Source organism: Rhinoderma darwinii (assembly GCF_050947455.1).
Source record: "Rhinoderma darwinii isolate aRhiDar2 chromosome 9 unlocalized genomic scaffold, aRhiDar2.hap1 SUPER_9_unloc_1, whole genome shotgun sequence".
Lineage (NCBI taxonomy): Eukaryota > Metazoa > Chordata > Amphibia > Anura > Rhinodermatidae > Rhinoderma > Rhinoderma darwinii.
Genome location: NW_027461827.1, coordinates 86,910 through 158,998, shown reverse-complemented (window position 1 = coordinate 158,998; position 72,089 = coordinate 86,910). Strand labels below are relative to the sequence as shown.

The window sequence follows — 72,089 nt, the reverse complement described above, 5'->3', positions numbered from 1 at the left end:
ATTTTGACGGAATAAATACCGTAGTCAACTGTGCTATTCATTCTGTCAAAACGATGGAACCCTCACACAACGGTGATAAACGGAAACCATTTGCACCGGATCCGTCACCATTGAAATCCATGGTGATGCAAACGGAAACCTATGGTTTCTGTTTCTTTCAGTTTGGATTCCGTTCATGGGTTCCTCTGACGGAAAGGTTCGACGGAACCCATGAACGGAGTCCTGAAGCAGATGTGAATGAAGCCTTAGATGAGGAAATGGACGCCTCTCTGTGTGACTGGTTGGGTTTGTTGGTTAAATAGAATTCAATGTGTTATTATTTGCTTTTCATGCTTTGTAGTTTTTTTGTCCGTTTTTTTTTTTGCAAAATTATAAATTAAACCTTTGAAAAGTGAAAAAAAAAATGGCAGGAAAACAGTTACCAATTTTCAGATTACTATTCAGATCACTAAAATTCTAATGCCAATTTAATAAAATGTGGTGAAAATCCACATGTGAACAGACTCTAATTGAAGCTGAAGGATCTCCAGCTCGTCTTGGTGGCCGTACAACTTATTTTTCCTTTTTGTACACAATCCCCCCCAGTACTATATTGTAAAGCTTAGACGCTGTTTTCTTATTTTCTCCTGTATGTATTCTGTCGTATTAGGCAATGTGAGCATTGTGTATTTTTTATATGGCTCCCATTAGTGGAATGAAGGGAAAACTTTTCCATAAGGGAGAGATGTGGGAAGGTTTTTCCTGCTTTCCTCTGATGGGATCAGATACAACAGCGATCAAACTGACCTGACAATACAAGCACGTGATACAGCCTGGAAGGGAGAACATCAGTATATTGTAAAGGTTTTTTTTTTTTTTTATGTTTTGTGGCCATATAAACCCATTTAAATGTTCCTGGAAAACTCCTTGAAATATGTAGTAAATTTCATTTAGTGTTAAGTACACTGTATTATTAGGGCGCTGTACTATAGCAGTATTGTATTGTATTGTATTGTATGATGCTAATATTGTCTGACACTTATTTTGGCTCCCAGCAGTGTGTTCGGTTCGGGACTTGCGGCCAAAATTTGTTCCGTCCATTACAGACGTAATGTGCTCGTGTGAATCCAGCCTTACTCTCGTCAGACTTTCCTCTATTCAAATTTAATTTCTCTAACGGCAAAAGAGAGAAAATCTCAACATATTAATCACGCCAAATACGATCTCTAATCTCCGTCTTAAGGGAGCTCTCAAAACAAACATTTGGCTAACCGAACCCCATGCAGTTGAACCGCAACAGGAGCGCCAGACCCACCAGCACTCCCAGTGACTTTGGAACCTAGCGCCGCAGCCCCAGATACCGAACCGTACCATTCCGCAACAGGAGAAGGAGCAAGGGGGACCACAGGTGGTGGGACCTCACGCTGCACCAAAGCCTCTCTAACACCAGCCAGTAATTGAGCCACTACCTGTCCCAAATCAGACACTGTCAAGCTGGGGGCTCCTGACTATGGTGTGAGCAGGGCTCAGGAAGCCTTGACCTCCTAGCTAGTCTTGACTTGGGGATTAGCGGCATATCCCTGAGCACCCCTGATGGTAAGTCTGTTTAACCTTTACCTAACAATGTCCACCACCCTGGTCTCCTTCTGCTTTATGGGAGGCTTCTGTTCTCCCTGAGGTCATCTCAGGAGCAGGACGTAGAAGAATATTTATCACCGCTTAACTGCAGTAACTCTGCTCAATCTTTATTAAAACCATAAAGAAGTACAAAATGTTAAAAAAAAATGCAGCTCACCAAAAGACAATTAGGAAACAATGTAAGCATCGTCTTTACCAAATCTGTACTTTTATCAATGAGAAAGGTTAAAACAACAAGCAATAGACAGACGACAATTACAGAGAGAGAAGAAAAAAATTGAATGGTCGGGCACTACAGCGAGGTAGCAGAGTGGAGGGAGTTAGCGGTCAACCACTCAGAAAATGCCTGAGATTTTACTTCAACAATCGGCAGAGTTGCTGGATTCTGAATATCAGTGAATGTGGCCAAACATTTAGATTTGTACCGGGGAATTGTAGACTTCCAATGTCTAGGCACAACCTAGTCTGAATAAATGGAGGAGAACCTTCTTCTGGAAAGAAATAGATCTGGAGAGAATGGAGCGGAGAAGGCATGTTCAAAGAGAGCATTTATTGCCAACCAAAATGGTGCGATGTGCCTACAATCCCATCAGATGTCAGTAAGCGTACCTACCATTATCCCACAGCTCCAACATGTCTCCAAACACTCCATGGGTAAAGCCCATGGAGGACCACCAGGACTCCTGAACCAACATGTATGTAAAAGTTTTTCTAGTTTTGCACAATAAAAACACTTTTTAATTTTTTTACAAAATAATTTGTTTTTGTGACGCTGCATTCGAAGATGAACTGCATAGTTTTTCAACTAATCTGGTCCCCAATGCAGAAACATGTCTTTCCATCTGGCACCTCCAGCAGACTCCTTTCAGTCTAGTTTGATTTATTTTACCTCAGAGTTCCTCTTTTTCCCTTTTTTTAATTTCTTTTCTCCCCCCTTTTTTTTAACTATTTCTAACAGGGGCTGTGCAGGATTAGAAAAATATGGCTGCTTTCTTCAAAAAACAGCACCACACCTATCCACAGGTTGTATTTGGTATTGCAGGTTTGCTCCATTGAAGTGAATGGTAATGAGCTGTAATACCACACACAACCTATGGACAGGTGTGGTGCTGGTTTTTGGAGAAAGCAGACAAGTTATCTTATCCTGGAGAACTCTTTGTCATGGATTGTTCTTGTGCGGAGATGCTCCCTGCATTATCCCTTTTCCTTTATGGCCGCTGATATGTACTATTCAGCTTTATGGCCTCTGTGGTAAGTACACTGCCAGTCATTAAAGGGTTAACACTTCAGACCACTGTGGGTGATGTCACAATGAACGAGGCGGCAGTGGTAAGAAACTCCTGTAGCAATGATGATGAATGCGCTGATGTCATAAACACAAATGTTTATGACATAAAGAAGATTCCATATTAGAAGGTTTTACTGCCACATTTAGTGCCATATTGGATGGGACTGAGGACCTTGATCTTGACTTCCCCACCAATGCCGACCTGATGTAACTTGTAGGTTCTAGCAGGGAAACCCTACACCCAAGACCACTTCTTCATCACAGTGATGCCATCCTCTTCATATGGGTTGTCTGTAATAGAGGAGGTTTTCCAGCAGGAGATCCCCCCCTATTAGCCAGAGCGGAGACAGGTGCTACAAGGAGGCATCTGGAGGACCCGTCTCAACCGAGCATCGCCCATTCATTTTAATGGGTACCCAGGAAGAGAGACATCCGCCTAGCCAACCAGATCAGCCGATTTATGTGTTTTATGTCGTTCGTTCATTGTAATGTCTTTCCTTGAAAATCTGAGAAAATGTACAAATTCTGTTACAAATTATACTTTGGCACCTTCTAAGCCCAGAGGAAGGGCAATCCTCCAGCCATGGTTTCCCTAGAGGTTTCCCCCACAGGGGGTTTTTCCTTTCCTGCGTGCTGGAGGGTGACTCTTCGTGAGTCAGAGGTTTGCCATTTTGGGTTTGGTTATATAATATAATAAAAGTATTGACCATTTAACACCCAATTATAATGTTTTGTGTCTTTATTTTGCATGACTTGGGGTAAGTCGAGTGATGTATGTGCATGCAAATTACACTTACCTATATATCTGTTCCCCATTCATAACCCACACCTTTCTCTCAAGAAGACTTGACACCGAGGGTTTGGATAAAGTGGCCACAGCAGCCATTTTATTAAGAAATAAATATAAAAGTTAGTTAACTCAATTAACCATAAATAAATAATATCCATATTATTTATTAACAAAAACAATAATAAATCAATAATGCACGAACCATAAATTATAACCCAAACACATCAGACACCACTGACAAACAAACATTAACACATAGACTAGGAGAAGTCCTTGGAGCTATCATTAACTTTTTATGTTACCGGCTATCTGCCCCACCATTTTACCCCCAGCCGTAAAAACCCGGCTCAGAGGCACCAATATTCCTGGCAGATGCCGTAAGGTAACTGCCACCTCTCCCAAGGGATAACACCCTAAGGAAATCACACTATCCAACCGCCAGATAGTGTCCTTTCATCTTTAAAACCCGAGGGGATCCATACCCACGATGCACCCCCCCAATAATTATTTGTCTAACTCCAAGGACTCCCCAGCCACAGCGAACAGGCCTTGACCCCCTCAAGCCTGAGAGTCCCGCCACAACAAAATAGCCCTCTCAATGCCATCCTGCAAGCCCAAGCACCACAAATCTGTTCTCACATCATTCAGGTAAACACCATCTGCACTCCAATACGCTCCAACTCCAGCTTCCAAGTCCCAGTGCCGAACACATATGCCACCATTCCGTGCAACAAATGCAGACACCGCCCTGTTAACTTTTATGCTGGCTTTGTTGATCCGCTCCACCGACCATGCCAAACGCCAGGATTTTCTAGGCACAATATCCGACCACACCGTGATCAAGTTCGGGTACAACGACCACAGGTGCAACAGATCGTGTTTTATGTCCCAAACCAACTCACGGAACGAGCGGGCCCCAAGATAGTTGCGCACAAGAAATCATCTAAATAATGAATGATCGAATCCACACCCGCCACAGATTTGACCACCCATTCCAAAAATTAGCTAAACGCCTCAAAGTACGCACAGCCGAAAAGCCGCATCGACATCCGTCTTGGCCATTAACGCCCCCCTACCATGGAAACGCACCCACAGCACCGCCGCGTCGAATGACGTATGCACGACCGAGCAAAGATCCCGATCTATCACGTCATTAACCGACAAGCCCTTAGAATAAGACAAATGGTGAATCAAACGGTATTTGTTCGCCTCCTTCTTCGGGACAACACCCAGCGGGGAGACGACCAAACCCGGGATGGGGAGAGAACTAAAGGGCCCCGCCATGCACCCCAAATCCACCTCTTTTGCCAACTTCTCCCTAACCACGTCAGGATGCTGGTAAGCTGACTTCAGATTTTTTATGGAAAAGGGGACCCTGTGAGGAGGGGCGGGGGATACAAAAACCCACATTAAAACCATCAAACAACAACTGCGTGCTGGCCCTGTCCGGATAACTATTTAGAAACCTGACCATCCTTTCCAGCTTCACTGGCGTCACCCCCATGACTGGCGTTAAAACCCCCTCCCCCACCTCGTTTTCCCTTGCACAAGCATTTAGATGCCCCATGGGATACCCCATTGCATTGAGAACAAAGGTGCTTGAACTTGCAACCTGCACCGAATTTAGACTGTCCCTCATTGTATTGCCAGCACAGCCCGAGGTTTGCATTGCCCCCTGAGCTGCATTGACCAGACTGCTGCCCCACCGCTCCCGGGAAAGGACTGGCCCGGTCGAACCGGAGCCGTTACCCGTAACCACAGGGCAATATCCTTGTGGTCCCACCTAATATTGAGCCGAACCGCCTTCCGTTGTCTAAACTGCTCATCATAACGTAGCCAAGCTACCCCCCATATACCCTATGGGCTTCCCCGATGACATCCATATCGCAAAACAGGGGGGAGCAATGTTCCAGAGCCTTTTCACCAATAACACTGGCCAAAATGGCGAACGCTTGCAACCAGTTAACAAATGTTTTAGGGATAAGGTGGTAACGATGCTTTTCCTCCTCCTTACTCTCATCTCGCTACCCCTTCTACAGATTACATTTTTCCAGGGGCAACAATGAAAAAATGTCCACGTACTCGTCGTTCCAAATTTTTTCCCGAACTTCCTGCTTCAAGTTTGCCCCCAAAGGTCCTTCAAAACACACATAAACCTCCCCCTGGCTTTATCGTCCAACCGAACACCATCAACCGCCGCCGCCGAGTCGGTCTGAACAGACACAGCCACCGATTCCGTATTTGCTCCTACACTCGCAGCGACCGCCGCCGGGGCATTAAACCCTACCCCACCAGCCCCCACCCACGCCACCACAGGAGACCGCGATACCTAACAATTCCTTGACGCAACCGACCAACTCTCGCAGTCTATACCCCCCACCCCCAACATTCACAAACCCAGGCCCCACATCACATACCCGCTCCCCAACCGCGGAACCCTCCCCTGAAACAGGAGACATAAGTATAGCAGGAAAAGGTAAAGACGGTGAAAACGACTCACCGAGCTGCACAGGCGCTGTGGACCCATCAGCTGGACCGTCCTGTCCACGAAGCTCCCCATCCTCAAGGTCTTCGGCAGATCTGGTCCCCCATCCATGGCAGCATGCACAGGTGTGCTCAACGGCCGGAACCGAGGTGGGGAAGGGGCGGGCTCCCAAGCTCTCTCTCTGGCAGCTCGCCGCCCGGAAGTCACCTCCGATGGACTCCGCCGCGAAGTGGGATTCCTCCCGACCCTGGAACCGGCTGCAGTATCAGTGCTGCCAGACGCCCGAGGCGGAGGGTCCCTCACAGGGCTCCCTCTGCGGCGCCGAGTCCGAGGAGCCACATTGGGGCTCAGCCTTTCTGGAGGACACGAGCGCCGGGCCTGGCACAGGGGAGAGACAGCCGAAGGTACCGGTGCGTTGGCCACCGCTGCAGCTTGTTCCTCCAACCAGGCGGGGCTGAATGCAGCAGCCGCCGCCCGCATCTGCTCAATGAACTGCTGCGCTGACATGAGGTAAGATGGCCGCTTGATGGGAGATGCGTGGATGGATGTCTTACTCCGTGCGCTGCTCCCGACCAAAAGAGTGGGAATTCAGCGCACTTCCGGCTAACCCTCACCGGATCCCCTCCCTCTCCTAGACCCAACCCCTCCACTAACCCTCACCTTTGGCTGTGACACGATCCTCCCTCCTATCCCCGTCATGTCTGGCCTACCCTCCACTGTGGCAGGGTCCGTCCGGCCTGTGTTTTCTTTGGTTTGGTGATTGGAATTTTGGGTCTATCATATATTACAAAAATCATAAGGCCGGACATCTACTTCCCACACTGACATAGAATGGAGACAACAAGTGTTGCTGCACACATCCTTACATTAATATATTGTATTATGGTCTGTAGCCTTTGGGGGGAATATATTAACCTTTCTACAACAGTTTACTAGCGTAGAAAATTCACAAAATGCGCAAATGTCTAAATTTTTGGGGGCAAAAAATGGGCAGGGCTTAGCAGAAATGGCCAACAATTTTACTACAATTTACGCCAGTAACTGATATAAATTATAGAAGAAATCTATATGTATAGTGTGGCCCAGATTTATCTCTGGGGGGCATATCAAGGCAAAGGTCCATGCCAGACCCATACCTCCCACCCAATCAGACTGTTTGCCTCCCAATCAGACAATAAAATATATTTTAAAAATGTACTTACCTCACCACTCCGATTCTCCCTCCCGGATTCCCTCAGGCTCTTACAGCAGGCCGCAGCACGTAGAAAGTACTGATAACAGGCCGCATTGCAGCTAAAAGATGCAACACATTTATTAAGAGTTGTTCACCTGTTAATAAATTTGTTGCATCTTACTCCAGCAAACTGTTTAATAGGACTGGTGTATGAAACGCCAGTATTAAAGGGAATGTGTCGCTATAATTATATATTTTTTTTTCATTTAAACAGTTAGTATATAAATGATTACACATTGTTTTAATTTTTTACATTTTTTCACAAGTCAGGAAATATTATAAATTAGATTCTAATTTATAACATTTCCATGTGCTGGTCACTAGAGGGAGCAATTCCCAAAATTGCAGCATTGGCATGTGGTAAAGCAACCTCATTGCCTTATGCTGCAAATTTGTAGTAGACACACTCGCTCTAGTGTCCTCACAGAATCCCCCCTCCATTATCCTGGCTAGTGCCAGGAGAAAGGAGGGGGTTGAATGTTCAAACCTCCTACACTGTGTGCCGCCATTTTCTGAGCAAATGCACAGTGTAGGAGGATTAGATACAGTGCTCAGCAGACAGTATAACACTAACATACACACACATCACATACACAAACATAACTTACCTGCTCCTGCCGCCGCTGCCGCCTCCGCCCTGCCGCTCCTAGTCTTTGCTCTGCGCTGCCTTCAACATATGGCCGGAAGCCGCGACCGGAACTCGTCATCTTACTGTCCGGCCGTGGCTTCCGGTCCACATGAAAATGGCGCCGGATGTCACTCTACCAAAGACCTTCCTTTTGGTCTGTGTGGGAGTGGCGCATGCGCCGTTCCCACACAGACGGCGTACGCTATAGTGAATGGAACAGCTCCCGTTTGCATTCTCTATGGGGATGTATGTGCCGTATTCCATCTCTGTATGTGACGTTAATGGACATCAGTATATGATCGGTGCATGTCCGACACCTGGACCCCACACCGATCTGCCACTCCAGCTGCCTCCGGGCACCGGACAACACTGCCGGAAGCAGATGGCTCCGGTCAAAGAATAGAGGCCGAGCTGCAGTTCTGCCGAACGGCTGCTATGCAGTGATCGGAGCCATCTGTTTCCGGCCGTGTTGTCCAGTGCCTGGTGGCAGCTGGACTAGCAGATCGGTGCAGGGTCTGGTGTAGTAATGATTGTTTTCCCCCATACATTACCGATGATTGCTCCTTGTGATACGCTGTATCGTCGATTGGAGCTGGTTTTCATGGTCAGTATCGGGACGTCTAAAAGGACCTTGATTTCCTCAGACACCACCATAACTAGGCATTGGAACCAACCCTTCCATCTTAGCGGGTAAAGATTAACCTTCTAAAAGATTCACTATATACACATAAAGGCTAAAGGTAAATGGCTCCTGACGCCCCTGAACTTTCCTCTGTTGATCTTTTTTTTTCTGCTCTCGGGCTCATATATGACGAGACTGACAAGACTGCCTTTGCCGAGAGTCAGCTGGTGACCTTACGTCAGGGTAAGAGACCCGTTGAGGAGTACTGTTCTGATTTTAGGAAGTGGTGTGTAGCTTCTCGGTGGAATGATCCTGCCTTGAGGTGCCAGTTTAGATTGGGTCTGTCGAACGCCCTGAAAGACCTGCTAGTTAGCTATCCCTCTTCTGACTCCCTAGATCAGGTTATGGCTTTAGCGGTACGACTCTTGACGAACGTCTCAGGGAACGATGACTTGAACGTTTTTGTGCTTTCTCCTTTGGCTCCTCCATTATGGCTCCCGAGGTTCCGTTGCTTCGTTCTTCCACGGGAAAACTCGGATGAACCAATGCAACTCGGGGCCTCCGTGTCTCCCCAACAACGTAGAGAGCTCCGCAGGAAAATAGTCTCTGCTTCTACTGTGGGGATGACAAGCATCAAGTGAACAACTGTCCTAGGCATCAGAATAAGCAGCCGGAAGATCTTCCGCACCTAAGTGACCATCGGGGAAGTCACTTGGGCGCACAGGTATTTCCCGTAAATATGAAACCTAATAAGATATTGCTTCCCTTTCAGGTCTCTTTTGAGGGTAGGTCTGCTACCGGCAGTGCCTTCGTGCATTCAGGGTCTTCTGCTAATATTATGTCTGTGGAATTTGCTATGTCTCTAGCTATGCCATTGATTGATTTGCCTAAACCTGTCCTGGTAGTGGGTATCGACTCCCCTCCACTTGCTAATGGTAATTTTACGCAGCATACCCCTGTTTTTGAACTCTTTGTTGGCTCCATGCATTTGGAGCAGTGCTCTGTACTGGTGATGCAGGGATTATCGTCCGATTTGGTTTTAGGCCTTCCCTGGTTGCAGATGCATAATCCCACGTTTAACTGGAATACTGGGGATCTTACCAAATGGGGTAATGAATGCATGATGTCATTTTTTTCTGTTAATTTTTTTTCTCTCCCTGAGGAGGTGAACACTCTACCTGAGTTTATTCAGGACTTCACTGATGATTTTTCTAAAAAGGCCTCCGAAGTGTTACCTCCTCATAGAGAATATGATTGCGCAATCGATTTGGTACCAGGAGCTAAGCTCCCTAAGGGTAGGATATTTAATCTCTCTTGTCCCGAACGTGAAGCCATGAGAGAGTATATCCAGGAATGCCTGGCCAAGGGTTACATTCGCCCCTCTACTTCTCCGGTAGGTGCTGGCTTCTTCTTCGTAGGGAAGAAGGATGGTGGTCTTAGGCCGTGCATCGATTACCGAAATTTGAATAAGGTCACTGTAAGGAACCAGTATTCCCTTCCTTTTATTCCTGATCTCTTCAATCAGGTTCAGGGGGCCCAATGGTTCTTTAAGTTTGATCTTCGGGGGGCTTATAACCTTATCCGCATCAGAGAGGGGGATGAGTGGAAGACTGCGTTTAACACGCCCGAAGGTCATTTCGAATACCTCGTCATGCCCTTTGGGTTGTGTAATGCTCCCGCGGTCTTCCATAATTTCATAAATGAGATTTTAAGAGACTACCTGGGGGTATTTCTTGTAGTGTACCTTGATGACATAATTGTGTTTTCCAAGGACTGGTCCTCCCACATTGAGCATGTCAGGAAGGTGCTCCAGGCCCTTCGGGAAAACAAACTCTTTGCTAAAACCGAAAAATGTGTGTTTGGGGTGCAGGCGATACCATTTTTGGGTCAAATCCTCACTCCTCATGAATTCCGCATGGACCCTGCCAAGGTACAGGCTGTGGCTGAATGGGTCCAACCTGCCTCCCTGAAGGCGTTACAGTGCTTCCTGGAGTTTGCTAATTATTACATGAGATTTATTGCTTACTTCTCGGTCATCGCTAAGCCTCTTACGGATCTTACTCGCAAAGGTGCTGATCTCCTCCACTGGCCTCCGGAGGCGGTCCAGGCTTTTGAGGTCCTAAAGAAGTGCTTTATCTCGGCCCCAGTGCTAATTCAGCCTAACCAAATGGAGCCATTTATCATGGAGGTTGACGCCTCCGAAGTGGGAGTGGGTGCTGTGTTGTCCCAGGGTACTAGGTCTCTCACCCATCTCCGTCCCTGTGCCTATTTCTCCAGGAAGTTCTCATCCACTGAGAGTAACTATGACGTTGGCAACCATGAACGCTTAGCCATTAAATGGGCATTTGAAGAGTGGCACCACTTCCTGGAGGGGGCTAGGCACCAGGTAACGGTCCTTACCAACCACAAGAATCTGGTTTTCCTAGAATCTGCCCGGAGACTAAACCCGAGACAAGCTCGATGGGCGTTGTTTTTCACTAGATTTAACTTTTTGGTCACCTATAGGGCTGGGTCTAAAAATATTAAAGCTGATGCACTGTCACATAGCTTCATGGCCAGCCCTCCTTCGGAGGAAGATCCTGCTTGTGTTTTGCTCCCAGGTATAATCATTTCCTCTGTTGATTCCGACTTAGTCTCCGAAATTACGGCTGATCAATGTTCAGCTCCCGGGAACCTTCCTGAGAACAAGCTGTTTGTTCCCCTGCAATTCTGGCTAAGGGTACTCAGGGAAAATCATGACTCTGCACTATCTGGTCATCCAGGCATCCTGGGTACCAAGCACCTCATTGTCAGAAACTATTGGTGGGCTGGGTTGCCTAAAGACTTTAAGGGCTACATCGCCGCTTGTGAAATTTGTAATTTTGTGCTAGGTCCAAGACTCCCAGGTCCCGACCAGTGGGCTTACTATGTTCTTTGCCCATTCCCCAGAGACCTTGGACCCATATCTCCATGGATTTTATCACCGATCTGCCTCCATCTCAAGGCAAGTCGGTGGTGTGGGTTGTAGTAGACCGCTTCAGTAAGATGTGCCACTTTGTGCTCCTCAAGAAACTACCCAATGCTAAGACGTTAGCAACCTTGTTTGTCAAACACATCCTGCGTCTCCATGGGGTTCCTGTCAATATTGTTTCTGACAGAGGGGTACAATATGTTTCATTGTTTTAGAGAGCTTTCTGTAAAAAGTTGGAGATTGATCTGACCTTCTCCTCGGCCTTTCATCCTGAAACTAATGGCCAAACCGAGAGGACTAATCAGTCTCTAGAACAATATTTAAGGTGTTTTATCTCTGACTGTCAATATGATTGGGTCTCCTTCATTTCCCTCGCCAAATTTTCTCTTAATAACCGGGTCAGTAACTCGTCAGGGGTCTCCCCCTTTTTCTGTAATTTTGGGTTTAATTCACGGTTCTCTTCTGTTTCACCTGGTGGTTCCAACAATCCCGAGGTAGAGGTCGTTCATCGGGAACTGTGCACAGTCTGGGCCTAGGTTCAGAAGAACCTTGAGGCGTCCCAGAGCATACAAAAGACTCAGGCAGATAGAAGACGTTCTGCTAACCCCTTGTTTGTGGTGGGAGATCTGGTGTGGCTGTCTTCAAAAAATTTACGCCTTAAATTTCCGTCCAAAAAATGTGCTCCCCGGAATATAGGGCCGCACAAGGTCATTGAGGCCCTTATCCCTGTCTCCTTCCGACTGCAGTTACCCCCGTCTTTTCGAATACACAACGTGTTTCATGCCTCCCTCCTGAAACGCTGCTCCCCGTCCTTGGCTACCTCGAGGAAACCTCCGGTCCCTGTTCTCACCCCTGAAGGGGTAGAATTCGAGGTGGCCAAGATTGTGGATGGCTAAAGGATCCCTCCAGTACCTGGTCCATTGGAGAGCATACAGGCATGAGGAGGGGACTTCACGCTGGGGTATTGCTCAGGCGGTTCTATCTTCGGTTCCCCAATAAGCCAGGTCCATCTAGAAAGGGTCCAGTGGCCCCTCATAAGAGGGGGGATACTGTAAAGGATCTGCCAGACACAGCTTTTGTATCGACGCCTGTGGTTAATCAGTCTGCACCTGCTCCTAGGTCTGATAGAGTGACTCAATCTGCTACCACTCAGGCTGGTAGGCTCAGGAGTGGGAGAACCTATCACAGCCTGGCCAGACGGTTCTAGCTCCCGCCCTCGGTCTATTTATACCTTCATTTCCTGCTTGTCTTTGCCTGTTATTCTTTCCTGTTTCCTGGCTCTGCTGCTCCTTCTATTATTATTGACCTTGCTTCATTTTGACCCTGGCTTTACTGACTACGCTCCTGCTCTGCGTTTGGTACCTCGTACACTCCTGGTTTGATTCGGCTCGTTCACTACGCCTGTTGCTCACGGTGTTGCCGTGGGCAACTGCCCCATTTCCCTTAGCTTCTGTGTACCCTTGTCTGTTTGTCTGTCGTGCACATATTGAGCATAGGGACCGTCGCACAGTTGTATGCCGTCGCCTAGGACGGGCCGTGCAAGTAGGCAGGGACTGAGTGGCGGGTAAATTAGGGCTCACCTGTCTGTCTCCCTACCCCGTCATTACATAATCACAGGCCCATATACCTTTTCTACCCTTGTCCCTGACACAACTATGGACCCCCTTGAGACCCTGGCTCAGCAAATGCAGGGCCTCTCCCTACAGATCCAAGCCCTGGCTCAGAGGGGCAACCAGCGTGATGCTACCCTGGTAGTGGCGGGTAGATTAGGGCTCACCTGTCTGTCTCCCTACCCCGTCATTACACGTGGTATCTAGGTTACATGAACACTTTCATAACGTATCTTGTGGTTCGCGCTTGGGCATTGGAGATGAAGAAGACTGGAAGAAGTCATCATGGCGTTCTGGGCCGGATGAAGAAGAAAAGAGAATGTGAACGACTCCAATCTGAGAAGATGTCACGTGTGAGTCACTGAATTTCACTGCACTGTATTCACTTATATGGTCTGCAGAATGCCTGTATAGGACTGATATCTGTCACAATATGGTGGGAATATTGGTCTTTGTTTTACTACACACGTTTTTAGTACACAATTAAGAGTGTTCATATTATTTCTATATAGTTTGAAGTTTAGACCCAAAATAATTATTTCCTTTGGTGGGTCCAAGGTACCTCAGTCAGACACTGAGTGTACAGATCCTTGCAGTAAGATATTGTATTACTGTCTGTAGCCTTAGAGGAGAATTTATTAACCTTGCTAAGCCTCTTATCTGGCATAGAAAAGTCCCAAAAGTGCGGGAAAGTTTTTGGGCAGTTTATGCTGCACTTGGCACTTTTTGAAAAGTGTGTGGTGCTTTGCGGAAAGGGACGACAATTTTACTTTCATTTACACCAGTAACGGGCGTAATGTAAAGCAGAAATCAACGCCAGCTCCGAGCTAGTGTACAATTTTACATTGAGTGTGTAACAAAAGGCCTAAGCCAGACCCTGTATCTCCCCCACTAATCAGACTGTCTTGTGACACAAGACATGTGTTTTGCCCACACCACTAAAAAAAAAAAAATATATATATATATCTGAGAAGGCGTATCTATAAGGGTATATTCACACGCTGTGTTTTCAAGCGTATTTCGGGGTGTAAGCGCCTTCGAATACGCCTGAAAAATCGTTAGCCCGATGCCTACAAACATCTGCCTATTGTATTTTAAAACGGCACGTAAAAAGAGGGAGCATGTCACTTCTTGAGCCATTTTTGGAGATGTTTTTCATTGTGTCAATGGAAAAAAATCTAGAAAAAAACACCTCAAAAAAACGTTTCCAGCTTCAAAAACGGCTGTAAATCAAAGGCTGTGTTCTCTGAAACCAGCTCTGTAATTTTCAGCCATTTTTTACTTTGCGTGTGAACCCTAAGTCTATGACACCTGATAGCTCTGCTACTTGATAGGAGACAGCGGCTCAGCAGACAGTATCACATATAATATGCTTAGATACAACGGCTTAGAGGACAGTATCACACATGATAGGCCCAATTAAAAGGTTAGGCTATGTTCACACGGAGTATTTTGGGGGAGGAATATCTGCCTCAAAATTCCGTTTGGAACTTTGAGGCAGATATTCCTCTCCCTGCACGCCGATTTTCGCGGCAATTATCGCGCCGTTTTTCGCCCGCGGCCATTGAGCGCCGCGGGCATAAAACAGCGAGAAATACGCTTTCTCCTGCCTCCCATTGAAGTCAATGGGAGGTCGGAGGCGGAAGCGCCCGAAGATAGGGCATGTCGCTTCTTTTGAAATCAATGGGAGGCGTTCTCGGGCCGTTTCTGCCGAGTTTTGCGACGCGGTTTCCGCGTCAAAAAACTCGGCAAAATACCCCGTGTGAACATAGCCTTAATTGGGAAAAAATGTCTTATAGTGTTTTTCGATACAGGTCACTTGAACTGGTATCATTTAACCCCTTAGTGACCAGCCCATTTTAGGCCCTAATGACCAAGCTATTTTATTCGTTTTTCTATAGTCGCATTCAAAGAGCTATAACTTTTTTATTTTTTCGTCTACATAGCTGTATGAGGACTTGTTTTTTGCGGGATTAGTTGTACTTTTTAATAGCACCATTTTTGGGTACATATAATTTTTTTATTAACTTTTATTAACTTTTTTGGGGGGGGGATTATAAAAAAAACCTGAAATTCCGCCATTGTTCTAAGCGTTTTTAAATTGACGCCGTTCACTGTGCGACGTAAATAACACATTACCTTTATTCCATGGGTCGGTACGATTACGGCGATACCACATATGTAGAGGTTTTTTTATGTTTTACGACTTTTGCACAATAAAAACACTTTTGAACTAAAATTATTTGTTTTTGCATCGTTGCTTTCCAAGAGCCGTAACTTTTTTATTTTTCCATCAATGTAGTGATTTTTTGGGCTTCTTTTCTGCGGGATGAGACGTAGTTTTGATTGGTACTGTTTTGGGGTGCATGGCACTTATTGATTCATTTTTATTATGATTTTTTTGCGGGGCAATGGAAAAAAATTGCAATTTCGCCATTGTTTTTTGCGTTTTTTTTTTACGGTGTTCACCTTGCGGTTTAAATTACATATTAACTTTATTAATGGAGTCATTACGGTCGCGGCGATACCACATATGTGTACTTTTATTTATTTTTTACACTTTTACTAAATAAAACCACTTTTTATGGAAAAAAATGGATTTATTTTTTTACTGTAATTTTTATTAATAATCTTTATTTCACATTTATGACTTCTTTTATTAGTCCCACTAGGGGACTTTACAGTGCGATCTTCAGATCGCTGCTATAATGCTTTCGTATACTTCGTATACCAGAACATTATTGCCTGTCAGTGTAAATCTGACAGGCAATCTATTAGGACGTGCCTCTGGCGCGTTCTAACAGGAATATGTCCAGGGCAGACCTGGGGGCTTTTATCAAGCCCCCGGCTGCCATGACACCCCATCGGAGACCCGCGATTGCATTTGCGGGCCGCCGATGGGTGACAGAGGGAGCTCACTCCCTCTGTAAACAAAGTTAAATGCCGCGGTCGCTATTGACGGCAGCATTTAACAGGTTAAACGGCCGCGATCGAAGTAAACTTCGATCGCGGGCGTTGGAGCAAGAGCTCAGCTGTCATCAGACAGCTGAGCCCCGGCTCCAGCCTGCACGGGGGACCCGTGCAGGACTTAGACTAGGCTCACGTGAAAAGGCGTCAGCCTAGCCTAAGGCCCCTTAGTGACTCACGTGAAAAGGCGTATTGGTGGTCACTAAGGGGTTAAACAGTTAACCAATGAATGGCGCTGTTTACGTGGAATTTACCCTGTGGCCTAATGTACCATATAATGTATTTAAAAAAAATGTAAAAAAAAACCCTACATTTTGTGGGGTGAATTTAAAAAAAACCTGTAATTCCGCAATTTCTGTTTTTATTTTACAGTGTTCATCGGGCGCCATGGATTGCATGATAACTTGATTCTGCGGGTCCTTACAATTATAGTGCTAAAACCCACTCTCTGAAGCCCCCCTTCAAGATACATTTTATCTGGTAACAATGGCAGAAATATGTCTTTCCATCTGGCACCTCCAGCAGACTCCTTTCAGTCTAGTTTGATTTCTTTTACCTCAGAGTTCCTCTTTTTCCCTTTTTTTAATTTCTTCTTTCCCTCTCCCCTTCTTCTCCTTCTCCCCCCACTTTTTTTGAACTATTTCTAACAGGGGCTGTGCAGGATTAGAAAAATATGACTGCTTTCTTCCAAAAACAGCACCACACCTATCCACAGGTTGTATCTGGTATTGCAGGTTTGCTCCATTGAAGTGAATGGTAATGAGCTGTAATACCACACACTAAAGAATAGAGTGCCTAGGCACAGAGTCCCAATTTCCCAACCACCATAGGAATAGTATCAGTTAAAATGTAACTTTTATTAATGTATCAAATGGAGACAAACAACAGACAAGCAAGAGTTAAAATTGTGTTCAAAAGACGGCCAGTGTGAGTCACAGAGAGTAGAACAAATGTATGCAGCACATCGCTGTGCACTGTGTGAGAAACTGATTCGGCAGCTGCAGACTGCCGTAACAAGAAAACAGTCCCACACTAGTAGAAGGGATCACTGGACCGTCAGTGAATGTTAAAATGGCGAAAGCCCCCCCGACATGTTTCGCTGCACAAGCAGCGTCCTCAGGGGATAATTCGGGGCTAATGAGCGCGCGTTCGACTTCCTGCTCCTCATATAGACTAGTGCTCATTACGTGCAATAGCATCATCTCCATCTACCGCCAATCACACAGTCCCATACGACGAGCCTCCATGCTGCATGAATGACATGGTCAGTAACCAATCAGACGCTAGACCTGCGTCCAATCAACACGCATGTCGCGCGCACGCGTGTATAGTTCCAAATAAATGATTGTCATATCGCGGGTGCCCTGCATGTAAGGTGAATGACACCATGGATAGCCAATGAGATGCCGTGAATCAAGGTCCAATCAACGCATGCATAACGCGCATGCGTGTAGTAGTCAAGGCCGGTGATTGTAATACTGCTGAGATCTTCCATTCATATCATAAGTGAGGAAGATAGTTAGGGACTGTATTATGACAGGGCAAAGCAATCAGTAGGATTGGAAACAAGAGGGCTATAGCATCAATAAAAGGAGGACGTAAATGCAGCTATTCACCACCATATAGGAGTTATCAATGGGCATAGACAGAGCACATATGTCAATAGAAATAGCGGGCAGAGGTACGGAGAGAGCAGGAATAAAAACTTAGGTTGTCTGTCATATTAGTGACATCAAGACGGTGACACTGTAAATGCTTAATAAGCACTATATAGTATAAATGGTTATACGTCAGCAATTCATTATGATTCAGAATTAGTGTATTGTAAACTGTCAATCTGACAGCGATATCATGCTGTAAAAGTATATCTCTGTAAATAGGCATATTTCTATATTTCTATAGGAAGGCCATAAAGGTGAAACCTTCATTTAGACCATTGGGGCTGAGGGAGTTCAGCCTATATATCCAGCGGGCTTCTTCCTGTAAAAGCCTCCTGTCTAGGTTCCCAGCCCTAGGACCCAATTTTACCTGGGTGATGCCCCAAAATTGGAGGACCTTAGGATCGCCCTCATGGAAGGATCTCACATGTCTAGAGAGGGAAGTGTCCTCTTTCATGTTTATGGAACTGACATGTCTCGAGATCCTTCTCCTAAGTTGTTGGATGGTCTTGCCAACATATAATTTGGGGCAAGGGCATCTAGCGGCATAAACAACGCCACTACTCTGACAATTAATGAAATGTCTGATGGTAAAGTTATGACCGTCTAGGGCAGGGGTCAGGAACCTTTTTGGCTAAGAGAGCCGTAAACGCCACATATTTTGAAATATAATTCCGCGAGAGCCGTACAATATGTTTAAAGGGCCATTGACAGATCAATCGCTCCAATGTTCACTTAGTACAGCAAGGAATGCTCCTCCCTGCTGTATAAAGCCACAACTGGACTGAAACAATGGTAATTAGCAGTAAAAAAATTAAATAAATAACTTACATTGTGAGCTTGCGATGCATGACATCAGTCCAGCAGTCTGGCTTCTTCTTTTTCCTGCGCATGACTGGAAGCTGGCATTCTTCCCACCTGATGTTGAGAGAATGCCAGCTTTGAGGCATTCGCAGAAGAAAGAAGCTGGAATGTTGGACATGTCACACAACGCATTGTCAGTTATGTCAATTATCTATTTTATTATTTTACAGCGAATTATTGTTTAGGTCCAGCGGTGGCTTAGTGCAGCAGAGAGGAACACTCCTTTGTGTACTAAGTGACCGCTGGAGCAATTGTATCTGTCAGTGGCCCTTTTAAAAGTGTTGGTCTTACAGAAAATGAACAAAAAAGAGAGGCTCAGACCCATCTGGGAGACCTCCAGAGCTGTAATAAAGCGCTCAGAACAGATTTTTGCCCTGATAGTGGTCCTTTAAATCAGTTTCTTATGCCCACAAGAGATTAATTTAAAGCCCCCAAGAGTGTAATATGGGTGGCAGATGTTTTTTAAGGCCATATTTTTATTTTTTTTTGGGGGGGGGGGGCTATATTATGGATTATGTGGGATTATTTTCAGGGGTGAAGTGGGAAGGGGGGGTTGGTGGGACACACTGTATTACACAGCCCCTTTATTGATGCAGCTCACTGCTGCTGACCATGAGGCTGTGTAACAATTTCCATGTTATAATGTTCACCTTCAAAGCAGCAGCACAGCCAGGGGTTTCTGGAACGTCCAAGGGAGACACAAGGGAGGAGGCAGATGCCGCTTCACTAGGGGACGCAGGTGCGTGCTTGCAGACGGCGCGGCTATGCAGGGAGTTATGGGAAATGTAGTCCATGCTCCCTGCCGCTCACCACTGCCGCCAATGCTTATCAGGCCATCAAAGAACTACCGTATATGTCGGCGTATAAGACGACCCCCAACTTTTACCCTTAAAATATAGAATTTAAAGAGGCTCTGTCACCAGATTTTGCAACCCCTATCTGCTATTTATAAACATATGTCTCAACAGGAAAATGGTTATGAGGGCTAGGTCACCAGCATGTGCGGATTTAAACCTCCCTTTGTCAGAATAGAAACTCCAAGATAATTATGAAAAACACTAGAAACAGGAGTCATGCACTATTGTAATACAATTTGCAAATGGCATAGAAAAATAATTTTTATTGGACAATACAAAATACATAGAGTTAAAAAAGACTACAAATCTGAAGACTGTACACCTCCCAAGTGATGAGGATGAACCTAAGTCGATCTTACCTGCAAACGCTGATGCTGCTGCAGAATCAACTGTAGCCTCTGCTGCCGATGTGGCCGTCACGATGCAGGACCTGTGAGTGACGTCACAGATCTGCACTGTCACAAGCTGGGCGTTCTGAAGAGAAGAGGATGTTACTTCTCTTCACAGCGCCCAGCTAGTAAAAGTATTAAAAACGCCCCGATGTACGCACATAATACACACCCACTTGGACTTGTACTTTTAAACACACCCACTTGGACTTTTGCAAGCCTCATTTGCATAACTACAAAAATGGTCATAACTTGGCCAAAAATGCTCGTTTTTTAAAAATAAAAACGTTACTGTAATCTACATTGCAGCGCCTATCTGCTGCAATAGCAGATAGGGGTTGCAAAATCTGGTGACAGAGCCTCTTTAAGATATACTCACCATTTCGTGCAGGAGCGCTTCACTATGGCCATCGGCGGCAGGACCCAGGACTCTCTGTCTCTTTGAACTCGCGCATGCGCAGATAGGCGAGGTACATGATGGGGTTAATTACTATTAATGTGAGGAACATGGAGGGTAAATTCATCGCACCTCGCGCCTCACATTAATAAGTGAATGAAAGCCGTGTTTATTTCATTTTTTTACAGCGTACACATCATAAATGATGCAAAAACATTGTTGTCCGCGCCATTACTGAATGTGTGTATTTTATGTATTGAGACTTATTTTAATGTTTATTGTAAAAAAGGTGAAGGTGTATATTTTTTTAAAAATGTAACCATACTTTGTTTTTACTTTATTTTTAAACTTTAATGTACTGACATATATCAGATATGTGCCAGTACATTAGCCTGTGGACAGATAGCACACAGGCTGTTGTTAGGACATACTTGGGTATATCCTAACAACAAGAGATATGGTCAGACAGCCCTGGGGTCCGTCAATAGACCCTGGGCTGTCTGCCCATATATGGTATGGCCCTCGATCGCGTCACAGGAATTCCCTGTGATGCGATCCAGGGGCATCCCCCCTTCTCACTTTCCCCTGAATGCTGCAGTCAGCTGTGATCGCAGCATTCACGGGAATAACGGCGGAGATGAGAGGTTCTCTGATCTCCGGCGTTATAGAGCGGGGCTGCGGCTGTGTAATACAGCCATTGCCCCGCTCCTGACAGGAAGTGCGCGCGCGGTCAGCATGAGGAGATGCGGCCGGCGCTGCACTAATGAGCGGCAGTTCAGGCACTGAAGACAACATGGGGGTGCTTTGTAGCGCGCCCGCCATGTTCTGTCTTCAATGCCGCAGATCATTAGTGCAGCGCCGGCCGCATCACATGATGCTGACCCCGCGCGCATATGTCAGGACTCAGGAGCGGGGCTGTGGCTGAATTACACAGCCGCAGCCCCGCTCCCATAGTCATGTGTACTATACTGAGCTGTGCGGCTGCAACGTGCATCCCTCCCATAGACAGGTAGGAGCCCTGTCTGCGAGCCAGATACGGCCATCAAAAGAGCCATATCTGGCTCGCGAGCCATAGGTTCCCGACCCCTGGTCTAGGGTGTTGGTGAAATGCTTAATCTTGGGCATATATGTACAGAAGGAACATTTACCACAAGGAAAAGAACCCACAGTAGGAGACGACAGCCACGTATCACGAGGGACAGTAGGTCTCGAATAGTGACTCCGTGTAAGGAATTCACGAAGGTTCCTACCACATCGATAGGTGATGCTTGGAGTATTTGGGATGACATCTGTTAAATCTGGATCCGACTGTAGAATTGCCCAGTGCTTCATTAGGATATTGGAGATCTGAGAGGAACATACATCGAAGTTCCCTATACATCTAATGGTGGAATTATCATGTTTTTCCACTATATTAGTTTTCTTTCCATAGAGTAGTTCTTCTCTTGGGGTAGCTCTAGCTCTTGCATAAGCTCGATGTAGGGTTTTCTTAGGGTAACCTCTTGCCAAAAATTTGTGAAAAAGGGCATCACACTCCAGCTTAAAAGTGTGTTCCTCAGAGCAATTTCTTCTAGCCCTAAGGTATTGTCCGATTGGTATTCCCTTCTTGAGAGATGGTGGATGAAAGCTACCATAATGTAGAAAACCATTGGTAGCGGTCTCTTTTCTAAAAATGTTAGTGTGGACACCACCACCAGAATCCAGAGAGATCTGAAGATCAAGGAAATCAATGGTGTTTTTGTTAATGTGGTGAGTGAATTTCATACCGATGTCATTGTGGTTAAGTATATCCATGAAATCAAGAAAAAGTGTAGTGTCACCATCCCAGAAAATAAGTATATCATCGATATACCTCCCCCAGAATAGTATGTGACATGTGAAAAAAAGTAAGTCCTCATTAAAAATTAAAGTGTCTTCCCACCACCCCAAAAATAAATTTGCATAGGTGGGTGCGCAAACTGTGCCCATAGCAGTACCTTTAACCTGATGGTAAAATTTACCATCAAATAAAAAATAATTGTGAGTGAGTAGAAATTTGAGAAGAGAAAGTATCAAAGTGTTATGTGCCTGAAATTGTATCCCTTTAGTGTTCAAAAAATATTGTACCGCTTTCAAACCCAAATCGTGCTTAATATTGGTGTAAAGTGATTCTACGTCAATAGTGGCAACTAAAGTAGTGTCAGTGACATTGATCCCCTGGATTCTGGTGAGGGTGTCCTTTGTGTCCCTCAAGAAGGAAGGTAGGGCCTTGACAAAAGGTGCCAGCATTTCATCGACATATGTACTGATGCCCTGTGTAAGATTATCATTTCCAGAAACTATGGGTCTCCCAGGCACTGGTCTAGTATTTTTATGAATCTTTGGGAGTGCATAAAATGTTGAGATGGTAGGGGTGGGATTATACAGAAACTTAAATTCGTCCGGAGTAATGAGTTCCCTGGATTTAGCATCATCCAATAAGGAGCGTAATTCAGATGTAAAACGATTAGTAGGGTTCTTCTCTAAGATGGTATATGTGGATCTATCATCTAGTAATTTATATACCATGGATGTATAATAGAAACGATCCATGATGACGATGTTACCACCCTTATCTGAGGATTTTATGATAATTTCATTGTTGTTACATAATGTATCTAATGCCTTCTGTTCCATTTTATTAAGATTGTCGTTGGTCCCATGTTTTGTAGCTTTTAATTTCCCCAGTTCAGAACTTACTAATTTGACAAAAATGTCAATATGTGCATATTGTGCAAAGGGAGGGGTCATCCTTGATCTGGGACGTAAGGAAGAGAAAGGACCAGTAGCTGAGCTGATTCTATATTCGTTTTCCTCAGATAGGGCCTCAAGGGCTTGTAGAGTCCTACATTCGTTGGAATCCATTGGGTGTCCATCATTGGTCTTGGTCTTAAAATATTTATGCAATGCCAGCTTCCTGGCAAAAAGATGAATATCCTTGACCCAGGAGAACTCATCAAAAGCAAAAGTAGGGGTGTAAGAGAGACCTTTGCGTAGAAGTGTCTCTTGATGATGACTTAACTGCAAGGAGGAAAGGTTGCAGATCTGTAAATCGTCTGAGGTGTAATTAACTTGTTGTGCTATTTGGGCTGGTTCCAAGGAGTATGGTGTATCCCTAAAAAAGGGAAAGCATTCGGAGGACCGCTCATCAAAGAGCTTGTGGCGGATGTGGATATAGGGTTTCTCCCTAGAACATCTACACTTGAAATGGTCCCCATAGTAGTTGGGGTTGATGGTATATTCGTGGTCATGGTCGTAAAGGAGGGACGAGCCAAGGAAGATGCTGATGATGTAAAAGAGGTTGGACGTGGTCCACTGTGAGTGGAGCATGATGCTGTGAATTTTTGAGACACAGTAGGTGTTCTTTTAGAGGGGTTATACTTATTCCCTCTAATTTTACGTTTTGCTCCCAACCTAGTATCGTCCGAAGATGGTCTGGAGTCGTCTGTCCCAGACACGTCGGACTCTGAGATATCCTCAGATCTATGAGCACGATTGGGAAATGGAGCAGGAGTGCGAGAACGGTAAGTATATACCTGTCCTGTGTCAAAGTCTCTGCGATCACGTATATATTTACGATGTTTTCTTTCTTTTATCTCTTTCTGTAAATGTTCTATATTTTTTTGTAATTTAAATTCACAGTCAATGAATTCAGGCTCTGAGCTGAATATTTGTATATCCGCAATTTCCTTCTCCAATTGTATACTTATTTTACTGAAGTCTCTTTTTTCAAATTCTAACAGATAATGTAACATGCGTGATGAACAGTCAGTCAATATCTGCTCCCAGCCCTTAGTGAAGGTGTTATCATTGCGATATGAGTTTGGAATAATGTTGATACGCAAACCCCTATAAATGATCTTCTGTTGAATGTATGTTTCTAGACTCGTTATTTCCCAACAGGAACGGACATATTGTTTATACGTTTTCTGTAAATCTCTAAATGCCGTTTACACATCACACTTATTCAAGGGTATATTCTCAGTGGAGAAGACAAATGCTGCATCTAATGATAAATCATCAGGATTCAATTTCCTAGACAGGAAACTGGCCATAACAGGAAGAAAATTGATAGAAATATACCTAAAGATAACTGAAATAACTGCCGATGTATATCACTGGTAAAGTACCATGTAACAGGGGTCAGATATTAGGGTGATTAACCCAGATTCAACATAGAAAAACAAGGAGGACCCCTAGTGGTTGGCAGGGATATATTAACAATAAAGAATAGAGTGCCTAGGCACAGAGTCCCAATTTCCCAACCACCATAGGAATAGTATCAGTTAAAATGTAACTTTTATTAATGTATCAAATGGAGACAAACAACAGACAAGCAAGAGTTAAAATTGTGTTCAAAAGACGGCCAGTGTGAGTCACAGAGAGTAGAACAAATGTATGCAGCACATCGCTGTGCACTGTGTGAGAAACTGATTCGGCAGCTGCAGACTGCCGTAACAAGAAAACAGTCCCACACTAGTAGAAGGGATCACTGGACCGTCAGTGAATGTTAAAATGGCGAAAGCCCCCCCGACATGTTTCGCTGCACAAGCAGCGTCCTCAGGGGATAATTCGGGGCTAATGAGCGCGCGTTCGACTTCCTGCTCCTCATATAGACTAGTGCTCATTACGTGCAATAGCATCATCTCCATCTACCGCCAATCACACAGTCCCATACGACGAGCCTCCATGCTGCATGAATGACATGGTCAGTAACCAATCAGACGCTAGACCTGCGTCCAATCAACACGCATGTCGCGCGCACGCGTGTATAGTTCCAAATAAATGATTGTCATATCGCGGGTGCCCTGCATGTAAGGTGAATGACACCATGGATAGCCAATGAGATGCCGTGAATCAAGGTCCAATCAACGCATGCATAACGCGCATGCGTGTAGTAGTCAAGGCCGGTGATTGTAATACTGCCGAGATCTTCCATTCATATCATAAGTGAGGAAGATAGTGAGGGACTGTATTATGACAGGGCAAAGCAATCAGTAGGATTGGAAACAAGAGGGCTATAGCATCAATAAAAGGAGGACGTAAATGCAGCTATTCACCACCATATAGGAGTTATCAATGGGCATAGACAGAGCACATATGTCAATAGAAATAGCGGGCAGAGGTACGGAGAGAGCAGGAATAAAAACTTAGGTTGTCTGTCATATTAGTGACATCAAGACGGTGACACACACAACCTATGGACAGGTGTGGTGCTGGTTTTTGGAGAAAGCAGACAAGTTATCTTATCCTGGACAACCCTTTGTCATGGATTGTTCTTGTGCGGAGATGCTCCCTGCATTATCCCTTTTCCTTTATGGCCGCTGATATGTACTATTCAGCTTTATGGCCTCTGTGGTAAATACACTGCCAGTCATTAAAGGGTTAACACTTCAGACCACTGTGGGTGACGTCACAATGAATGAGGCGGCAGTGGTAATAAATTCCTGTAGTAATGATGATGAAGGTGCTGATGTCATAAATACAAATGTTTATGACAAAAAGAAGATTCCATATTAGAAGGTTTTACTGCCACATTCAGCGCCATATTGGATGGGACTGAGGACCTTGAGCTTGACTTCCCCACCAATGCCGACCTGATGTAATTTGGAGGTTCTAGCAGGGTAACCCTTCACCCAAGACAACTTCTTCATCACAGTGATGCCATCCTCTTCATACGGGTTGTCTGTAATAGAGGGGGGTTTCCAGCAGGAGATCCCCCTCTATTAGCCGGAGCGGAGACAGATGCTACAAGGAGGCATCTGGAGGACCCGTCTCATCCGTGGATCGCTTATTCATTTTAATGGGTGCCCAGGAAGAGAGACATCCGCCTAGCCAACCAGATCAGCCGATTTATGTGTTTTATGTCGTTCGTTCGTTCGTTCGTTCGTTCGTTCGTTCGTTCATTGTATTGTTTTTCCTTGAAAATCTGAGAAAATGTACAAATTCTGTTACAAATTCTATTTTGGCACCTTCTAAGCCCAGAGGAAGGGCAATCCTCCAGCCATGGTTTCCCTAGAGGTTTCCCCCACAGGGGGTTTTTCCTTTCCTGCGTGCTGGAGGGTGACTCTTCGTGAGTCGGAGGTTTGCCATTTTGGGTTTGGTCATATAATATAATAAAAGTTTTGACCATTTAACACCCAATTATAATGTTTTGTGTCTTTATTTTGCATTCTTTGGTTTGGTGATTGGGATTCTGGGTCTATCACATATCACAAAATCATAAGGCCGGACATCTACTTCCCACACTGACATAGAATGGAGACAACAAGCGTTGCAGCACAATTAAGTGTACACATCCTTACATTAAGATATTGTATTACGGTCTGTAGCCTTTGGGGGGAATATATTAACCTTTCTACAACAGTTTACTAGCGTAGAAAATTCACAAAATGCGCAAATGTTGAAATTTTAGGGGGCAAAAAATGAGCGGGGCTTAGCAGAAATGGCCAACAATTTTACTATAATTTACGCCAGTAAGGGCATGACCACACGTGGCGGATTTCCTCCGCAACTGTCCGCATCAATGCCGCACAGAATCTGCGTTGCAGATTCTGCTGCGGATCTGCACAAAATGTGCAGTAAATTGATGCGGACTAGCTGCTGCGGACTGCGGGAAAAGTGCTTCCCTTCTCCCTATCAGTGCAGGATAGAGAGAAGGGACAGCACTTTCCCTAGTGAAAGTAAACGAATTTCATACTTACCGGCCGTTGTCTTGGTGACGCGTCCCTCTTTCGGCATCCAGCCCGACCTCCCTGGATGACGCGGCAGTCCATGTGACCGCTGCAGCCTGTTATTGGCCTGTGATTGGCTGCAGCCGTCACTTAGACTGAAACGTCATCCTGGGAAGCCGGACTGGAGACAGAAGCAGGGAGTTCTCGGTAAGTATGAACTTATATTTTTTTACAGGTTGCTGTATATTGTGATCGGTAGTCACTGTCCAGGGTGCAGAAACAGTTACTGCCGATCGCTTAACTCTTTCAGCACCCTGGACAGTGACTATTTACTGACGTCTCCTAGCAACGCTCCCGTCATTACGGGAGCCCCATTGACTTCCTCAGTCTGGCTGTAGACCTAGAAATACATAGGTCCAGCCAGAATGAAGAAATGTCAAGTTAAAAAAGCAAGACGGATCCGCAGCACACATAACATGTGCATGACAGCTGCGGACTTCATTGCGGAAATTAGAATCTCCATTGAAGTCAATGCAGAAATTCCGCCATGAGTCCGCCACTGCTCCGCAACAGACAGAGCATGCTGCGGACACCAAATTCCGCTCCGCAGCCTATGCTCCGCAGCGGAATTTTACGCCTCGTCTAAACGAACACTGCTAAATTAAAGTGTAAGTCAATGGACAAACGGCACCGCTGCGGATTAACGCTGCGGAGTGTCCGCAGCAAAATTTTAGTGAAATTCCGCCACGTGTGAACCCAGCCTAACTGATGTAAATTATAGCAGAAATCTATATGTATAGTGCGGCCCAGATTTATCTCTGGGGGGCGTAACAAGGCAAAGGTCCGTGCCAGACCCATACCTCCCCCCAATCAGACTGTATGCCCCCCCAATCAGACAATAAAATAAATTGTAAAAATTTACTTTAACTGTACAGCAGGCCTTGGCACGTAGAAAGTACTGATGACAGGCCGCGTTGCAGCTAAAAGATGCGACACATTTATTAAGAGTCGTTCGCCTGTTAATAAATGTGTTGCATCTTACTCCAGCAAACTGTTTAATAGGACTGGTGTATGAAACGCCAGTATTAAAGGGGATGTGTCGCTAGGAATTTATTTTTTTTTTTTTCAGTTAAACAGTTAGTATATAAGTGATTACACATTGTTTTAATTTTTTTAATTTTTTCACAATTCAGGAAATATTATAAATTAGATTCTAATTTATAACATTTCCATGTGCTGGTCACTAGAGGGAGCAAATCCCAAAATTGCAGCATTGGCATGTGGTAAAGCAACCTCATTGCCTTATGCTGCAAATTTGGAGTAGGCACACTCGCTCTGCCCCAGCACACACCAGTAAACATACCTACCAACTTTCAAGTATCTAATCTAAGTAGTCTCTGCCCACACATACCCGGTTCAGACCACTCAGTATTATGTTCCCATAGGACCCCCCACACAGTGTAATGACAAATAGCTGCCCCCATACAGTTTAATGCCCCCTTAGCTGCCCCTAGTACCAGTGCGCTGATATAAAGCGCCAGTGCCCATATAGATAGTGTCACACACAGTGCCCATGTAGATGGTGCCACACACCCCAGGGATTCCACTCCAGGAGGAGCCCCTGCTGTCACTCTCCATATATGGACAGTAACGTAAGGCATTCCCTATAGGAGCAGAATCCCTGTCCAGAGCGTCGGCCACACTGTGGCCAGGGATCGCACTCCAGGAGGAGACCTTGATGTAATTGTACATATATGGACAGTGACGACAGGCAGGGCCGCACCTGCCATTAGGCGAGGTGAGGCAGCGGCCTCAGGCGGCGCCACCGAGCTAAAAACGGGGGGCGGCATATTGTGGCAGGGCCAGGGGGGATGCGTGGGGAAGGCAGGGGAGAGTACTTTACCTAGTAGACGTGCAGCACGATAGGCGCACGTCTGCTAGTACACTCCCCCTCTGTGACGCTGCACGCGCCGCGAGAGAGGAGCATAGGGAACCTGGAGGACTTCGGGAGGAGAGGCCGAACGCTCTCTCCTGAAGAAAAGAAAAGCAGCTGGTAAGTAATGAGTTGAGGACAGGAGGCTGAGGTGTTGATAAAGACTAGAGCGGCAGAGTGCCAATTACTGCGCTCAGCCTCCTGCCCTCACTAATTTAAAAGTGATGGGCTGCTACCATACTGACAAGAGGGGGGCATCTGACTGACTGCATTGGGCAGCCTTAGATGTGTGCGACATGGTGCTGCATCCTCCCACCATGTAGGGGGCGCAACTGTGCAGGCCGTGCTTTGGACTCTATATTCTCTGCTCCAAGTTACACACACTGAGGAAGCAGAGGAAGCAAGTGCAGAGCCGAGGAGGAAGCTCCGCCCACAGTCCGACCTGCAAGAAACCTGTGCAGCTGGAGAGATGGTAAGTTCCTGTGAGTGTGTATATATGTATACATGCCTTGTGTCTGACTGTCTGTCTATGTGTGTGTATATATGTGTCTCTATATGTATACATGCTTTGTCTGTCTGTGTGTGTGTGTGTGTGTGTGTGTGTGTGTGTGTGTGTGTGTGTATATATGTGTCTGTATATGTATACATGCCTTGTGTCTGTCTGTCTATGTGTGTGTATATATGTGTCTCTATATGTATACATGCTTTGTCTGTATGTGTGTGTGTGTGTATATATATATATATATATATATATATATATATGTCTGTATATGTATACATGCCTTGTGTCTGTCTGTCTGTATGTGTCTGTATGTGTGTGTACATGTGTCTGTATATGTATACATGCCTTGTGTCTGTCTGTATGTGTGTGTGTGTATATATGTGTCGGTATATGTATACATGCCTTGTGTCTGTATGTGTGTGTGTGTGTGTGTATATGTGTCTGTATATGTATACATGCCTTGGGTCTGTATGTGTGTGTGTGTGTGTATATGTGTCTGTATATGTATACATGCCTTGGGTCTGTCTATGTGTGTATATATGTGTTGGTATGTGTGTACATGCCTTGTGTCTGTCTGTCTGTATATATGTCTATCTGTGTATATATGTGTCTGTATATGTATACATGCCTTGGGTCCGTCTATGTGTGTATATATGTGTTGGTATGTGTATACATGCCTTGTGTCTCTCTGTCTGTCTGTCTGTATATGTGTGTGTGTGTGTTTATATATATATGTGTCTGTATATGTTAACATGCTTTATGTCTGTGTGTGTGTGTGTGTGTGTGTGTGTATGTATGTGTATATATATATATATATATATATATGTGTATATTTGCCTGTATTTGTAGAGGGCAGCAATACAGTCCCCCGCACAGTGCGCCATCCAACCTAAGGCCGGCCGCTAGTATAATTTAAAAAAAACAGACATAGGATTTTTTTTTTAATTGAAATAAAAACTCCCCCGCACAACCCTCTTTCACCATTTTATTAAAAAAAAAAACGTACATTATCGAAGTAGTCCAACTAATCCATGACTAAGGCTGGGTTCACACGACCTATTTTCAGGCGTAAACGAGGCGTATTATGCCTCGTTTTACGTCTGAAAATAAGGCTACAATACGTCGGCAAACATCTGCCCATTCATTTGAATGGGTTTGCCGACGTACTGTGCCGACGACCTATCATTTACGCGTCGTCGTTTGAAAGCTGTCAAACGACGATGCGTAAAATGACTGTCTCGTCAAAAGAGGTGCAGGACACTTCTTTGGACGTTTTTGGAGCCGTTTTCTCATAGACTCCAATGAAAACAGCTCCAAAAACGGACGTAAAAAACGCCGCAAAAAACGCGAGTTGCTCAAAAAAGTCTGAAAATCAGGGGCTGTTTTCCCTTGAAAACAGCTCGGTATTTTCAGACGTTTTTGGTCACTACGTGTGCACATACCCTTAGTCTAAATGGTCCAGCCGAACATAGCAAAAAAAATAAAAGTTAGCAGTATTACAAATATAAAACCTATACTTTTTTATACTCCCCTGCGCCACAATAGAAACTAGAGGTCAAGGAAAAATAATTTCCCTTCATGTAACTCTGCTTCCTGTCAACTGAAAAGTTAGCCGCCAGAGGGAAAAAATGTTTCCCCATTGTGGAGTACAAGAAAGTCTAATTCCCAGGTGGGGCTTTCTTGTACTCATCGGGAAACATTTTTACTTCTGACAGATGATTTTTCCGTTAACAGGTGACAGAGTTCAATAGGGGGGGGTGTTAGGGGGAGGAGGGGGTAAAATATGGTCTGTTCACAGGTTGTGTTTTTTCCACCCCTGCCCTAGATTTCAATCCTACATCCGCCCCTGTGTGCAGAATATCACAAGTTCACAACAGAGCTTGCAGAGGAGAAGCGCACGCCCCTGCGGACCACGATACAGAGAGCGCGTCTAACAAGTGAGTATGGCAACTCTGCACCTCTCCTCGGCCTCCACATGTTATTGGATGAGAGGAGGAGGAGAAGGGCGGACTGTGGCTGATAACATTCACTACTGGTATATATTTATATCTGCGGTATATTCACTGCTGGTATATATTTATATCTGCGGTATATACACTGCTGCTATATATGGATCAGAGCGGTATATTCACTGCTGCTATATATGGATCTGTGCGGTATATTCACTGCTGCTATATATGGATCAGAGCGGTATATACACTGCTGCTATATATGGATCTGTACGGTATATTCACTGCTGCTATATATGGATCAGAGCGGTATATTCACTGCTGCTATATATGGATCTGTGCGGTATATTCACTGCTGCTATATATGGATCTGTGCGGCATATACACTGCTGCTATATATGGATCTGTGCGGTATATACACTGCTGCTATATATTTATATGTGCGGTATATACACTGCTGCTATATATGGATCTGTGCGGTATATACACTGCTGGTATATATGGATCTGTGCGGTATATACACTGCTGCTATATATGGATCTGTGCGGTATATACACTGCTGCTATATATTTATATGTGCGGTATATTCACTGCTGCTATATATGGATCAGAGCGGTATATACACTGCTGCTATATATGGATCTGTGCGGTATATTCACTGCTGCTATATATGGATCTGTGCGGTATATTCACTGCTGGTATATATTTATATGTGCGGTATATTCACTGCTGCTATATATGGATCAGAGCGGTATATTCACTGCTGGTATATATTTATATTTGCGGTATATTCACTGCTGCTATATATGGATCTGTGCGGTATATACACTGCTGCTATATATGGATCTGTGCGGTATATACACTGCTGCTATATATGGATCTGTGCGGTATATTCACTGCTGCTATATATGGATCTGTGCGGTATATTCACTGCTGCTATATATGGATCTGTGCGGTATATACACTGCTGGTATATATTTATATCTGCGGTATATTCACTGCTGCTATATATGGATCAGAGCGGTATATTCACTGCTGCTATATATGGATCAGAGCGGTATATACACTGCTGCTGTATATACGCCGATCTGCTGCAATAGGAGATAGGGGTTGCAAAATCTGGTGACAGAGCCTCTTTAAGACCTGGATTAGAAAAATAAAAAGGAGACACGGCGCCACATAGTGCAATAAAGCGAGGGAGTATATTGAGCAATATGACCAACAAGAAAATTGCTCACCTTATAGAATGGATACCAGTAGGTATCACAAAAGCATGAAGCTGCAGCCAGGTCCGTACACATGCAAAAAGTTTTGCTCTCAAGGTAAATAATTGAGATGATTCAGGAAAAAGGACCACCGGCGCTGCTATATAGGATGTCGAGGCAATGAAATAAATAAATCAAGCTGGCCTGATGAAGACGCCGGTCCGGCGTCGAAACGCGTAGCCCTGTCTTTACAAATAAATATTATTTATTTATTTCATTGCCTCGACATCCTATATAGCAGCGCCGGTGGTCCTTTTTCCTGAATCATCTCAATTCTTTAAGACCTGAACATGCAGTGAATAGTTTTCAGATTATATTACTGGCTCGATGATCACATTCATTCCTAGTCTGGTCTGTGCAGTTTCGGTTTACAAATATTACGGATTGGTAGTACAGATCCAATAGACGTGGACAGAAAGCAAGTGCAGCATGCGTTACTATACTGACTGTAAAGTGCCGCATGTGTTACTATACTGACTGTAAAGTGCCGCATGTGTTACTATACTGACTGTAAAGTGCCGCATGTGTTACTATACTGACTGTAAAGTGCAGCGTGCGTTACTATACTGACTGTAAAGTGCCGCATGTGTTACTATACTGACTGTAAAGAGCAGCATGTGTTACTATACTGACTGTAAAGTGCCGCATGTGTTACTATACTGACTGTAAAGTGCCGCATGTGTTACTATACTGACTGTAAAGTGCCGCATGTGTTACTATACTGACTGTAAAGTGCCGCATGTGTTACTATACTGACTGTAAAGTGCCGCATGTGTTACTATACTGACTGTAAAGTGCCGCATGTGTTACTATACTGACTGTAAAGTGCTGCATGTGTTACTATACTGACTGTAAAGTGCTGCATGTGTTACTATACTGACTGTAAAGAGCAGCGTGCGTTACTATACTGACTGTAAAGTGCAGCATGCGTTACTATACTGACTGTAAAGTGCCGCATGTGTTACTATACTGACTGTAAAGTGCCGCATGTGTTACTATACTGACTGTAAAGTGCCGCATGAGTTCCTATACTGACTGTAAAGTGCAGCATGTGTTACTATACTGACTGTAAAGTGCAGCATGTGTTACTATACTGACTGTAAAGTGCCGCATGTGTTACTATACTGACTGTAAAGTGCAGCATGCGTTACTATACTGACTGTAAAGTGCCGCATGAGTTCCTATACTGACTGTAAAGTGCCGCATGTGTTACTATACTGACTGTAAAGTGCCGCATGTGTTCCTATACTGACTGTAAAGTGCTGCATGTGTTACTATACTGACTGTAAAGTGCTGCATGTGTTAATATACTGACTGTAAAGTGCCGCATGTGTTACTATACTGACTGTAAAGTGCTGCATGTGTTAATATACTGACTGTAAAGTGCCGCATGTGTTACTATACAGACTGTAAAGTGCCGCATGTGTTACTATACTGACTGTAAAGTGCCGCATGTGTTCCTATACTGACTGTAAGGTGCCGCATGTGTTCCTATACTGACTGTAAAGTGCCGCATGTGTTACTATACTGACTGTAAAGTGCCGCATGTGTTCCTATACTGACTGTAAGGTGCCGCATGTGTTCCTATACTGACTGTAAAGTGCCGCATGTGTTACTATACTGACTGTAAAGTGCAGCATGCGTTACTATACTGACTGTAAAGTGCCGCATGTGTTACTATACTGACTGTAAAGTGCAGCATGCGTTACTATACTGACTGTAAAGTGCCGCATGTATTACTATACTGACTGTAAAGTGCCGCATGTGTTACTATACTGACTGTAAAGTGCCGCATGTGTTACTATACTGACTGTAAAGTGCCGCATGTGTTACTATACTGACTGTAAAGTGGCACATGTATTACTATACTGACTGTAAAGTGCCGCATGTGTTACTATACACACTGTAAAGTGCCGCATGTGTTACTATACTGACTGTAAAGTGCCACATGTATTACTATACTGACTGTAAAGTGCCGCATGTGTTACTATACTGACTGTAAAGTGCCGCATGTGTTACTATACTGACTGTAAAGTGCCGCATGTGTTACTATACTGACTGTAAAGTGCCGCATGTGTTACTATACTGACTGTAAAGTGCAGCATGCGTTACTATACTGACTGTAAAGTGCCGCATGTGTTACTATACTGACTGTAAAGTGCAGCATGCGTTACTATACTGACTGTAAAGTGCCGCATGTATTACTATACTGACTGTAAAGTGCCGCATGTGTTACTATACTGACTGTAAAGTGCCGCATGTGTTACTATACTGACTGTAAAGTGCCGCGTGCGTTACTATACTGACTGTAAAGTGCCGCATGTGTTACTATACTGACTGTAAAGAGCCGCATGTGTTACTATACTGACTGTAAAGTGCCGCATGTATTACTATACTGACTGTAAAGAGCCGCATGTGTTACTATACTGACTGTAAAGTGCTGCATGTGTTACTATACTGACTGTAAAGTGCCGCATGTGTTACTATACTGACTGTAAAGTGCCGCATGCGTTACTATACTGACTGTAAAGTGCAGCGCGCGTTACTATACTGACTGTAAAGAGCAGCATGTGTTACTATACTGACTGTAAAGTGCAGCATGTGTTACTATACTGACTGTAAAGTGCAGCGTGCGTTTCTATACTGACTGTAAAGTGCCGCATGTGTTACTATACTGACTGTAAAGTGCCGCATGTGTTACTATACTGACTGTAAAGTGCCGCATGTGTTACTATACTGACTGTAAAGAGCCATTAAAGGAGCCCTGACACAAGTTTGAACACTGACATTGTTCTTTCATTTTTGTGTTTGAATTTTGGATACACGTTGCCCTGGTCATTTTACTAGTATTTATAGCTGGGGCAATATAGGGATATTTACTACACAATTGCCTGTAGCATTATGAGACCTTGCAGTTTATAACAATGATGTTCAATAAGGGCCTGTTCACATCACCGTTCGATTCCGTTCCGTTCCGTAGTCGACTCCGCTATTGATTCCGTCGGAAAACCGGAAACCAGCCGGAATGGTGACGAACGGAAGCCATTAGCGATGTTTCCATCAACATTGAGATCAATGGTGACTGAAAGGGAAGCTGTGCTGTCACTTTCACTTTCCGTTGCGGGGTTCACCCGACAGAACCTCGGAACAGAAGCGAACGGTGATGTGAACAGGCCCTAATGTATTTTTTTGTTCACACAGCTTTAATTTTTTTGTTTCGTTTTACAAGTTGCTTCTTACTTACAATTTTTTTTTTTTTTGTGTGGAGGGGGGGGGGGGGGGCGCCATTTCCATTTTCGCCTCAGGCAGCAGAAAAGCTAGAGTCGGCCCTGGCCCCAGAGGTATCAAAGCAATGGAAAACCACCAGAAGTGACCCCATTTTGGAAACTACACCTCTCAAGGAATTCATTTATGGTTGTTTTTACCATTTAGACTGCACAGTTTTTTCACAGCACCTATTTGAATTGGGCTGTGAAATAAAAAAAATTAAATTTTTTCCAATAACATGTAATTTTTTATCATAATTTCTTATTTTCACAGGGAACAAAATACACCATTTTGTTGCCCAATTTCTACTAAGTGCAGCAATACCCCATTTGTGGAGATAAACTGCCGTTTGAGCCCATGGGAGGCCTCAGAAGGGAAGGAGCGCTGTGTGTTCTTTGGAGTCCAGATTTTGCTGGTTTGGTTTTTGGGTGCCATGTCGCATTTGCAGAGCCCCAGAGGTATCAAAGCAATGGAAACCCACCAGAAGTGACCCCATTTTGGAAACTACACCCCTCAAGGAATTAAATGATGGGTTATGTGACCATTTAGACCCCCATAGTTTCTTCACAGAACTTATTTGAATTGGGCTGGGAATTTAAAAAAATATAATTTTTTCCAATAATATGTTTTTTTTAGCTCAAAATATATTATTTTCACAAGAAATAAAATACCCAATTTTGTTGCCCAATTTGTCCTGAGTGCGGCAATGCCCAATTTGTGGTGATAAACTGACATTTGGGCTCATGGGAGGGCTCAGAAGGAAAGGACCACCATTTGGTCTACTGGGGATTTTCTGGTGCAAAGTCATGTATGCAGAAGCCCCTGAGGTACCAGTACAGTTGAAACCTCTGAGAAGTGACCAATTTTAAAAACTACACCCTTAAGGCATTCATCTAGAGGTGTAGTGAGCATTTTTACCGGGACATACACCCCATAAACTGTAATGTGGGTTCTCACGGATATGGCAATACCCTCAATGTGGCTGTTATCAGCTGCCTGGGCACACGGCAGGGCTCAGAAGGGAAAGATAAGGGGGATAATCTGTGCGGAGTGCATCAGGGTAAGTAAAACTGGGGTAGATTAAAAATCAAGTGATGTATGATACATTTTGAAGCACTCTTTCATACGGAGCCTTAGTTTTTCGGGACACGTCACATTGATATATTGTGTCATCCCTTATCCCCCTCTTATAGCAGACTTTGTACCTCTTTTGACTTTTTCCTTTCTTGCCAGTTTGGGGAACTTCTCCTGGAAAGTGTTGCCCTGGTACGATGCGTGTGGCCTTGCTTCCAGAAGTACTGGGTGTCCCCCCTTCTTGGTCCCTAAAAATTTGTTTCTTGATAACCACCTCTTGAAATTCCAGGAAAGTTCCCGTCTGGCCTGTACATGGATGTAGCACGTACGCATTGTACAATGCCATCTGTATGATGTGCACGGCCAGCTTCTCATACCACACCGCATGGCACAGTAGGGCTTCAGGACTTGATCTGACAAGTCCACCCCTCCCATGTACCTATTGTAGTCCAGGATGCAGTCTGGTTTGGGGGTCTCTGTACTGGTACCTCGTACAGGTACATGGGTACTGGTGTGGCATCTCTCTTGTCTTGTACTTGACACACAATCTGTTGCTGCTAGATTGTGCCCTGCTCTCACCCCTTCTGAGTGTTTGCCCTGCAGAGTCTTAGGGAGGCCTCTCAGATTTGTTCTAGCAGTGCCGCATGCCGCCGGACTTCTGGAAGCGAGGCACTTGAAGAGTGGGACGCTGGTATAAAAATTATCCAGGTAGAGGTGGTAACCCTGGTCCAGCAGTGGGTGCACCAAATCCCACACAATTTTTGCATAACTCCCAGTAAGGGGGGGGGGGGGGCATTCTGGGGGCTGAATACTGGTGCCCTTCCCTTCATGTATCCTAAATCTGTAGGTATACCCTGATGCACTCACACAGCTTACACATCTTCACGCCATACCTTGCCCTCTTACCCGGCAGGTACTCGAGGAATTGAAGCCTCCCTTTAAAATGTACCAAGGACTCATCAATAGAAATACACTTCTCGGGGGTGTATGCTTGGGAAAACCGGGCACTGAAACGGTCTAATAGGGGTCTCCGTTTATACAAACGGTCAAAACTGGGGTCATCTTGGAGTAGCCAATGCTCATTAGGATTTATTTTTTTTTAGGTTCCAGTTCAGTTCTGATGTTGCTTTGAGGGGCCTATATATTAGACACCCCATTTTAGAAACTAGACCCCTCAAAGTATTCACAACAGCATTTAGAAAGTTTATGAACACTTTAGGTGTTTCACAGGAATTTAGAGCAAAGTAGAGGTGAAATTGACATATTTATTTTTGTCAGAAAATCATTTTTATACCTTTTTTTTCTATAACACAAAAGGTTTTACCAGAGAAACCTCAATATTTATTGCCCAGATTCTGCAGTTTTGAGAAATATCCCACATGTGGCCCTCGGGCGGTAATGAACTGAAGCACCGGCCTCCGAAGCAATAAAATAGTGGATTTTGAGGCCTCTTTTTTATTAGGCACCATGTCCGGTTTGAAGAGGTCTTGTGGTGCCAAAACAGCGGAATCCCCCAAAAATGACCCCATTTTGGATACTAGACCCCTTGAGGAATCCATTGTAGTTTTCTTGGGGTGCATGCGGCTTTTGGATCAGTTTTTATTCTATTTTTAGTGGGCGCGGTGACTAAAAAACAGCAATTCTACTATTGTTTTTTTATTCTATTTTTTTTACAGCGTTCACCGTGCGCTATAAATGACATATTCACTTTATTCTGCGGGGCGATACGATTACGGCGATGCCAGATGTTTATAGTTTTTTTTTATGTCTTATGGCGTTTGCACAATAAAATATGTTTTGTAAAAAATCATTCACTTTTTGTGTTACCTTATTCTAAGAGCCAGAACTTTTATATTTTTCCATCAATAAAGCCGTGCGAGGACTTATTTTTTGCGTAACGAACTGTAGTTTCGATCAGTACCATTTTTCGGTACATGCGACTTTTTGATCTCTTTTTATTCCATTTTTTGGGAGGTGAAGTGACCAAACAATTGTGATTCTGGTACGGTTTATTATTATTTTCTTTTCGGCGTTCACCACGCGGGATAAATAATGAAATCATTTTGTAGTTCAGGCCGTTACGGACGCGGCGATACCAATTATGTATAGTTTATTTGTTTATTTATCTATTTTTATTAATAATAAAGGACTGATAAGGTAAAAAGGGGGATTTTTACTTTTATTACTTTTGCATCTTTTATTTTCTTATTTTTACACATCTTTTTTGTACTTTTTTTTAACTTTATTACTTTGTCCCACTAGGGGACTTGAGGGCAGGAGGTCCTGATCGCTATTCTAATAAACTGCACTACATGCGTAGTGCAGTGTATTAGAGCTGTCATCTACTCACTGACAGCAAGCATAGTGGGTCCTGACTTTGTCGATGGCATAGCCGGACGCCATTGTTTGGTGTCCGGTTGCCATAGTTACAATCGCCGGCCGCTATCGTGTAGCAGGCCGGCGATTGTAGCTTAACCCCTAAAAAGCCGCGATCCCTATTGAACGCGGCTTTTAAGGGGTTAATCAGCGGGGACACAGCGATCGGTCGCCGCTGTAGGAGCTGCGGCAGCTGCTGTACGACACAGCAGCTGTCACAGCTCTTGTATGTGTCGGGAGGACGGCCGAAATGGCCGTTACTCCCGAGACGTACTATTAGGTCATGGAGCGCGAACGATACAGCTACCATGACCTAATAGTACGTCCAGGAGCGGGAAGGGGTTAAGGACATTCACAGTGCAACGAAATACCACATTGCCCTCATAATAAATGACAGCCACAGTGTCTCCATACCAGTGCCAACCACAGTGCTCCCACAGCAGTGCCAAGTACAGTGTTCCCATAACAGTGCCAACCACAGTGCTCCCATAACACTGCCATCCAGTGCTCCCATAAAAGTGCCAACGAGTGCTCCCATAACTGCCGCTTTCCACGATTGCATTGCGGGGGGGCGTGATGAGCTGTTAGAGGGGGTCGCCCCCTCTTTCTAACGATTTAAATGCTGTGGTCGCTATTGACCGCGGCATTTAACGAGTTAAACAAGCGGGATCGTGCACGAGTGTCATATACATATACACCGGCATCGTATGGAGCGGGTTCACTCCGTGAGCCTGTTCCATACTTCCCCTTCCCGACTTTGGCGTATGGATACGTCAAATGTCGGGAAGGGGTTAAACTTCATGTTGGTTCCTGATTTATTCGTCCTTGTCTACCAAGGTGCCTTCCTGCCGGGACGTATGAGATTCCCATCTTGACAGGGAAGGGTTAAAGAAGTTGTCCAGGATTAGAAAAACATGGCTGCTTTCTTCCAAAAACAGCGCCACACTTGTCCATGGGTCGTGCCTGGTATTGCAGCTCAGCTTCATTGTAGTAAAAGAGGCAGGGCTGCAATAACACACACAACCTGTGGGCAGGTATGGCAGGTATGACTCAAAAAGTGATCGCAGCATATTCCATGTTAAAGGAATACCCTTATTTTGGAAAACGAGGCGTAAAAAAACGCCCCGTTGGAACAGAACGCCGTATTTCCCATTGAAATCAATGGGCAGATGTTTGCAGGCGTTCTTCCATTTTTTTCAGGCATTTTTCGATGCGTAAACGCCCCAAAATACGCCTGAAAACACTCCGTGTGATCATACCCTGATTGCAGAAGAGGCTGTTCTTCATGAGACAAACCTTAAGGAGGCGCTGTCACCACATTATAAGTGGTCTATCTTGTACATGATGTGATCGCCCACTTGGTCATATAGTAAAACACGCCCAGTTGTCCATTGAGAGACTCATTAGCATAAAGCTAATATAGGTCATAGCTCCGTCAGAAATGATCGTTTTTCTAAATAAAAAAACACTGCTGTGATCCACATTACAGCGCCGATCACATCACGTACAATATAGGCCACTTATAACGTGGTGACAGAGCCTCTTTAAGCTCTTTATTTCGGCCTTTCTTCTTGGAGGTTCTCAATTCTCACAAATGAAGGGGTTGTCCAGGTTTTGAGGAAATAAAACAGAGACTGGCGGGAGACCACAGGGTCATCGGCGCTGGAGCAGCGGGGAATTTCCAGGGGACTATGGGCTTTTTTTTATTTTACCATACACGCAGCTGTCCAATTTTTTGGGGTGCATATAAATGTCAGTCATGAGGTGTCGTAAAGAAGAGAAACGTCACAAGTCATTTATTATGTACAATGTTCCTCATGACACTAATAATAAATCTCTTCCAATATCTCCGCTCACTGGTAATGGCAGTTGTAATATTTCCTATACGAGCTCCTGGGTGGCTCATGGCAACGCTGCTCTGTTGTCATGGTTATTACCGGCTTCAGCTGCGGCCTAGTAGAGGACAGCGGGGGATCTCCAGAACGGCGCCATTCAGGTGACATATCGGGGGCAGGTAGAGCGCCATAACTCTGATCAGAAGCCGACATCTCAGTGTTAGAGGGTAAATCAGACGTCCGGTGACTATAACAAGAAGACGCCAGGACATGTCCACAGGGGAGATAATAAAAGCGCTGGATTATGGGGACACTCCTGCAGGAGAGCGGTTTTATCTTATCTGGATCTGAGTGAAGCTGCACAAGGACCTGCGATCCCTCCATTTCTGCAGACGCCGGAGCTTCAGGACCTCCCAGTGACGTCACTATTCAGCAGTTCAATGATTCTGGGGGTGACAATCACTCCATGGAAACGAGGACGAGGGGACGGCAGCAGCGTCCAGACCAGAGGACCGAGCAGCCCCTCCATCAAGTCCTCCCGTGTGACAGACCCTCCTGCTTCTGCATTAGGAGGCAGGAGACGTCAGTACAGCAAACGGCCGAGCCCTGAACAGAAAGACGTCACCCAGATACCGCAGCGGAGGATTCAGGAGCGCTGGGAAGTCTTCATCTGTGGCCGGAGGTTTCCTGTAAGACAGGTGAGAGCGGGGGTGGAGCTTCACACCTGTCCGCCCACTGGTTTACCCACAATTCTCCTTGTCTTTACCCCTCTCACCTGCTCACTTATAGGGTCTGTCTGCTTTATACACCCCCTGTCCATATACTCTATTACACCACATGGCCGTCATTACACAGAGCAGCCCCCCCTCCCCCGCAGCCACGCCGTATATATGTTGTGTATATAATGTTCATATGTCTACAGGTTGTGTGTTAATATAAATATAGAGTGTAATTCCTTTAATCCGGCATCCAATAATACAGACACTCTGATAATTCAGCACTTGTTTCTAGCACAGAACTGCAATATAAACCCACAAATCAAGGAGCACTGTGTGTGGGGATCCCCCAATTATTATACTGGAGCAGGATCATGTAATACCCAAGTCTCCACCAAAAGTAAACAATGGAGGTTGAGAGCCAAAGGGGCTCTAACCATTTGTCAGTACAGGGCCCAGATACTACTAATGGCCGCTCTGGGTCTGGGGTCTTAATTGAATTTGGGGTCTAGTCAGGGGTCTGAATATATTCAGGTGTCTGGTCTAGAGACAGTATTAATATCAGGTTCTGAATTAATTTAGGGTTCTGGTCTGGGGTCTGAATTTAATTTTGGAGGCTGACATCTGACAGATTTTTATCCAATGTAAGTAAAAAAAATGTACATTACTATTCAATGACAGCAAGAAGAGATCTTAAAATCGTAAGGAAATAATACAGAAAGTATATTGAAAAATTTTATATCTTTCCTTTATACAAAAAATAATTTTTATTTGCAGAAACTGGAATAGCCCTTTAACCCTTTGAGGACCAGACTGATTTCCGTTTTTATGCTTTTTTTTTCCGCCCTGCCTTCCAAGAGTAATAACTTTTTTATTTTTTCGTTGACACGGCCATGTGTGGGTTTAATTTTTATGGGACAAGTTGTACTTTCTAATGGTGCTATTTAACCCCTTCCCGAATTTGTCGTAAGTATACGACATGGAAAGCCAGTGCTTCCCGCAAAATGTCGTATACTTACGCCAAATGTTTGGCACCGGCTCAGAAGCTGAGTCGGTGCCATCATCCCCGGATGTCAGCTGTATCTGACAGCTGACATCCTGCTGTAACGGCGGGACCGTAGTTAACTTCGATCCCCCACATTGTCCCCTTAAATGCAGCCGTCAAAAGCGATGGCTACATTAAAGGTGTTTGCATCTCATCGACACCCCAGCAATGAAATCGCTGGGGTGTCGGTGGCTGCAATGGCAACCGGAGGCCTAATAGCGGCCTCCCGGTGTGCGTAGCACGGAAAACTTCCAGCCTCCGCCCGGAGGCGTGGCCTGAAAGGCTTCCGTAGCTGCCGGCAAGATGGCGCCGGCTCAGGAGATGAGCCGGAGCCATCAGCGGTGGATATCAGCTTTATGTTACAGCTGACATCCACATGTAACGGCAGGAACTGGAGCTAGCGCTGATCCCTGCCATTAACCCCTCAGATGCAGCGATCAGATCCGATCGCTGGATCTTTGTGGTTGCTAGCAGATCGGCAGCTGTGCCCTGCAATCGCACAACTGCCGACTGCTACTATGACACCAGGAGACCTAACAATGGCCTCCTGTTTGCCATTACGGAAGCCGATTAGGCCCCGCTCGGAGGCGAAGCCTAATTGGCTTGCTGTCAGTGAATGACTGACAGATCTAATACATTGCACTACGTAGGTATTAGAAAAAAAAATCTGACAGTTGGACCTTCAAGTCCCCTATCGGGACTAAAGTAAAGTGTAAAAAAAGTTGTAAAAAATATAATAAAAGTTTTAAGTAATAAAATAAAACACAATCGCCCTTTTTCCCTTATCAAGTCCTTTATTATTGAAAAAAATAAATAAAGCATACATATTTGGTTCTCACAACTTGGCGACAGAAAAAATTTATTTTATTGTGCAAAAAGTTGTAAAACATAAAAAAGTGCCATAAATTAGGTATTGCCGGAATCGTACCGACCCGCAGAATAAAGTTAACATGTAATTTATAACGCATGGTGAACACTGTATAAAAAAACCCTAAAAAAACTATGGCAGAATTGCTGTTTCTTGGTCACCTGGCCTCTCAAAAAATAGGATAAAAGGTGATCATAAAGTCGCATGTACCCCAAAATGGTACCAATAATAACTACAGCTTGTCCCTCAAAAAAACAGCCCTCATACCACTACGTCTATGAAAAAAATAAATTTAGTTATGGCTCCAATAAGTCAGGAAATAAAAACATGCAGTTGTGCAGATCAGAGGGGAACATTTCATCTGTTTCAAGATACGATTTATCAGGGCCCTCAAATTATTGAACCATGAAGGGGGGACCCAAACATATCTGCTAGAAGCGAGGGTGCCCATATTATACCAGGACAACACTTCCCAGCAAAATTCCACAAACTGCAAAGGTGCGGAGTGTGGACCAAAGGGGGATAAGAAAGGACGCCATATATGAGTGCGACACGGGCCTGTGCAGAAAGGATGGCTTCACTGCGTAACACACATCTATGGATCATTTTATTGGTTTTTTACCCCATTATTATGCCACCTGACTATGCCCCTGATGTACTCTGCCCAGCTTACATGTACCCCCACATTATAAATGGAAACACCAGTAATACTCAAACAAAACTACTACCAATAAAATCTACGCTTCAAAAGCCAAATGGCGCTCCCACCCATCTGAGCCCTACAGTGTGCCCAAACAGCAGTTTACTTCCACATATATGGCGCCGCCATACCCGGGAGAACCCTTTTAACAATTTTTGGGGTGTGTGTCTACAGTGTCCTAAGCTGGGCACGACATACTTGCCACTGAATTGGCAATTCTGGGGAAAAAATTTAATTTTTACTTTGCACCATACGCAGCACATTTATTTATGGAAAAAACCTGTGGGGTGAAAATGCTCACTACACCCCTTACTAAATGCCTCGAGGGGTGTAGTTTCTAAAATGGGGTCACTTCTGGGGGGTTTATTTTATTATTACCCATCTGAGCCTCTGCAATTGTGAACCAATTCTGTGTAAATCGCCAAATTAGGCCTCAATTTCGCATGGTACTCTCGCAATGAGCCCTGTCAAATGTCCAGGCCAAGGATTAGGGCCCCATGTAGGGTGATTCTAAAACCGGGAAACACAGCATAATAATTAGAGCGCGGTCTTGTTATGGTGGCACAAGCTGGGCACCACATATTGGCATATCTATGGAAAATATCCAATTTTCACTCTGCAATATCGAGTGCACACTAATTTATGCAAAACAGCTGCAGAGTTAACATGCTCACTACACCACTATGTAAATGCATTGAGGGGTGTAGTTTCCAAAATGGGGATCACTTTTGGGGGGGTTTCCACTGTTTTGGTCCCACAGGGGTTTTGCAAATGCGACATAACGACCAGAAACCAATCCAGCAAAATCTGTACTCCGAAAGCTAAATTGTGCTCCTTCCCTTCTGAGCCCTGCTGTGTGCCCAAAAATGAGTTTATAACCACATATGGGGTATTGCCGTAGTCGGGAGAAATTGCTTAACAAATTTTGGGTTCTTTTTCTACTTTATTTTTTGAGAAAATGAAAATTTTTGAGCTAAAGCTACGTCTTATTGGGAAAAAAAATGTAATTTTTATTTTCACTGCCCAATTCAAATAAAATCTTTGAAACAGCTGTGGGGTCAAAATGCTCACTACACCCCTAGATTAATTCCTGAAGGGGTGTAGTATCACAAATGGAGTCACTTTTGGGTAGTTTCCACTGCAAAATCTGGGCTCCAAAAGCGAAATGCCGCTCCTTCTCTTCTGTTCCTTGCCATGTGCCCAAACAGCAGTTTGTGACCACAAATGGGGTATTGCCGTACTCAGGAGAAATTGCTTTACAAATATTGGGGGGGGGGGGTTCTTTTTTTCCTTTATTTGTTGAGAAAATTAAAAATGTTGACCTAAAGCTACATCTTATTGATGAAAAAGGATTGTTTTTATTTTCACTGCCCAATTCTAATAAATTCTATGAAACACCTGTGGGGGTCAAAATGATCACCACACACGTAGATCTTCAAGGGGTGTAGTTTCCAAAATGGGGTCACTTTTTTGGCGTTTTCATTGTTTTGTCCCCTCAAGGGCTCTGAAAATGTGTCCTGGCCATTCCTGCTAAATTTGAGCTCCAAAAGCCAAATGGAGTTCTTTCCCTTCTAAGCCTTGCCGTGTGTCCAAACAGCAATTTATTGCCACATGTGGGGTATTGTTTTACTCTAGAGAAATTGCTTTACAAATTTTGCAGTGCTTTTTCTCCTTTAATCCTTGTGGAAATGAGAAAAAATTAGCTAAACCTACATTTTCTTTGAAAGAATATAGATTTTCATTTTCACGGCCTACTTCCAATAATTTCTGCAAAAAACCTGCAGTGTCAAAATGCTCACTATACCCCTATATAATTTCCTCAAGGGGTGCAGTTTCCAAAATGGGGCCACTTGTGGGGGGTTTCCACTGTTTTGGTCCCTCAGGGGCTTTGCAAATGCGACATGGCCTCCGCAAACCATTCCTGCTAAATTTGAGCTCCAAAAGTCAAATAGCGCTCTTTCCCTTCTAAGCCCTGCTATGTGTCCAAACAGACGTTTATGACCACATGTGGAGTATTCTTTTACTCGGGAGAAATCGCTCTACAAATGTTGCGGTGCTTTTTCTCCTTTAGTCCTTTTGGAAATACAAAAAAATTTGCTAAACCTACATTTTATTTGAAAGAATGTAGATTTTCATTTTCACAGCCTACTTCCAAGAAATTTCTGCAAAAAAACTGTCTTGTCAAATTTCTCACTATACCCCTAAATAAATTCCTTCGAGGGGTGTAGTTTCTCAAATGGGGTCACTTTTGGGGGGTTTCCACTGTTTTGGTACCACAAGAGCCCTTCAAAACTGACGTGAAGCCTAAAATATATTCTAATAAAAAGGAGACCCCAAAATCCTCTAGTTGCTCCTTTGCTTCTGAGGCCGGTGCTTCAGTCCATTAGCACACTAGGACCACATGTGAGATATTTCCTAAAACTGCAGAACCTGGGCAATAAATATTGAGTTGCGTTTCTCTGGTTAAACTTTGTGTTACAAAAAAAATGGATTAAAAATTAATTTCTGCAACAACAAAAAATTTAGTTTGTAAATTTCACCTCTACTTTTGTTTAATTCCTGTGAAACGTCTAAAGGGTTAAGAAACTTTCTAAATGCTGTTTTGAATACTTTGAGGGGTGAAGTTTTTAAAATGGGGTGACTTTTTGGTGGTTTCTAAGATCTAAGGACCTCACAGCCGCTTCACAACTGTGCTGGCCCCTGTAAAAATAGCCTTTTGAAATTTTCTTGAAAATGTGAGAAATTGCTGCTAAAGTTCTAAGCCTTGTAATATCCTAGAAAAATATAAGGATGTTCAAAAAACGAGGCCAATCTAAAGTAGACATATGGGGGATGTTAATTAGCATTGATTAGTGTGTGGTATTACTATCTGCAGGCAGATACATTTAAATTTAGAAAAATGCTAATTTTTGCAATTTTTCGTTACATTTTGGTGTTTTACACATTTAAATACTGTATGTATCGAGCAAATTTTGCCAGTAACATAAAGTCCAATGTGTCATGAGAAAACAATCTCAGAATCGCTTGGATAGGTTAAAGCATTCCGAAGTTATTACCACATAAAGGGAAACATGTCAGATTTGAAAAATGAGGCTCTGTCAGGAAGGTCAAAAGTGGCTAAAGAGGGAAGGGGTTAATATTATGTGTGATGTACTGGGAAGCTGGAATTTTTTTTTTAGAATGGAGTGGAATTGGAAAAAAACAGCAGGCCGGCATTTTCTTATGGATTTCGTTTTTACGGTGTTCACTGTACAGTGAAAGTGACGTGTTACCTTTATTCTGAGGGTCAGTGCGATCGCGGTGATACCAAATTTATATAGTTTTTGTTATGTTTTATTACCTTTAAAAAAAATACAAAGTTTGAAAAAAATATTTGCGCCATATTGTGACCCCCATAATAACGTTTTTATATTTCTGTGTACAGGGCTGTGTAAGGCGTCTTTTTGTACGTGGAAAGATGTGGTTTTTATTGATACCATTTTGGGGAATATCGGGCATTTCAAACACTTCATTAAATTTTGTGGGCGGTTGTAGTGGCAAAAAAATAGCGATTCAGACATTTATTTTTTTTCACGCTACGGTGTTCACCATATTGGATAAATATTTTTATATTATTATAGTTTGGGTATTTTCGGACGCAGGGATACCTAATGTGTTTATGTTTATTTTTATATTGTGATCTAGGGAATTATTTTTATTGTTTTTTAGCCCCTCTAGGGGATTTGTACCTGCGATCATTGGATCGCTTGTGCCATAGACTGCAATATCACAGTATTGCAGTCTATGGTGAAATCAGTACTTTGTTATTGAGACCTGCCACAGGCAGGTCCTAATAGCAATCTTCCTATAGCAGGGCTGGGAGCGTTCACAAGGCGGCCAGCTGCTAGAGGAACACACCGGCTCCCACCATCTTGCCGCGTGTGAGCCGGTGTTACACAGCAGAGACCCAGCGGCTATGACGCCCACTCTGCTTCTGAGCAGGCGCCATATTTAAATACCCTTTCCTTTACATAAATAGCCAGTGCAGCGACAGGAAAGGGTTAACAGGAAATAACTAAGAAGCAAAACGTTCTTCTTTTCTGCCTCCCTTCAGCCCCCGTAGCATTGATTTTATCATATCTCTATATAAATAGTAAATCTGTCTAGTTATGAAGTGATATGTCACCTCACCATACTGTAGCGTTACATTACTAAGCAGTCTTGCCATTCAGGAGTGTGGACAATTTGGGTGACAACAGTTGTCTGGGTTTTCTCTGGGCAGATATACAGAAGTGTCCTTCCTTAAAGAGGCTCTGTCACCAGATTTTGCAACCCCTATCTGCTATTGCAGCAGATCGGCGCTGCAATGTAGATTACAGTAACGTTTTTATTTTTAAAAAAACGAGCATTTTTGGCCAAGTTATGACCATTTTTGTATTTATGCAAATGAGGCTTGCAAAAGTACAACTGGGCGTGTTTACAGTAAAAGTACAACTGGGCGTGTATTATGTGTGTTACAACTGGGCGTGTATTATGTGTGTTACATCTGGGCGTTTTTACTTCTTTTACTAGCTGGGCGTTAGGAATGGGAGTGTATGATGCTGACGAATCAGCATCATCCACTTCTCTTCGTTACCACCCAGCTTCTGGCAGTGCAGACACACAGCGTGTTCTCGAGAGATCACGCTGTGACGTCACTCACTTCCTGCCCCAGGTCCTGCATCGTGTCGGCCACATCGGCACCAGAGGCTACAGTTGATTCTGCAGCAGCATCAGCGTTTGCAGGTAAGTAGCTACATCGACTTACCTGCAAACGCCGATGCTGCTGCAGAATCAACTGTAGCCTCTGGTGCCGATGTGTCCTCGCTCGTCCGACACGATGCAGGACCTGGGGCAGGAAGTGAGTGACGACACAGCGTGATCTCTCGAGAACACGCTGTGTCTGCACTGCCAGAAGCTGGGCGTTGTGAAGAGAAGTGGATGATACTTCTCGTCAGAACGCCCAGCTAGTAAAAGTAGTAAACACGCCCAGATGTAACACACATAATACACGCCCCGATGTAACACATAATACACGCCCAGTTGGACTTTAGAAAGCCTCATTTGCATAAATACAAAAGTGGTCATAACTTGGTCAAAAATGCTCGTTTTTTAAAAATAAAAACGTTACTGTAATCTACATTGCAGCGCCGATCTGCTGCAATAGCAGATAGGGATTGCAAAATCTGGTGACAGAGCCTCTTTAACTTATGTCTTCGGCCCCATGCAAACGACCGTATTTTTCATCCGTAATTACGGACCCATTCATTTCTATTGGCCACGGACACCTTTTTGTATTTTTGCTGAAAAAATGATAGAACCTGCCACTCTCCCATAGAAGCCTATGGGCGCTTCCGTATATATGGACGGCTACGGATGTGTATGCATAAACCATCCGTATTTACAGAAGCGTTGCTAAGCAACATGTTAGTGACATCATTTGCAGCCTCCCTTTTTTTTACGTATACGTATATACGGATCAAATACGGATGCACTACAGACCGTATTTGCGGATATCGTTCCATATATATACGGATGACTACGGATTCGTATTTACCGACAGTATTTACGGATAGATGAAAATACGGTCATGTGCATGGGGCCTAACCCGAGATATATGGCGCGAGATGTTAAACGAAGATGTAAAAGAAAGTATTTACTCAGACGGATGCCATATGTCGCCCATAGACTCCCATGTTAAAAACAAGTGTATGTTGCTTTTTTTTGCTAGATGGCACGAGATTGTATTGAATTGGTATTATGATACATTGTATAACTTGATGCAAGTTAAGGGTTAACACATCTGTAAGGCCCAGTTCACACAAAGTTTTTTTATGCGGAAACCGTATCAGATTTAGTGTAAAAAAAAGTCCCAAACCACCTCCCATTGATTTCAATGGGAGGCGGAGGCGTTTTTTTCCGCGGCGGCTTTCAGCCGCTTGTGTTACAAAAAAGCGGCATACTCTTTCTTTCCGCCGTTTTTTACCCGAAAAATGCAGCGAAAAAGGCCACGAAAATAGCGGCAAGAATTTGCAGGCAGATTTTCCATTCCAGAATGAATTTTGAGGCAGATTTTTCTGCCTGCAAAAAAACTCTGTGTAAACGGGGTCTAACTGAGAATTATTATTTTTATTTACAATCTATTTACAGTTTTTTCTTCCCTTTTTAGAGATGACGTGTCTTCATATGATGTCATCAGTCCTACTCCTATGTGGTGAACAGGTAAGTTACAAGAGGTAGGTGACTATTTAATATGAATGTATTGTCTGCGTTATTCACATAGAGTATATATGTATACTGCTACACATGGCCCGACGTGTTGCACCCATAAAATGGCGTAATCAGGAAAGATTGGTGACATATTTAGGAATGAATGACTCTCTTTTATGGACAGTTGTAGACACATGAAGGATTTTTGTGGGAATGATCTTCTACATGGGGAATAATGCCGGGGTTGCAGATATCTTGTAATGTCTGCCCCTTACATGAAGAGAGTCTCTATAGTGAGACATATGAGAATGCGTGTACGATTGGGAGCAGATCCCATCTACAGCCCCCATATCCTTCCAAATCACTTTACTGCATCATGGGAAATACCTATTTTTGTTGGCAGCTTTGCCCATGAAGGAACTTTATGCTTTAGGTTGGGGCTACATGGGAATTTCTAATCATGTGCAACACAAATGACTACTAGTACTACAGGGGCTCAGCAAATGTGACATGGCGCCCAGAAACCATTCCAAAATCCAAATGGTGCTCCTTCCATTCTGATCCCTACCGTGTGTCCAAACAGATGTTTATGACCACATGTGGGGTATTGTTTTACTCGGGAGAAATTGCTTTACAAATGCTTTTTCTCCTTAAGTCCTTGTGGAAATGAAAAAAAATTAGCTAAACCTACATTTTCTTTGAAAAAATGTAGATTTTCATTTTTACGGCCTACTTCCAATAAGTTCTGTAAAACGCCTGTAGGGTCAAACTGCTCACTGTACCCCTAGATAATTTCCTCATGGGGTGTAGTTTCCAAAATGGGGTCACTTGTTGGGGGTTTCCACTGTTTTGTCCCCTCAGGGGCTTTGCAATTGAGACATGGCCTCCGCAAACCATTCCTGCTAAATTTGAGCTCCAAGAGCCAAATGGCGCTCTTTCCCTTCTCAGCCCTGCCGTGTGTCCAAACAACCGTTTATTACCACATGTGGGGTATTGTTTTACTCGGGAGAAATTGCTCCACAAATGTTGTGGTAAAAAATGTAGATTTTAATTTTCATGGCTTAGTTCCAAAAATGTTTGCAAAAAAACTGGCGGCTCAAAATGCTTGCTAAACCCCTAAATAAATTCCTTGAGGGGTGTAGTTTCCCAAATGGGGTCACTTTTGGGGAGTTTCCACTGTTTTAGTTCCACAAGACCTCTTCAAAGCTGACATGGTGCCTAAAATATATTCTAATAAAAAGGAGGCCCAAAATCCACTAGGTGCTAATTTGCTTCTGAGGCCGGTGCTTCAGTCCTTTATCACACTAGAGCTACATGTGGGATATTTCCTAAAACTGCAGAACCTGGGAAATAAATATTAAGTTGTATTTCTCTGGTAAAACCTTCTGTGGTACAAAAAAAATGGATTCAAATTGAATTTCTGGAAAAAAATAATGAACTTTGTAAATTTCACCTCTAGTTTGCCTTAATTCCTGCGAAATGTCTAAAGGGTTAAGAAACTTTCTAAATGCTGTTTTGAATACTTTGAGGGGTGCAGTTTTTAAAATGGGGTGACTTATTGGGGGTTTCTAATATATAAGGACCTCAAAGCCACTTCACAGCTGAACTGGCCCCTGTAAAAATAGCCTTTTGAAATTTTCTTGAAAATGTGAGAAATTGCTGCTAAGTTTCTAAGCCTTGTAACGTCCTAGAAAAATAAAAGGATTTTCAAAAACAGAGGCCAATCTAAAGTAGACATATGGGGGATGTTAATTAGCAACATTTTTGTGTGTTATAACTGCCTGTCTTACAAGCAGATACATTCAAATTGAGAAAAATGCACATTTTGGTGTTTTTCACAATTAAATACTGAATGTATCGGGGAAATTTTGCCAGTAACATAAAGTCCAATGTGTCACGAGAAAACAACCTCAGAATCGCTTGGATAGGTAAAAGCATTCTGGAGTTATTACCACATAATTGAAACATGTCAGCTTTGAAAAATGAGGCTCTGTCAGGAAGGTCAAAAGTGGCCACAGCGGGAGGGGGTTAAAGAGGCTCTGTCACCACATTATAAGTGCCCAATCTCATACATTAGGAGATCGGCGCTGTAATGTAGGTGACAGTAATGCTTTCTATTTTTAAAAAAACGATCTATTTTCACCACTTTATTAGCGATTTTAGATTTATGCTAATGAGTGTCTTAATGCCCAAGTGGGCGTGTTTTTACTTCAGACCAAGTGGGCGTTGTACAGAGGAGTGTATGACGCTGACCAATCAGCGTCATGCACTCCTCTCCATTCATTTAGGCAGCGCATAGGGATCCTTTTAGATCGCTATGTGCTGTCTTATACTAACACATTAACAATACCGAAGACAGTTTTGACAGTGAATAGACATTCCACGGGATGTCTATTCACAATCCCTGCACTTCGTTAATGTGTCTATGGTAGTTACAGTAGAGCACAGCGTAATCTCGCGAGATTACGCTGTAGATGAAAGGTTACAACGAGATGTTGCCCTAGAAAAGGGCCAAAACAAAGAGAGCCCTAAAGAGGCCAAATAAATGGTACCCAAATGAGGACCATAGAAATGGTTCCTGAGTAAGAACTATATAAATAGTGGCCGAGGACCACTGAAATGGTGCCTGCGTGTGGCCAAAAACAGATGATGCCCTAGAAAAGGGCCAAAACAAAGAGAGCCCTAGAGAGGCCAAATAAATGGTACCTAGATGGAGACCATAGAAATGGTTCCCGAGTAAGGACTATATAAATAGTGCCCGAGGACCACTGAAATGGTGCCTGCGTGTGGCCAAAAACAGATGCCCTAGAAAAGGGTCAAAACAAATAGAGCCCTAAAGAGGCCAAAATAAATGGTACCCAAATGAGGACCATAGAAATGGTGCCCGAGAAAGGACCATATAAATAGTGCCCGAGGACCACTGAAATGGTGCCTGCGTGTGGCCAAAAACAGATGATGCCCTAGAAAAGGGCCAAAACAAAGAGAGCCCTAAAGAGGCCAAATAAATGGTACCTAGATGAAGACCATAGAAATGGTTCCTGAGTAAGGACTATATAAATAGTGCCCGAGGACCACTGAAATGGTGCCTGCGTGTGGCCAAAAACAGATGCCCTAGAAAAGGGTCAAAACAAATAGAGCCCTAAAGAGGCCAAAATAAATGGTACCCAAATGAGGACCATAGAAATGGTGCCCGAGAAAGGACCATATAAATAGTGCCCGAGGACCACTGAAATCGTGCCTGCGTGTGGCCAAAAACAGATGCCCTAGAAAAGGGTCAAAACAAATAGAGCCCTAAAGAGGCCAAAATAAATGGTACCCAAATGAGGACCATAGAAATGGTGCCCGAGAAAGGACTATATAAATAGTGCCCGAGGACCACTGAAATGGTGCCTGCGTGTGGCCAAAAACAGATGATGCCCTAGAAAAGGGCCAAAACAAAGAGAGCCCTAAAGAGGCCAAATAAATGGTACCTAGATGAAGACCATAGAAATGGTTCCTGAGAAAGGACTATATAAATAGTGCCCGAGGACCACTGAAATGGTGCCTGCGTGTGGCCAAAAACAGATGCCCTAGAAAAGGGTCAAAACAAATAGAGCCCTAAAGAGGCCAAAATAAATGGTACCCAAATGAGGACCATAGAAATGGTGCCCGAGAAAGGACCATATAAATAGTGCCCGAGGACCACTGAAATGGTGCCTGCCTGTGGCCAAAAACAGATGATGCCCTAGAAAAGGGCCAAAACAAAGAGAGCCCTAAAGAGGCAAAATAAATGGTACCTAGATGAAGACCATAGAAATGGTTCCCGAGTAAGGACTATATAAATAGTGCCCGAGGACCACTGAAATGGTGCCTGCGTGGGGCTAAAAACAGATGCCCTAGAAAAGGGTCAGAGCACATAGAGCCCTAAAGAGGCTAAAATAAATGGTAATGGATGAGTATAATATAGTGAGTGTGGGTAGGTTTGTGTAAAATGGAAGTGTGTTATTTAGTGAGTGCAAAGAAGTATATAATAGATGAGTGTAAATTAGTGAGTTTGGGTAGGTAGGTATATAATCGATGAGTGTAATATAGTGAGTGCAGATAGGTAGGTATATATTGGATGAGTGTAATATAGTGAGTGCAGATCGGTAGGTATATAATGGATGAGTGTTATATAGTGAGTGCAGGTAGGAAGGTAGGTATGTAATGGATGTGTGCAATATAGTAAGTGTGGGTTAGTAGGTGTATGTCACGTAGTGATGGAGGTATGTGGTGGTGGCCAGGAGCCAGAGGACGTCATGTAGAGGTAAGTATATGGCAGCCGCAGAGAGCCTTATGCCCCCTCTTTTTAGCCTTGTGGGGAAAGTGAAGACAACATTTCCAGAGGAGAGATGAAGCATGATCATTTTCCTCAGGTTCCCAACATTTCTCCTCAGACCAAAGATTTTCTAATTGACCAGGTACCGGAGCTTCCCTCTGGACCTCTTGGTGCCCAGAATCCCGTTGACTTCATACTCTCTATCAGGAGTGGAGGAAGCAGGAGAACGAGGAAACTTCTTGGAGAAGTGAAGAGGCACTTGGGAAGAGGCACATGAAAACATTTGGGAGTTTTCAAAGACTGTGGGAGTCGGAGCTTGTAGAAAACCAAGGATCCAATTTAAAACAGTGGGTCCTCAAACAAATGTACTTGGTGGATAACTAGACCTTGTCTCCTGGGTGGAATTGTGGAGGAACTCTATACTTCTTGTATGCATTTCCCTTCAATCGGCCTACTCCTTTACTTATAGACTCCTTGGCCTCCTGCCCTCTATGCAAGAATTGAGTGAAACTGGCTGCTGGAACTTTGGACAGTGTTGGAACTGGCAGAGGGATTCTTGGATGCTGTCCATAAATCAAGAAAAAAGGTGTGAATTCCCAGGTGTAGTTATTATAAGCAAACTCTGCCCACGGAAGGAGACTAGTCCAGTCATCTTGAAGTGCGGACACAAAATTGCTGAAAAAGTTTTCCAAAACCTGGTTGAACCATTCCAATTCTCCATTAGATTAATGGTGGTAGGCGGAAAGAAAATCCAACTTAACTTCAAACAACTTGCAGAGTGGCCTTTAGAACTTTGAAGTAAATTTCACTCCTCTATCGAACACGATATGCTTAGGGAGTCATCGCAGACGAAAAATGTGTTTACTGAAGAGATTAGACAGACGTTTAGCAGAAGAAAGGCCGGTCAGAGGAATAAAGTGTGCCATCTTCAAAAAACAGTCAACTACGAACCAGATTACAGTACAACCAGAGCAACTTGGTAAGCCAAGTCCAACCTGCTTGATGAGGGTTTAGTTTATATGCCGTTTGCAGATACAATACATTTTTGTGGTCGGTGTAGACAGTGATGGCATAATGAGCACCTTCTAGCAAACGTCTCCATTCTTCGAGAGCTAATTTTATGGCCAAGAGTTCCTGATCTCCAATGCCATCATTTTTCTGGGTAGGGGACAAGGCATTGGAGAAGAATCCACAGGAAAGCGTTTTTGCTTTATAATTTTTTTGAAAAAGAACAGCACGCACTCCTTACAGATGAGACCTGCTTCTTCAAGATGGAGGTTTTACTGTAGTCCGGTCCATGGAGAACTAAGGCAGAGGAGAATGCCTGTTTAAGGCTGAGGAAAGCAGAAACAGCTTTAGAAGTCCGAATTTTGGCAATGAAACCCATTTTGGTGATAGCAGAGATGGGTGCCACCAGGTAAGAAAATTTAGGAATTAATTGTCGATCATAATTAGTAACTTCAGGAAGTCGTTGTATGGCTTTGAGTCCATGGGGACTAGACAATTTAAGTACTGCTGGATCTATTTGAATTCCTTGATCAGAGATATATCCTACAAAAGACAGTCTGGATCACTCAAAAAGCAATTTTTTAAGCTTGGCATATAGATGATTCTCTGTAAGTCGGTGCAGAACAAGACTCTATTGCTTGCGATGAGTATAGTGGTCTAGGGAGAAAACAAAAATGGCATCCAAATATAACAAAACACAGCCGTATAATAGATCTTGCAAAATGTCGTTAACTTGTTCTTGAAAGACAGCCGGGGGATTTCTGAGACCAAAAGGCACAATTAGATATTCATGGTTTCCATCTCTAGTGTTAAACATGATTTTTCCCTCATTCCCTTCACAGATGTGAATCAAATTGTAAGTACCACGTAAGTCTAGCTTGGTGAAAATCTTAGCACCTTGCAGTCAGTCAAAGAGCTTGGAAATGAACGTGTTTTTTTTTTTATCGTGATTTCATTAAGACCTCGGTAGTTAATACAGGGCCTGTTCATCCTTGATGCGGTCTGCCAGACCTTTCCAAAACATAGCGACAAGAGAATCAATGTTCCACTGTAACTCTGTGGATAATGTGCAAAACTGGATGGCATATTGTCCTACTGGAGTAGTGACGAAGAAGCAGATGATGACTTTTTTAAAAGTCGTGAAAAATTCTTGGATAACAAAGATGATGGGTTTTTCCTTTTCCATAGAGGTGAAGCCCAGGCCTGCGCCTCACCAGACAGTAGAGACAAGATGTTGGCTACCTTAGCGTGGTCGGAAGCTAATTGCTGCGCTACTAGCTCAAAACGGATTGTGCATTGATTTAATCCTCTACAAGGCTTGGAGTCGCCTTTGTAACGTGGAGGAGTTGGAAGATGCAATCCAGGACTGAAGGCAGCAAATTGAGGAGGTGGCGATTGCGCCCCAGCAGCAGATAAAACACTTAAATGTGAAGAAACATTTTGTAATAACTGATACAATTGATACTAGCGGACACGTTGCCTGAAATGGTGTCGAAAGTTCTCTAGGATCTGGTTGACCCTCTCCACTTGGCCATTGAACTGTGGATGGTATTCAGAAGAAAGATCTGACTTGACTTCCAGCAGGCCACACAGAGCTCTCCAAAATCTTTAGGTGAACTGTACACCGTGGCCTGAAACAATATGATGGGAAAGAACATGCAGGCGAAATATATGCTGTATAAAGAGACCGGCAAGATGAGGAGCAGAAGGCAAACAAGACAAAAGACCAAAATGTGCCATTTTAAATAAGCGATCTACCACCGGCCAGATGGTATTGCATTTGGATGAAAGGAGTAGATCCCTCACAATGTCCATCGCAATATGTTGCCACAGAGAATCAGGGACTGGAAGAGGTAGAAGAAGACCAGATGGTCTGGACTTGGAGGTTTTGTTCTGGGAGCAGAAGGAACAGGAAGCCACATAGTCCTGAACATCCTGGACCATGGCTGGCTACCAAAATTGATGAGAAATGAGCTCTCTGGTTTTACGCACTCCTGCGTGACCGGCCAGTTTAGGGTTATGTCCCCAGGAAAGCACTGTCCTTCTTCTGGCTGAGGGAACAAAGGTTTTACGATGATGGATATCCTTCAGTAGGACCGGAGCCACCAGAATGATGCGAGAAGGATCGATATAATATGTTTCACTTGATCAGAGTCATCAAATCACCGAGACAGATTCTGATATTACATCGCTGAAAGGTTTGGCCTCAGCTTACTTGTCCTTAAACACCCACAGCTCATTTCTCAAATTGAAATACATGTCTCAGTGGGAGACGGATATGGGTCGGGAGTTCTCGGAGGAGGACTGGAGGGCTGCTTTACATCACTCACATAGGATATCCAAATGTGTCAATCATATAGAAGCCATTAGGATAATTCAGTTTCGTTGGTACCTCACACCTGTTACAACATATGCAAGCCAGGGCTTCTCCTTTGTGTTGGAGGGAATGTGGAGCAAGGGGCACATTATTTCATCTATGGTGGACATGTAAATCAGTCTACCCATTCTGGAAGCGTATCTTCCGCTACATATCAGAATTAATGGGAGCAGAACTTTTACCTTCCCCTGCATTGGCTTTAACTGATATGCAGATGGATGAGATCCCTTTAGAATATAGGTGGCCAATAAGCCATATTCTTATCGCTTCCAGATTCCATATAGCCAAGAGATGGAAAACAGCTGAGGCTCTGAATCTCTCGGAGGTGCTAAACAGGGTTTATCTTCACTTCTATTACGTATTGCACTTTGCTACATCTAAAGGTTATAGGCAGAAGTGTTTGTCTCAATGGGCCCCTTGGACAGAGTTACCCCATGTTCAACTTCTGCTCCGCAAGAACTCTGTCACTCTGTGAATGTATCTGTGCTAACTTATACATGGTTTTCGTATCCTGCATCATCCTGTTCCTTTTTGACATCTCATATGTATAATTGCTTGTATTTATCACCACCACTCTTTGTATGTCTGTTTTTATGTTTGTTTGTCTGTTAATATGTCAGTATGTCAACGTCCGAGGCACGTTTCTGATATCTAAAGGTGCAAGCTTTTTCTGTGTTCTGTATACAACACTGTGAGACTGTATCATTGGGATGTTGTATACTTTTGTATTGTACTTTGGAAAAATAAAAACCAAGTTAATTTCAATTCACCGAGACAGAGCGTCAGCCTTAGTATTCCTTTCGGCAGGACGGAAATGTAACAGAATTTCAAATCAGGCAAAGAAGAGCGCCCACCTGGCCTGGCGCGGATTTAACCGCTGAGCGGTCTGTAGATAGACCAAATATTCGTGGTCTGAAAATAATTACAGGATGCATGACCCCTTCTAGCAGATGTTTCCACTCTTCCAATGCCAATTCAATGGCCAGAAGCTCCTGATCTCTAAGAGTAATTCTTCTCGGCAGGAGAAAATAACTAGGAGAAGAAGCCGCAGGTGACAGTCTTGCCGGTAAGACCTTTTTGCGTCAGGTCTGCACCTGCATCGATAGTAAAGGCATCCACCTCAAAGAAGAATTGCTTGGAGATGTCCGGATGCTGCAATATAGGGGCGGCAGAGACAGACTGAGTTGAAGAAATGCCAATTTGGTCTCTTGGGTCTCATTTTTGGCATTCACTCCTTTCTTTGTAAGAGCTGAAATAGGCGCCAGTAATGAAGAGTAGTGGGGAATAAACAGCCGGTAGAAATGTGCAAATCCCAGAAAGCGTTGAATTGCACGGAGACCCTGAGAACAAAGCCAGTTCAACACAGCAGATGTTTTGTTGGTGTCCATCTTCAATCCCTGGTCAGAGACTATATCATCTAGAAAGGGAAGGGAGGATTTCTGGAAGACCCACTTCTCCAACTTTGCACAGAGCTTATTCTCCAGCAACCGTTGAAAGACCTGTCGAACACGTTTCCAATGTGTAGTCAAAGCGGGTGAGAAAATCTTGATGTCGTCTAGATACATCACCACATTGACATATAACGGATCCCGGTAGATGTCGTTAACTTGCTTATCATTGCTTTGCATCAAAAGAGCCTTACAGGCAAAGACATTGCTGCTTGTAAGATTACCCCAAAATGAACCATTTATCGGATCATCCAGTACTTCAAGGAGAGAGGTTCATTTGCTATGAAGAAGGCTTCAGGGTGTCCATGAAATTCCAGCAAGTACCAGGACCTTCTCCTAAAGAGGATTCAGCTATGGGATCGGTTCAACAGCAGTGCAGAGCTTCCTCAGACATCTGTCAGTGCATCTGCACGCACAGTGAGGTGAAGGCTTTTGGAGGCTGGACTGGTGTCAAGAAGAGCTGCAAAGAAGCCACTTCTCTCCAAGAAAAACATCAAGGACAGACTGACATCCTGTTTTAAGTATATTGATTGGACTGCAGAGGACTGGGGTAAAGTTATTGTAACGCTGGCGGCAGGTCCCTCTCCTGCCAGTGGTCTCCGTCGCTGGATCCTGTACCTTGCTTGACAGCCTCCTCCACCACGAGGTCGCTAACGTCCACTGATGTCTCCTGCTCACGGCAGCCGGATCCCAAGTGCGCGCTGGCCCAGGCCGTTTCTTAAAGGGCCAGCATGTAAGTATATAATGGATGAGTGTAATATAGTGAGTGCAGGTATGTATATAATGGATGAGTGTAATATAAAGAGTGCAGGTAGGTATATAATGGATGAGTGTAATATAGTGAGTGCAGGTAAGTATATAATGGATGAGTGTAATATAATGAGTGCAGGTAGGTATATAATGGATGAGTGTAATATAATGAGTGCAGGTAGGTATATAATATATGAGTGTAATATAATGAGTGCAGGTAGGTATACAATGGATGAGTGTAATATAATGAGTGCAGGTAGGTATATAATGGATGAGTGTAATATAGTGAGTGCAGGTAGGTATATAATGGATGAGTGTAATATAATGAGTGCAGGTAGGTATATAATGTATGAGTGTAATATAATGAGTGCAGGTAGGTATATAATGTATGAGTGTAATGTAGTGAGTGCAGGTAGGTATATAATGGATGAGTGTAATATAATGAGTGCAGGTAGGTATATAATGGATGAGTGTAATATAATGAGTGCAGGTAGGTAGGTATGTCAGTAATACACTGCAGAATTAAGGCGGGATTCACACGACAGGGTTTCCCGGCCGGGTGCCGGCCGTTCATAAATCGGCCGGCACCCGGCTGCATTAGGAATAATAGACCCCTAATGGGGCTATTCACACGACCGATTTTTTGACGGGCCAGGAAAACCGGCCGTCAAAAAATGGGACATGCCCTATATTCGGCCGGGTACCCGGCCGCCCGGCTCCCATAGAAGTCTATGGGGCCGGGTAATACACGGCCAGCACCGGAATGTGTCCCGAGTGATGGCCGGGTCAACCGTCACTCGCGCACTCTCTCCTCCTCACAGTGCAGAGTGCATGTGAGGAGGAGGAGTTGATGCCATTCGGACGAATGGCTACGCTGGTGATACTGTGTGGCAGGGTCGGGGTGTACAGCAGGTGGAAGGGAGCGCTGCTTGTTACGGTTCCCGACCGCTGGCTGTGTTTTTACGGCCAGCGGTCAGGGTCCTTAAAACCCGAGCCATAGACTTTTTACGGCTCGGGTTTTAACTTGCTGCCCGCGCGATCGGGCAGCTGAATGTCGGGTCTCCGGCTGTCCGTGACTGCCGGGGACCCTGAGGAGAGGATAGAAGCAGCTTTCACTGCTTCTGTCTTCTACGATGTCTTTTTACACAACGCTCAATGAACGCTGTGTATAGAAATAGAGACAGCAGCGGTGCTGTCTCTATTCCTCCCGGTGATCATGTGACTGGTCACATGATCGCCGGGTGCCGTTAGTGACAGACTGCTGCTGGGTCTTACTAGACCTAGCACAATCCTATTAGTGACAATCGTCACTGTGAGAGGGCTGATTTCCCCTGTAACTGGGGCTGCTGTGCAGCTCCAGTTACAGGGAAAAACATGGTGTAAAAGAAAGAAAAAAAATATTAAAAGTTCCAAAAAGGTCTTTTTTGACCTTTGAGGGACAGAACATAATAATAAAAAAATAAGTAAAGTGCAAAAAATTAATCCGATTAAAAAACGGTCAGGGAAAAAACCGGATGCAAATCGGGTCCAAATCGGCCGATTTTCCCGGCCGACACTCGGACCCTGTCGTGTGAATGAGGCCTAAGGCGGGATTCACACGACCGGGTCGCGCCCGAGCCTGAGTGCCGGCCGGTAAAATCGGCCATTCTGCCCGGCCGGTTTGCATAAAGTTTTGCATCCGGGCCGGGCAGATCTGGACAGTGACATCAGCGGCAACTCCTGAAGGGGAATCCCCATGTGTTCGGGGATTCCGCTTCAGGAGTTTCCCCTGATGTCACTGCTCAGATATGGACAGAGACATCAAGCACTCTGTCCAGGAGCGGAATCCCCGAAAACCCGGGGATTCCGCTCCTTCAAGGAGCTAAAGTGCGGCTAGCACATAGCAGAGCGGGGAGATACCTCCCTGCTCTGCGATAGTGGCGTCGCTGCAGTAGTAGCAGCCGCAGCAGCTGCTAGCGGCGCCATCGAAGGTGTCGCCGGGCCAGGGTGCTTTTAAAACAAGCAGGGGAAGGGAGCCAGCGCAGCGCTCCCTTCCACCTGCTGTACACCCCGGCCCTGCAACACAGTGTACAGCGATGCCATTCGTCAGAATGGCATCAACTCCTCCTCCTCACATGCACTCTGCGCTGTGAGGAGGAGGAGATAGAGCGCAAGCGCCGGAAAACCCGGCCATCACTCGGGACACATCCCGGTGATGGCCGGGTATTACCCGGCCCCATAGACTTCTATAGGAGCCGGGCGGCCGGGCACCCGGCCGAAGATAGAGCATGTCCTATTTTTTGACGTCCGGTTTCCCCGGCCGTCAAAAAATCGGTCGTGTGAATAGCCCCATTAGGGGTCTATTATTCCTAATGCAGCCGGGTGCCGGCCAATTTATGAACGGCCGGCACCCGGCCGGGAAACCCTGTCGTGGGAATGAGGCCTAACGCAGCATGTGATTACGATTTTTATAAATATTATTCACTTGTATTAAATAGATTTCTACTACATGTAAACATAAAGGTTTTCTATATTTTCTTTGCTATCTTTTCTCTACCCCACATGGCCACTCTATGGTGATGCAGGTGGGGGCGCTATTTCACTGTTTACCTCCGGCAGCAGAAGGGCGAGGTGCAGCCCTGCCACACAACAACAATCCTGGTTCCGCAGTAGAATGTTCAGTTTTTTTGGTGTAAACTTTTTGCATAGATTTTCATTGTAGGATCTGTACAAAGTGGAGCTGCCAGGAGATCGGGGACTTGATGAGATGGACGCATGCAGCTCCCGTCAGGTACATACTGGTTAGGTGAGTAGTCCCACCTCATAATATCCATGAAATATGGAAATAAATAGGTTTTGGACAAATATCAAACTATCACTGCCAGGCAAAAAACTTTAAAACAGAATTTTTAATAAATATTAACTGTAAAAAAAATAATCAAATACCAATTTAATTTTACTACAAAACACATAGCACCTCGATCAGTGGTACAAGCATCTTTGGGGTACTCCAGCGGGTAGAGTTCATAGAACAGGGTATAATACTAGTAATACCAGTTCAGTATCAGGGCATAATAAATGAGTAGTCCCACCTCCCCTTTCTCATCCATATTAGGCTCTGTTCACATCTGCGTTGGGGTCCCGTTCTGACGTTCCGTCGGAGGTTTCCGTTAGAACGGGACCCTGAGCAGACACCGACGAAAACCAGGGGTTTCCGTTTCCATCACCATTGATTTCAATGGTGACGGAGCCGGTGCCCGTGGTTTCCGTTTGTCTCTTTTGTGCTCCGGACCCTTCGTTTTGCCGGAAGCAATAGCTTAGTCGACTACTGAAATCAATGGTGATGGAAACGGAAACCCCTGGTTTCCGTCGGTGTCAGTTTGTGTCTGCTCAGGGTCCTGTTCTGACGGAAACCTCTGACGGGAACGTCAGAACGGGACCCCAATGCAGATGTGAACAGAGCCTTAGGGCATGACCAGACGTGGCGGAATTGCTCTGCAATATCCGCAGCGTACACGTTTCTCCATTGCTTTCCACAGCTTTTTAGTTGGGTTCGTTTACACGTTGCGGACAATTCTGCGGAGCATAGGCTGTGGTGCGGAATTTGGTGTCCGCAGCATACACTGGCTGTTGCGGACGTGTAGCGGACTTGTTGCGGACTCATTGCGGAATTTCTCCATTGACTTCAATGGAGAGTGAAAATTCCGCAATGAAGTCCGCAGATGTTATGTGTGCTGCGGAGCGTACTGGTTTTACTAACATGATAGTTCTTCATTCTGGCTGGACCTATGTATCTCTAGGTCTACAGCCAGACTGAGGAAGTCAATGGGGCTCCCGTAATTACGGGTGATTACGTGTGTGCACCCGTAATTACAGGAGCGTTAATAGGCGATGTCAGTAAATAGTCACTGTCCAGGGTGCTGAAAGAGTTAAACGATTGGCAGTAACTGTTTCAGCACCCTGGACAGTGACATCCGATCACAATATACATCAGCCTGTAAAAAAAATAGAAGTTCATACTTACCCATAACTCCCTGCTTCTTCCTCCAGTCCGGCCTCCCGGGATTACGTTTCAGTCCAAGTGACGGCTGCAGCCAATCACAGGCCAATCACAGGCTGCAGCGGTCACATGAACTGCCGCGTCATACAGGGAGGTCGGGCTGGATGTCGAAAGAGGGACGCGTCACCAAGACAACGGCCGGGTAAGTATGAATTTATTTTTCTTTTACTAGGGAAAGGGCTGTCCCTTCTCTCTATCCTGCACTGATAGAGAGAAGGGAAGCCCTTTCCCCCTCAATACGCAACGGCCAGTCCGCATCAATTTAATGCCCATTTTAGGCAAAGCCGCGACAGAATCTGCAACGCAGATTATGTGTGGCATTGATGCGGACAGTGTATGCAGAACTCCGCCACGTCTGGTCATGCCCTTAGACTGTCACACAGAAACCTCTGCATGTTCTTTATATCCACAATTTCTAGTTATAATCCCTCCTCATCGGGCTGCAGCGGCCAGACCGCAGGAGAAGTGGGGGGTGTGAACATAATCTTAGGCAGCCTTGGCTGGAATTACAGCTGTGATTGGATAGAGTAGGTCACATGTGGACACGAAGTCCCTGTTTACACACCAAGTTTTTTGCAGGTGGAAAAATCTGCCTCAAAATTCCTTCTGCCGCTTTTTTTACGCATTTTTCGACCACGGCCATTGAGCACCGCAGGCAAAAATGCTGCGAAAACCATTTTCTTTGCCTCCCATTGATGGCAATGGGAGGTCAGAGACGGAAACGCTTGAAGAAAGGGCTTGACGCTGCTTTTTCCTGTGAGTGTTTTTTTCTCGTGGGAAAAGCGCCTCTGCATCCCATTGAAATCAATAAGATTAGTTTTCGGACGTTTTTTGGTGCGGTTTTCGATGCGTTTTCCACTTAAAAAAACGCTCCAAAAAAACTCTGTGTGAACTAGGCCTAATATTTCTCCATATATTACATGTGGATTTTGCAGCATATTTGGCTGTGCATCCTTTGCATTACAATCTACTGCAGATTGTTACTGCTGCAAGTTTATGCAGTTTTCTAGAACCCTATTCACATTCATACTTCATGTGTCAATTTGACCATGGAAATCTGCAATAAATATGTAACATGTGAACATAGACTTAGGGGCTACACGTGATGTTTCAGGCTACATTTACACACTGCAACCAGGTTACATCACACTTGTCTTCTCTCCCAGATTGTCCTGGAGACTTCCAAACTAGGGAAGATCTTACATGATGTAGCTGCATAAAGGAAGGCACTCTGCTGGGACTATTTGTGAGGGGGAACTCTGCTTGTAGTGCTTATTGGGGGCAGTCTGCTGGCACTAATTATTGGAGGCACTTTGCTGGCAATATGGTTTATTGAGGGGTCTCTGCTGGTAGTGTTGTTTATGAGGGGGCAGTATACTGGCACTGTGTAAGGGACAATACTCTGCTGGCACTGTATGGGGGCACTCTGCTTAGTCTAATGATGGGGTCGCTCGCTGATAACTGAGGCTTCTTAGCTGTCCTTATCGGTGGGGTTTACATAGGAAAGAAATTCTCAAACCACATCTCAAATCTCCCTGTAGTTGATTCTAAAAACAGACAAGTATGGCTCAGAAAAACGGCTGCAAACAAATAACCATTGATGTGAATGGAAATGAACAAAATCTTTTTTGCTTTCTGCGATTATTATTTACATGTTTTATAAGACATGTTGCATCTCGTGTTATACACAGCAGGAGGCAACAGCACACGTCTTATCACACAGGAAGAGGAAATACATCAGAAAGGGAAACGGGAAGAGGAAGAGCAGCCATGTCATACAGGAAATACCGGGAAGTGACATCATCACAGGAGGTAACGTATATCCTGTGTGCGGGGACCCCAGAAATATGATGAGACTGACGTATCAGGGCTGATACATAGTAATGTTATGTTAATGTTATGTTATTATATATCATTACGTGTGTGTTTAGGCTGTGCTTATATATGTTAGTAGGTCGGACCAGAAGGATCGCGTGTTCTGTATACAAGCTCCAGATAAGAAGAACATGGATCAGCACATCAACACCAGCGCTCCTGGGACTGCGCTCCAACCACACAGCATTTCATCCGGAGGATCGACTGTTCCGTAGTCCAAAACGTCGCTTCTCGGGTTCTATTCCTGCAATGGAGGAAAAAGTCAATTACATATTTTCAGTAATTATTGTTACAATATCTCCATTAAGGAAATCTCATGTATGGAATATTTTTTTGTATCACCTTAATTTCTGGTTACACCTGAAATGCCCTATAAGGATATTTAGATATCATAGAGGGGGGTATCACGCTGGAGACCCTCTCTAAGACCCAAATGGAAGCTCTGCGCCACCTCTGTCCAGAGGCTGTGTGTGGTATTGCAGCTTTTCTGTATTGAAATGTATAGGGCTAAGCTGTCCACACACCGCACATCACCTGTGGACAGGTGTGGCACTGTTTTTGGAAGACGTCAGCTCTATTTTTCTAATTATGTACAACCCCTTTAATGAAATAATCTCTTTAGAGGGTTTTCTCCATCTCAGACGTTTATGTGATATCCACCTATGCGCATGCACGCAGATCTCTCCGTTCTGTACTATGGGAGTTACACAAATAGTTCAACAGCGCTCAGCTGTTTCCGAAACTTCCATAGAACAGAATAGAGAGAGGGACGTGCGAGGCCTTTCCCAAGTCATTCTCCACCTGGAATCAGCAGCCATTAGACGGGACAGGGATCTGGGAACAAAGCAGGACAGGGTCAGGGAGAGACCTCCGTTTTCCACATAGGTGTGAGTCCCAGATAAATTGTAAGATGGGAGTACCCCTTTAAATAAAACTTCTTGGTGATGATCCATTTTCTTAAGGTGTTTAATTAAACTATGGACAGTGAGGTCGAAGAACCGGCACCCAAAATATCTATACTGGAGTGACATGCGTGTTACTAACGCTGTATACAAGCTCCCCACGTATAACAGACAGGGCCCTCACTGAGACTTTGTAGGGGCTCCTAGAGACAAATATATATTGATGTACAGACATTTTCCCCTCCGTTATTGTGCAGCACGACCTCCCCACATATAACAGGCAGGACCCTCACTGACCCCCTGGACAGACACATAGGCCTGAATATATTTATATCTTTATATTTTCCATTATTCACCTGCAGGAAATGTTATTTTTAGAAATGGGGAGAAATACTTGGAATTGTGTTTTTTTAGTTTCTGATGTTGTTTTTGTTACTTCTCAGGTATAAGGAGAAAAGTATCCGGCACAGACAAGATGAGACGTGGATGAAGATGTGCGGAGGACTGTACCCCACCGGGAAAGAGCAGGCTGTCACTGGTATTACCATGGGGCAGATTTACTAAGGCCTCATGCACACGACCATAGTGAGGTGCATTGACCGTGACTTACGGCTCGTACGTCCGCGGAGTGTCACCCACAGCCACCCTCAAATCGCAGGCCGTGCATATGACCGCGTGCATTGTTTTCTATGAGCCTGTACCGCAAAACACGACCGTAATAAGACATGTCCGTTGTTTTTGCGGTCCAGGTTCCTGGGCAATGCACGGACCGTGGAAACCAAGGTCGTGTGCATGGGCCCATTGAAATGAATGGGGCCGCAATTCACCTGCAGATTTGCGGGTGAATTGCGGCCGCAAAAATAAGTTAGTGTGCATGGGGCCTAAAACTATCTGAGTTTTACACAGTGTAAACTGATACAAGGAAGTCAGAAATTGCGCCAAATTTATCACAGTGGTGCACGATGTATGATAGATTTTGCTAGACATGTTAGACACTTTTCTCTTCCTTATACCACCTCTTGGTTGGCTTAGTTTAAGACACGCCCCTTTATTCTAGGCCACGCCCCTTGTAAAGCACGCCGCAAAATGTGTCTAAAACAATTAATAAATATGGCCCACAACATGTACGCCATAATTCTGGCTCAATTTGAATAGTAAATCTGCCCTACTATAAATGTAATATAAATTTGGGGTTAGTATTCAGGGCATATTCCCTATTTAAAGAATTGATAAGAGTCGGGAATCCTTCAGCTTAGTCCATTCTCTCTACTATCAGTCAGTACAGGGAGTAGTAGTACATATAAAACATTACATGGTCACCATGTCAGGTTTATTCTGCCTGCACTGACAGCACAAAGTCTTCATGGTGACTGCAGGACTGGAAGTCAAGGACCACCTCTATGATGTCCGCGGGACCTAATAGGGATATGGCTCTTTTTCCATTTATTTGTTGTTGTACTGTAATGAGAATATTATTTACATGCAGTATTTATTGCTAGGGGTATTTTTTTTTCTGAAAATTCTATAAAGATCAAGTGGCGTAGGATTGGTTCAGACTAGTGACACCAAGACACAAATTTGACCTCAAGAATTCGTCAATGAGCTGATAATCCCGGTGCCAATTCTGGCTGCAAGTAATATATAAAGGGGCACACCTACCTCAAGTACTGGCACAGTATAAGGTCATCAGGGTGACTGCAGGACTGGAATTAACGCTCTTTTATGAAAAGTGTGTTTTGCAATGTTCAGCACATGGCAGCTTTGTGTATATAGTAGTATATAGACCCTACTGCACTGATTCTTCATACTATACCCTAATAGAGCATAGTTGACAATATTTGGAATTTCTTTCTAGGGACACTTCGGTTTCAGATGGATTGAGACAGGACTTGACAGGGCGTACCTTTGACAGAACGTGGTTCATTGGGCATGGCTTGTCATGGGGCAGGGTTAGTGAGAATACGCTTTGTGTACCAGATATTCCCTGTATTCTGTCCTCACTATAAAAACCTTGCAGTAAGGACAGTATAGAGGGAGGGTATCGCCTGCAGAAGTGATCTAAGTAAGTATGGCACATGACCACTGTGGCCAGTGATTGACTAGTGCGATCATGTGCCGATACGGGACATCACTGGTCCAGCCTATGTAAACAGGCCGGCAGGGGATTGTGAACCGCCGGCACTGGAGCCGCAGAGAATTAGAAGGTGGGTATTTGCTAAATGGTGCAATTTTCAGTTTGAATTACAATTTTTATAAAGCCTGGAAAACCCCTTTAATAACAAACCCTAAAATGTATTCAGACCCCGGACAAATCCCCTTTATGTACTTCCCCCTCCTTCAGCAGCTCTGGGTCCCATTCGGCTCCGGACCCCACCTCTGCTGGCTGAGCCAGGAGCTGTTAGTGATATTGGCCTTTACATATTGGAGTAATCCAATAGATAAAAGCTAATTTTTTTAATTAAATCTTGCGATGTAGTTTGGGTGGGCACTGCGCCTTTGATTGCATGACACATTTTTCTTGGAGTTCCCCTTCAAAAATAGGTAAGCGTAAGGTAACACAAATACTTCACACGGGGACAGTAAAGTAAAGCCCATTTTATTTTGACTGTATTTCTGGACTGGACTGGTCCGGGACTAAACTTGACTGATCCCTTCGTCAGGTTAAGATCAGATAAAAGGACCAGTCGTGCCAGAAACGTGTATTTAAATAAAATTCTACCATCGCTTGGCGCCCTATTTGTCCCCGTTTTTAAACATTTCTGTTAACCGCATCTTAAAGTTGAGCAGATTTACTTGTGAATTTTGTATCTTAGTTGAACATAGAACGCACTATCTACCTACCTGGCAGACAAAGGGTCTTGGTGTGGGTCACGGGGAATATCTTCAAGAGAGCAACTCTTCACTAGGACATTTTATTTATTCTTGTTTCAGAACTGAAGGGAATGTACCGTACAACATCAGCAGGAGGAAGCCCTGGTGTCGAGAACGTCAGCCATGGAAAGGGATGTGCCAGATCAAGGTCTCTACGCTAAAGAGGCAGCAGATATGAACCACTAATGTCCATCTAAGAATGCCGGAACGTCATCCGTCCACACCTCCTCCTTCCCATCCCCCACTGTCCAGAAGGGGTTTTTAAGATCCATCCAATTAAAAGACAACTGTCCAGAAGTCTTTGAAAATGAAGCCTTGTCCATGATTCGCAGGGCTGCGGTGAAGTACAATGGTTTTGGGTGTTTAATGGCAAGTCTCTTCAGATGCCCGGCAATGGACTTCCTCCCCTCGTCCTGTTTGGTAGGGTCTCTGCACTCCCTTTCCTGTAGAACAGCTGCCTCTACAGATTCCCAAGGCCTTTTATATTTTTTTTCCTGTGTGGCTGATAGCAACACATGTCAATAAAAACATACCTCAATGTATTTATTGTATTTCTAATAAAAATGGATAGACAAATACATAAAAAGAACTTGTTTTAATTCCAAAGAACTTTCATAAAATCTATATTATACCTGTGTAATCAATTGTGGACATGGTCACTGATTCATTGAAGAATGAGTAGGCTGGGTAACCCATGGAGTAACATCCAAACAAGAAAGACATCTTCCTGCTACAAAAACAGAGGTCATAATCAGGACGAACGTACACCACCATACAACAAAGTCCAGCAAAGAAATCCCCCAGCCTGAGACATACTGTACTCCGTGTCAGAAGAACAAGAATCTACAAAAAGAGAGACAACTGCATCCAGTCGATGTTCTTATCAACCAAGAGGTTCACAAGGTGAGAAGACTAGTTTACATTTTTTTTCAAGGTATTACCCTAGGGAGCGCTCCTGTTAACATCTTTTTCTCACACTGTATTTTCCTAAGGTACTGTATACATTTCACTCATTAATGCCGACCTTGCCAAGTGAGCACACAACAAAGTAAGCCTGCGCACCCAAATAGAGTACCAACCATCTACACATCATGCCAATAAAGGAGTTTTGCCTTTGCACAGGGTAGCACAATACAACTTCAATGCGGCAAATACCTAACCTGAACATCACATCAGCACCTTCCTCTTCTCTTTTGAAGATGTTAGTGTACAGAGTAGTAGGGGAATTGACCAGACATGATGTGCTGCCTCGTGGACTGTCCTATATTTCCAGAGCGAAGTCCAGATAAACATTGGATACAGCGCCCAGAAATGGTGCATTGTGCCCCGATAAATATTTCCTTAAAAGGATTGTCCGAGAAATTAAACTAGTTGCATGGAATGTTTTGAAATGAAAAAACAGCCATTACTCTCCTGTTAAATCCCCTGCGCCCATGATCTGATGGTCAACCCGATGGGTTGATTGAAGAGACTACCCTACGTGGATCGACACCCGCTACAAAATTCTCACCCAAAAAGTAAGATATGGAATAGGTTACCCCCTTCTATGGCAGATCGAATAGCCGTAATTAAAATGATAGTATTACCCCAGTTGTTGTATCCACTGATTAACAGTCCCATATGGATAGGAGAAAAGACATAAAAAGTTTAATGAAGGAGCTAATTTGGAGAGGAAGGGAACCCAGGGTAAAGTTAAAATACTTGATGGATAGAGGA

The 72,089-nt window shown here is 44.3% G+C and overlaps 2 long non-coding RNA genes across 2 annotated transcripts; both read left to right on the top strand.

Moving 5' to 3' along the window:
* The first annotated feature begins 29,135 nt into the window (after window positions 1–29,135).
* Window positions 29,136–53,386, top strand: LOC142697924 (uncharacterized). The gene is made up of 3 exons (XR_012865613.1): window positions 29,136–29,453; window positions 31,309–31,420; window positions 50,766–53,386. It is a non-coding gene; the product is annotated as an uncharacterized LOC142697924 (long non-coding RNA).
* Window positions 53,387–65,366: 11,980 nt separating this feature from the next.
* On the top strand, window positions 65,367–70,941 carry LOC142697925 (uncharacterized). Its single transcript, XR_012865614.1, has 4 exons — window positions 65,367–66,537; window positions 66,677–66,879; window positions 67,946–68,040; window positions 70,434–70,941. It is a non-coding gene; the product is annotated as an uncharacterized LOC142697925 (long non-coding RNA).
* Window positions 70,942–72,089: the final 1,148 nt, after the last annotated feature.